The following is a 72,089-nucleotide window of genomic DNA, read 5'->3' as shown; positions in this document are numbered from 1 at the left end:
TCTGATGCTGAAGTCAAAGGAAGAACAGGAGCCCAATTCAGCGGGGAAACAAAAAAAATGTGACACGTAGGGCCTTTCAGGTGAAACATATAAATAGAAAATTCTACATTTCTTAAAAGATCTTGCAGGAAATACCATTGGAATTTATGTATTCTCAATCTCTTCTCTTGTTTTTGTTTGAGACAAATTCTAGACTAGAAGATCATCCTTATAATGGTTTTGGAGAAGCCCCAGTTTAATAATACCATTAGCCGAAAACTATTTATAAATCAGACATTAGCAACTGGCATAAAACCCTACTTTCCACTTCTCTCAATTTTGCACTGACAATTTGGCAGCCCCCTCTACCCTTAGGCCCAAAAGAGCCATCACATTCTTAAGTCTGTATTTAAGAGATTTTGACAGAGGCTTGCTTCCGGAGGAAAGGTCAAGAAATGCCCACAGCAGGATGGACAGTGCACAGGGGAAAATGTACCAATGGCCCCAAACCACCACCTCACTCATAACCCGAAGAATTTAAACAACTCCAAGTTACCATTTCTCACCAACCAGATTAGCAAAAATAGAGCTGACACGCTTTTTTGTTGTTGTTTTTTAACATTTATTACTGACAGACAGACAGCATGAGCATGGGAGAGGCAGACACAGAATCCGAAGTAGGCTCCAGGCTCTGAGCTGTCAGCACAGAGCCCGACGCGGGGCTTGAACCCATGAACCATGAGATCATAACCTGAGCCGAATTCAGACACCTGAACAACCGAGCCACCCAGGCGCCCCAGAGCCAACAGACTTCCTGCTGGTGGGGCTGTGGGGTAAAAGACCATCCAGAGAATTGCCGGTGAGAAGGCAAAGTGAGCCAACCGTTCCAGAGGGGGATGGAAGGGCCCTTTGATTCAGCAGACCGGCCTCTGGGAACCCGTCCTTTAGGTGCACCTGCACACAGGCAAGATGACCCAGTACACCTTTATTTGTTGCAGCACTGCCTGTAATAGCAAAAGGTTGGAAATAATCCAAAAGTCCAGCAACAGGGGATTGGATGAATAAACTATGGTATGTCCACACAGTGGCAAAATAATGTGCTAAGAGAGAGATCTCCAGGACATACTGGTAATTTATTTATTTATATATATTTTTAATGATTTTATTTTTAAGTAATCTCTACACACACTGTGGGGCTCGAACCTCCAACCCTAGATTGAGAGCTGCGTGGTCTACTGACTGAGACAGCCAGGCACCCCTAATTCAAATACACACACACACACACACACACACACACACACACACACATATATACACACATATTTTTATTTGCTATATTTACAAGTTACAACCTATAGAGTGTGGGAAAGACTTGGATGGGGAAGGGGTGCAGCAAGGTTTCTCAGTGTTTATATATGGTTGTGAGGGTTTGCGGGACCATATAAATACATGACCTATTTTTTTAAAAAATGAAGAGGCTATATAAGCCATTTTTCACAGGAGTGTGAGGAAGAGGACAAGACCAGCCTGGAAGGCACAAAGCTAAGTAGGAGTTCAGCACAGAAGGTGTCTGGGAAATCTTGACTGAGGCAGAGAGTTCTCATGGGGACAACAGTAAATGAAAGAAACCTTGGTCCAGAGTTCAGGTGAGCACGGCGAGCCTGGAGAGGGTGATCTCCGCCCTGTTTTGCATCACCTGCTGGGCGTGGGGTGTCCCTGAGGCCCCTGCTATTTATTACAGCCAGAAGAAAGTCAGAGAACTGCAGGCAAATGGGAGGTAAAGACAGAAACACTAAGATTACCTCCCAGGCAATGTGCCGGGGGCATTTATTTGCTTTCTCAATTTGTACGGTAATGGCTGAAGCATGCTGCTCATCAGAGATTTATGTTTAAAAAAGGGGGGTGGGCAAGCATGTATAGGGATATTCTACTTAATTCAACAGAGAGATATTCCTGAAAAGTTGAGCCTCCTGGAATTTTGTAAAATCAAATCCTAACTGTAAATGCAATAGGTGAGTCTACTACCTAAAGAAATTCAGTAGGGGGGGCATCTGGGTAGCTCAGCCCGTTAAGAATCTGCCTTCAGCTCAGGTCATGATCTCATGATTCATGGGTTCGAGCCACTCTTCCGGCTGTGCACTGACAGCTCAGAGCCTGGAGCCTGCTTCAGATTCTAGGTCTCCCTCTCTCTGCCCCTCCCCTGCTCACGCTCTCTTTCTCAAAAATAAATGAACATTAAAAAAAATTTTAAGAAATTTGGTAGGGAATCCTGCTATTTCTGTTTTGGGAATCTGAGTTTGCCTGAAGAAGGCTGCACTTAACCAAGATCAAATGTGAAAGGCATTTACGGTTTTGTGCCTGTGGACTTTTTTTTTTTTCCCCACAAGCTAGGTAGTCCCTTCATAAAGGTTCGGAAGGCTAAAGTCCCAAGTCCAAACCAACACCCTTATCCTCAGAACCACTGTCTTAGCAGTTTGATCCATTCAACATGGCCTGTCCTACCTGCAGTGGGACTGCCTCTGGGGAGAGCAGCCAGGAAGAGGAAGTTAATTCTGAGTAGGCTTTGCTTTCTAAAGGATCAACGTAAAAGAGAAAGTATGCAAGAAGTGCCAGCTGGCACAGAGGGGGCACAGACAAACTCCCTTAGGTTTTGGTAGCTTTAGCAATAAGGCTCTCCCTTGTCTTACCATAAACTAGAAAAACCATTTTACAGGAGAAGCAGTTGCTCCCAGGTAAGTTCCAAAGGCTCCTGCAGCCACTGTCCTCTGCATCCTGCCCCCCAGGAGAGGGCCCAAGCTGGTCAATAAATAACAAGGATCCCTTTGCACATTCCCAGGAGTCACGACTGTATTCCCTTCATCAGGTAGATCATGAAAGGGGTGCAGGGACCCCAGCAATACTGAGCATGTTGTCGGTGTTACTAACAGTAAAGAATGTCGACAACACCCCAAATACTGATCTTGATCTGCCCCTTAGAAATGATGAATGGAAGACTGAGAAGCCCATCACAGGGAACATGCACTTCCTAGCAGATACGATCAATTTTACTTGATTAAAAAAGAACACTGGCTCAGGCACTGCACTGACACATGCTACAGAGAACATGGTTCTATTCCTTCATTCCACTGGCATTTATTAAACACCTACTACATGTCAGACTCTACCAGCTCATGGCATTTACAGTTTATTGTGGCCAAAGAGGCCCTTGAGAGGCAGAGCCACTGCAGCCACATTATGCCTTTGCAGGAGTTAGAAAAAAGCAACCCCTCCAAGTGGACCTAGCCTTGCAGACTTGATGGCATCAGGAAGTGCCCCCTCCTCCTGGCAGACAGTTCTAGCCTAGGACACATGGTTTTTTGAGCAGATTTGAGCCCCACTTGGTTCCTTGGCCAGACACTCTTGTGCAGTGAACAACGTGTACAAGAGTTCAAGGCAGCCCTGTCAAGAAGTCACAATTCAATCCTTCTGCTAGTTGGCCAGGCATCCAACTCTCCCCTGACAGCCAGTCATGACCTTATACACCCAGGCGAAGCCCCATGGTGTAATGCACAGGCCATGCTCTAATAATTCAAAAGGTTTCAGTAGTCTGGGTACAGGACAGGCATCAAGTCTGCTGGTTTCAACATTTTTCCAATTTACCCGAGATTCAGGTTGAATAAACCCAGTGTGATGGTTTTATATCAACAAAGTCCTTATTAAGCCTCAATAAAGTCCAAGCAGCTTTTGGATTTCGAGTCCTCTTTCCATCCTTAGATTTGTTTAGCCCACGTTGAGAGCTAAATTGTGTTGCTCTTCTGCAAGAAATTCTTCTGTGAAAAGCAGACAAATTTGAGGTCCCCACAAGCTGGGGGTCTTAGTCAAAGGGTCCCAGGAGGGTTAGGGTTTAATGTCCAGTGCTCAGGGACATCCTGGCCCATAGCATCTGCCGCTAAATAAAAGCGTGATTATTCTATATTGGTAAAGTTAAGATTCCACCCCCAATGGGCTCATGTGGTTTGCACACAGCCATTCAGGATGAACTCTCTATACAGGAATGCAAGTGCAGAGCTGATGACTGATTCACAGCCCCCTCCAGTGAGCATTTATGATGCCGCCACCCCAGGTAAACCAGAATGTAGACTAGTCTCCTTGATCAACCGACGGGGAAGCCTACGTCAATCATGTGACATTGACTGCAAGGAGAACGGTGGTCTATTCTGTAAGTCTCTGCTTATAATCAATGAATGTGAAAAACTACAGAAGATGCTTAGTAACTGATTCACTAAGCAGCCCTACAAGAAATTTTTTTTTAGCTACTAATTCTCCAGCAGAATTGAAAGTATCAAAAGTCTTAACAGTCTGCAACACCCTGATTTTTATCATACAGTAATCTTCTGAAATGCAGACCCATTAAAAGAAGACAGAAACCCTCCTTGTCAGAGGAGGACAACCAGACACTCACAATAAACACTTTTACGGTACCCAATAAAGCCTGATGTGATAAACCAAACATTTAAGTGACACTAGAAATGATTTTGAAGAGACTTGGCAATAAATGGAAAAATCCAGCTAGAAGGAACCTTCAGTCAAATCACTCCCCTCTGCCCTGCGTCCAAGCCACCTGATCACTACTCTTCCTAAGAGAGAACAGTGGGGAGGCCGGGCCTTGTTGGTATGAGGTGGTTCTAGAATGGGACTCAGCAGGCCAGTTCCTTCATCTGTACACTCAAGGCCTCTTTGGGAGTCCATGCGCGGGAGAGGTCGACTTCACAGATCACTTCAGGCCTGCTGGGTCTCTGAGGCAATTTTTAGAAGCTTTGCCTTCTGACTGAAAGACAGCTAATCCCGATGTAAAGGCACTGATAATTCTCTTCAGGTGGGTCAACTCATCCCTAAAAGGAGCCCTCTTCCCATCTTTCTGTCGATTTATAGCTTCTAAATGGAACTCCCACTCCCCTCCCCCACCATCCCTCAGGCCCTCTCGCTGGATGCACCTGTAGAACAGCTCAATAAATGGAAGCACACAATTGTGCTCTAAATACTTTCTATCTGTCAAACTTTCCTGCCAAACTAAGTGCACTTATGTCTTCCTTGTGACTATCGTGGAGGCACCTGACAGCTGAAGGTGCTGTAGGCATGCAACTTGTCAATGCAGAGCCTAGATCTGAGAAGTGACCATTTCCATGAAGTCAAGGTTGGTAGACTTGGTCTGTATGCAGTCCTTAATTTCAAACACCTCTTAGGAAGATAAACCTATATGAACTTCTGAAACAGCCTTTTACTGCTAACCAATTTTCACTACAAAGGTTTGGACATTTAAGGATCTTCAACTGCTATGCAAGCTGGTGTTTTTTTTCTCAAACAACAAAAGCCTGCTATTTGTAGCTAATAAACCAGAGTTTTTACCAAGTAATTGTTACACAAGTAGACTTTATTACATATATACTCATTGGGGAAACGGGGAAGAAAAGTAGGAAAGTACCAGAATCCCACCATCCATTGGTCTGTATTTTCTTCTAGACTTTCCTTCATCTGCATAAATCTTTTTTTTTTTTGACCTAGCTGTAATTGTTAATAATGCACTGTAACTGTGCACACTTCCCTTCCCCTACTTAACCTAACATAACATAGACTGCATGGATTAGTGTTTTTTTTTTTTTATTTTTTTTTACTGTTTATTTTTGACACAGAGAGACAGAGCATGAGCAGGGGAGGGGCAGAGAGAGGGAGACACAGAATCCGAAACAGGCTCCAGGCTCCGAGCTGTCAGCACAGAGCCTGACGTGGGGCTCAAACTCACAGACCCCCAGATCATGACCTGAGCGGAATTCAGCCGCTCAACCGACTGAGCCACCCAGGCGCCCCTTTTTAAGTTTCTAATAAGAAAGGAAAATGGCATTGAGATCTAGGAGAATTAATTTGTTGAACAAATTAATGTAGCAATCCATTTCACATTTAAAAAATGCAATGACAATTACCTAATCATATTCTCTTACTTTGTAAGTACTGTTTGGCAGGACTTTATAATTACTGAGCTTTTTTAAAAAAATTTTTTAATTTTATTTTTAGAGAGAGAGAGAGGGTGAGTGAGAGCAGGGGAGGGGCAAAGAGAGAGGGAGACACAGAATCTGAAGCAGGCTCCAGGCTCTGAGCTGTCAGCACAGAGCCCCATGTGGGGGGTCGAACTCATGAACCGTGAGACCATGACCTGAGCCGAAGTCGGACTCTCAACCGAGTGAGCCACCCAGGCACCCCTATAATTACTGAGCTTTTTCAAGTTTGGGGGAAACATTACAATTTCATACAGTTGTTTTCCTTTTTACAAAAATAATACGTGCTAATTACATAGCATTTAGAAAAGAGAAAATCTCAGGAAGTAATAATTTACCATTAGTATTTGTTGAACACAGACTCTGTTCTAAATGCTTTAGACAGATGAACTCATTTCTCCCTCATAATACCTCATGGAAGCAGAGACAGATGAAGCAATTTGCCCACACTCTACACACCTAGAAGCAAGAGTCAGGAATCCATCTCTATGCTATGATGTTGTAGGAGTGAAAAGAATCAATAATTTATTCAATCAAGTCCTTCACTGGTTCAGAGTATAATGTCATAGGCAAGAAATGATTCATAATAACACTGTACGCTTTACAATTACTTTAAAATACTATAAAACACCATCTCGGCCTCCCTGTGGTACAATTAGTAAAATGATAAGTCATCTGTTACACGAGCTACGATTCCAATCAGTCCAACCTCAGGCACCTGATATACATTAAGGACAAAACAACAGGTGCTTAAAAGGATTTGATTTAAAGATAGAAGCATTTTTTAAATTTCACAAATGATTCAATAATGTGATGAGTAGAGTCCCTGAATCAGCTGAACACTCATTCTCACAAAAGTTTACAATTGGTCATGACACTTTTATAAAACGTTTACAAAATGCTCCTAATCAGTACTAAACACTTCTGATGGCTTATCTGTTGGCATTGAGCATCAGTACATGAAAAATAACTGGAAACCCTTGGGTCACATTTTTTCATACTTTAATTAAAAATCATACTTGGTTAAAGATAAATATTTCTGTTCCTGGTTTAATTTCCTATCCAGGACTAATAAACAAAACTTTTTAAAATATAAACTCTTTAAATTTAAAATATGATTAATGAAATGTTTCTGACTGCCTGGCTCTAAAAATATTATATGACTATAATTTTAGCACTAAAAGCATATTAAAACTTTAATTAATTAAAACTTTAATGAATCATAATTATTCATACCACTGTGGTAGAAACATACACACATATGTACACAGATATTTTATACCTTTAGATAGATAGCTCTATCTATAAAATCAGGTATCTTCTTTGTAATTTAAAATAGCTCCAGGGGCCCTGGGTGGCTCAGTAAATTAAGCCTCTTGATTTCAGTTCAGGTCACAGCTAGGTTCATGAGATCTAGCCCCATGTCGGGCTCCACGCTGCCAGCACCAAGCCTGCCTCTCTCTGTCCCTCCCGGACTCACATTCACGCCCCCACGCGTGCGCGCTCTCTCTCTCAAAATAAATAAATAAAGTTTAAAAATAAAATAAATAGGTTTATCTAGCATTTCCAGAAGGCTCAAACTACCATCTTGTAATCTGTCCAATAGCCTACTGCTAGAGAAAGCTAGAAAAGTAAAATCTCATCATGTTGAACATTAACTGTGTTGGGTACAAAAAGTTTGCAAAGGCTGTTTCATATATTTTCATGAAAATCATTGAGATAGAGACCACTATCATCCCCATTATACAAATCAGACTGAAAAGGTTAAAGAACTAATATTCCCACCCAGATCTGTCTGACACCAGAACTCAGACCTCAAATCACTATGAAACAGCTTCTCTTCCAAATCAGGCCCCAAAAATGTTGACTTCCACAACTTACCTCCCTAAATTAAGCTTGAGCTGACATACAAAACTTAAAAAAACAAAAACAACACCCAAAACAAATCCTACAATTTATCCAGCAATAAATTACTTAATTCTAAATTTGAAATTTTTAGTTCTTTTTGGTCTCAGAGAGATTTTCAACATAAAAAACAAACAATTAATCTGGTATTAGCTAACCATTTCCTCAAGTGTTTTGACTGAGCCTCTTTGCTGTCACAACTTGACAAACCACCCATGTCCTTCAACAAGTGACAATACAAGCCCAATACCTCGAATCTTGTTGTTAGAGAGCTAATCTTCCAAATGAGACTGGAGCTTGCTCTCTTTATATTAATCTTTTCAGTCTCTTGTGAAACAGATTCACATTTGTATGTATTTCTACAGAAACTTAAATGCTGTCGGGGTTCAATAACTAGTGAATTACCTGGGTTAAACACAGTAAATACAACATTTCTTACATGGTTTTACAAAAACACCATCGTTAGACTGTTCACCATTTTTTGGACTTAAACCAGCATTTTATGGTGCTAGTTAACTGTTAGGGAAGCAAAGGGACTAAACATTTGATCCCAAAGTCCTTTTGTCATTGAAGAGTCTGTAACATGTTTGATTACTTTTAAAAATTATGTGTGTGTAAATCATGTTTGTTTATTGAAAAAAAAAGGGGGGGGGCTTGTTAATACATAAAATTTGGCCTAAAAAAAAAAAAAAAAAAAAAAAACCAAACCAAACAGCTCTTTACTTGAATGTGATTGTTTTGGCAATAGTAATACCCGACCCCGTCATTCTTGCGTTGCCTGTCTTCCTGGTTCTCCTAGGTAAGGGCCGCCATCCTGGGATAATTTACACGCAGAGCCCAGAAACACCAGCAATGGTGCAGTGTGGTGACCAGCACTTTAAAAACAAAGCCGAACTCCGCTTTTAAAAGTAGAGAACACACAGACACAGACCCTGACTCTGACAACATCCAAAAGATTCATTATAGACAATCCATTCAGACCAAGCTACAACAGCCCCAGGAAATATAAACAGTGTCCGCAAAGACAGCAGGGGAGGAGAGGAAATAACTGATGGGAAGGAAGCTAATCATGTGAAGTTTGTCCAACTCCACAAGGTCTTAATAAATTCCCTGTTTGTTTCCACTTGGAGCAGCCATTAAACGTGCCCCTACACGTGGGCGCAGGGGATCTGCCTTCTCTCCAGTTTTTGCCCATTTCCTTCTCTATAACCTTGTTTGTATACAACCACGCCCGGTCAAGGGTGACTACAAGATAACAGGCCTCATCAGTTTCTTCTCTTAGATTTCCAGTTGTCCAAAGTTTCACTCCACGGCGGTGATTTAACAAGAACCATGAGTTCTGTGAAAGTTATGAATGGTTTAAGTTTACAAGGCACAAACATAAGGCGAGGGACAAGTCCGACGACTTTAGTGACAGCGTTTTAAAATTAGTTTTAACTGATATGCCCCAGATAAAATTAAGGGGAAAAATAAGTCACCCCGATCCACGCAATAAATGTCCCGACAATGCTTTAAAAAAAAAAAAAAATCACCCAAGACTCGTGAGCCTCGACCTCCCCATACCACCTGCAAATAGCGTCTCGGAGCCACTCACTGCTGGGGGTCCCTCGCGGAACATGTGAGGTGGGTTCTCCCCCCCCGACCCGCTATCTCCCCGCTAGACCCAGCGGCGAGCGGGTTCCGGGGCTGCTCGCCCGCCCGCTAGTCCCAAGAAAGAGCCGGAAGAAAGTAGGGAAGAGGGGCGTGGCGCCCCAGTCGCCCCCAGATGCCTGCCCGCCTCCAGAGCCTGGCACCGCCGCAAGGAAGGGCTGGGAACACCGGAGCCTCCAACCACAACCGGGCGCGGGGCGCACGGCCGCGGGGCGGCGAGGACGCGGGCGAGGGCGAGACCTTTCCTCCCGCTCCCGCCCCCATCCCGGGGCCTCGTCCCCAGCCGTAGCTCCCTGGGGCCCCCGCTTTCCGCGGCTCCCGGCCGCCGCCCGTCGAGGGCGGGCGCGCAGTCCGTCTCTGGGTCTCGGCGTCCCTCGCCCTCCCTCCCCCATCCCCTTCTCCGGGGCCCAGGGCCCCGACCAGTCCCCGCCCTCCAGGACACTCTTCCCTCCTTCCTTCCTTCCTCCGTTCCCTCCCTCCATCTCGCTTCCCAGCACTGGGAACTCGGAGGCGGCCCCCGAACTGGCCGGCCGACGCCCCGCGCTGCGCCCCTGTGCCCGCGGGGACCAGACTCGCCACCTGCGCCCGCCGTTCGGTGCCTACTCGCCTGCCGGTGCGCTCCCCCCGCCGCTGCCGCCGGGGACTCGGTCTCTAAGGGCTCCCGGAGACGGCTCCGACCTCTCCTCCTCCTCCTGCTCCTCCGGGCGCCGGCTCCGCCTCGCTCGGGGTGGGCGGGGCGGACAGCCCGACGGGCGGGGCGGCGGCGGCCCCTGACTCCTTCCTCCGGCCCTGGCCCTCCCTCTGGCCCAGGCACCCTGGCTGTTCTCAGCTTCGGCCGCAGAATCAGTGCCGTGTCCGGGCCGCCAAAGTAGAGAGGTCGGGAGCTGTGGACCTCCACAAACGTCTGGCCGCCTTGGCCATCCCCGTTTTCCCTTCCCAGATTCATGGAGGCCCTGGAGTTCAAGGACTCTCGGGCCCCCCACTTCACAAGACCCTCCGCTGTGCTGCTCCTCAAAAGACTCCTCAAAAGTTTCCTTCGCGTGCAAACGCCTCGCTAACCCCTATGCCAACCGTCCCCTGGGCCTCGAATGTAAGCGCTGCCAACCCCCTACACAAAAGTTAGGCTCTGCTCCAGGAATTTCTTAAGAAAACAGTCACAGTAAAATTTAAAGGGCCCTGGGGCCATGGGGAGATTTTGTTTTCCAGAAAATGGAGATATAACTGCGGATTGTTGAATTTGAAGTGCATGCACCCATCACGAGCTTCTCCATCTCCCCCATGAAATTTGGGTTTCCAAATACCCAATACCTGGCAGAGCTCTGCATAATGAATTAATTGGATTTGGTTGGTCTTTTCTGAATGGGTTCAGGTCAGGTAGTTTGAAGAGCCACTTCTGTTTATACAGAGTGCAAACTATTCATACAAACAGCCATTCAAGGAACATTCATTGAGCACCTGTTGTGTGCCAAGCATTGCACTAAAGGTGATGGAGGGACACAAATATGAGTCAGACAAGGCGCTCACCCTCGAAAAGTACAGAAAGAGTAAAAAAAGTGGGCATGCAGAAGTCTTACCAGTCAGCAGACCTCCCGTGTATCCCCAGGTATCTGCTTTCTTGTTTGACAGGATGGAGACAAAAGAGAAGGTGAGGCCAAAGTAGGTCACTCGGAACCAGTGTGGGCAGAGTGCATGCTTGAAATGGAGTCTGGTGGCACTGGTGAGGGATGTGTGTGTTGAGTTTCACCAACTGAAGAGAAGAAGTGAGGCCCGGGGAAGCTAGCAGCCAAGGACCGCGATGAGGACATCACCTTAACTCTTACTTTCCTCCTGACCCCTACTCAAGTATCATTCCCAGTGAAACAATTAGATGAGGTTGCGGCAGGGATACTGCAAATAGAGGTAGTTGCTGGTTGGATGCCTTGCCCCAGGAGAGCGGTCATAGCAACCTGCATCTCATTGTCAGAGTACCACCCTCAACAGCTGCAGGATTTGCTTTGCCTGTGCCAGGGACAGCTGGGAGTACCTGGGAATTAATGCTCCCCTGTCCCCACTACACCCTTTAACCAGTGACCTAGGAGAATAGAGGCATAAATACTGTGGTTCCTTTGCCTCCAGTTGAGACAACCCCGGGGTGGATCTCTGCTGTCTACAGAGCTCCCTATGAGATTAGACTAAATTCCCTCCCCTCTTCTATGGGATTTTGCTCGATATCACATTCTTTATTGCCCTTCTTACCCTTCTAGGTCCCATTCCCCTACAAGTATTTCCTGGGAACACATTCTAATCAGGACCAACTATGTGATTTGCAGGCCCCCATGCAAGATAAAGAAGAATGTTCATAAGTTATAAAGAATTTCAAGTTGGTAAGAGCAGAGTATTAGACCAAGTGTGGGGTCCTGTGTTTCTGCATAGATGTGCAGGACTCTATAGATGGCACATCAGTGAAGCTGGTCTGGATGCTAATAGCTCATTTTCACTTGAATTCTCATTGCAAGGTTTGCTTCTAGGGAATCCCAAGCTAAGATAACAACTGTTAAAGTAAAAAAATCAGCCCATCCAGTATAAGCATAATCATTGTATAGAACACACTCATAGTCAGCATCCCACAGCTTGGGAAGCTACCCCTGCTGGGAGGACAGCTTATGTCAAGTTGTACTTAACAGGAGCTTTTTAGCCCGCAAAAGAGGGAAAACAGCTGAGAATGGTTTAGGTTAATAAGAGGATGGGACAGGAAATCTGGGCTTTATTCCCTTTCTGAGCGATATGCAGAAAGTGTTCATTTGAGTAGTGTCTTAGATTGAGTTACCTAGAAACACCTTATTTGAAGTTTTATTGGCAAGTGGTTAAAAAGTTACATCTCACCTGTAAGGAGGTGAGGTTGGCAGGATTGGGCAGAGGGAGAAGCTCCCTCTCAATGTGGTTACAGCTGGGCCTGAATCCCAGCGAGTACAGGAGTTGTATATCTCCTCCATATCCTGCATTCCTGGGAAGAGGCAAAGCCATACGCAAAGCAGTTCCCTGAGGGCAATGCCCGCTGATGGACACAGCTATGAATGGTCAGGAACAGAGGTGTCAGGGCTGAACAGAGGACTGGGAGAAACTCCACAGTATCACTCTAGGCAAATGATCTCTGAGATCTCACTTGGACTTACAGTCAATCATAACAGGAATACTCAACGCAGCCCAGGAGGGCCTGACCCCTTGGTCTTCCACATAGCACCTGGAAAATTTTTAATTGCACTTAACCTTCCTTATACTGTAAGCCTATTTAATTTCCTCTAATTTTTTTCTTTTAGACTTTTAAAAACTCTTTTTCCTTCCCTTTTTATGTTCTCACCCAACTTATTTTCTACCCCTCCAATGGCACTTGAGACAAATAAATACAAATAAATAAATGAGTTGCCTAAGAATGGCGGTATAGTAAAACAAAATATTATACATTATGAGATGAAGCCTTTGGGAGTAAGTCCTGACTTTGCCATTAACAAACTGTGAATTTGGGGCACTTTACCAGGCATTTGCTTGTCTTAAAAAAATTTTTTTTTAATTTTATTTATTCTTGAGAGAGACAGAGCACAAGTGGAGGAGGGGCAGAGAGAGGGAGACACAGAATCTGAAACAGGCTCCAGGCTCTGAGCTGTCAGCACAGAGCTAGATGCTGGGCTCCTAGATGCTGGGCTCGAACCCACAGACCGTGAGATCATGACCTGAGCACAAATCGGACGCTTAACTGACTGAGTTACCCAGGTGCCCCTTTTTGTTTTTAAAATAAAGGGATTGTAAGAGAGCGGTCTCTAACATTCCAATTCTATGGAAGTTAATTTTTTTTAAAGAGGTGTTTTTTTCTGCTATATAATCCCTCATGACACAAGCAAGAGAAATGGTTTTATACCTCAGAAAAAACTGATTTTTAAAATTAGTTGCAATTCATATGTGAAGCACTATTCAATATTCAGTAACAGCACCCTAACTAAAACATCGGTCAGAAAGAGATGGGTGAAGAAAGATGAAGAAAAAAAAGTGGGGCAAATTGATCAGTCTGTGGGTGATGACATCTCCACAGACTTCAGAACAACTTTTCTAGAATATCAGATTTGCTCCCTAAGAATTTTATTTGTCCTGTTGCACATGGCCACATTCTGCCTGAACCTGCCCTGGAAGTTATGGAGAGGTACCTCCTTTTGAATACGTTACCTGGGTAAGTGTTTCACAAACTGGTTTTTCTGCTCAGTCAGAGGCTGCCATCTTCCCATGGTAAAAGTTAGGTTAGGGAGAAGCACCCACAATCTTGGAAATTCCCAAGGAACTTGTTGAAACGTGTATCGCCACAGGCTGGAGCTATGACCAAAACTGTGGGTACAGATCAGTAGGCAGTTGATCACAGTTCCATCCTCAAGTGGGTGGAAGCCTTTGGAGGCCTGGGTGGGTGTGGCCCAACGATGAGGCAGTAACTTACATTAGGTGATTACTAACTCAACTATCTGGCTGTTATGGAGCTAAGCCCTCTAGCTCTGGAGAGTGGAAGTCTTCGGATACTGTTGTCTAGAGGCCAAATATATGGGCTCAAAAGCTAACAAAATTCCCATCAGTAGAGGGTTTCAATCAGTGGTCAGCTAGAAGGTAGAGGTGCAGAGGCTATAGGGAGGAGCAACCCAAATGTCCAGAGAAAACATGGTACCGCCTTCTAAAACGCCCCATGAAAAGATGTAAATATATTCACATGAGAGGATACCCTGAATATATTTTTGAGCATAGAAAGCAGGTTATAGAAGAGCACGCGTAGCATTTCCCACTCGCATATAAAGAAGCATACATGTACATACACACACGTCCAAATCAGTATATCTGCAGCGACATTTGCCCAAATGTTAACAGTGATTTTCTCCGGGTGCTGGAGTTTCAGCTAACCTACATATTTTAATACCGCACGAATTTTCTTTCTTTCTTTCTCTATGAATAATGTGAGTTGTTTGCATATTGTAAATGTGTCTTTTTTCATATTATAAAAAGAAGAAAAAAAGCATTGTATAGGCCAGGGGTTGACAAAGTACAGCCAGAGGGCCAGACCAGTAGCCATCTGTTTTGGTAAATAAAGTGTTATTGGAACACAACCACACCCGTTCATTTATCTATTGTCTTTGGCTGCTTTTGCTTTACAATGATAGAGTGAAGGTTGTGGCAGAGACCTTATGGCTCACAAGGCTTAAAATATGTATCTGCCACTCTAGAGAGGTGTAGACAAGTAGACTTGAAAACGTTTCCAGTATGGCAAATTGTAGCCTAGATTTTACTAATTCTTCAGATTTTAATGCATCTGAATTTTCTATGTTAAAGGAATATAGTCTGTATAATTTCAAGTACCTCCCAGTCATGAGTAGTGATTGCAGCAGCACAACAAAGTGACAGTACCAATATTTGGGTAGTTAATGTCTGCATATTCTCCTTCCTCCTCCCCCTTCTTCCCTCACTATTTTCCTACTCCCCCTTTTCTCTGCCTGTTCCTCCCGTTCTCCTCCTCGCCCTCCTGCTCTTCCAATTCCTTCTCATTTTCCCAATGAAATAAGGTTATACCCAATCTCTATTTTGCCCTCAAATGCTATTTCACTAAAGAGAGGGCTAGACGGGGACTGAGGTTCTTCCCTCCTTCTGGCCTGGGTCTCTCCAAGACAGAATGATTGAAGACATCCTGGACAAAATAAATTATCGCAGGGGATGAGGAGTGAGGTCCCAAAGAGTCAATCCGGACCTGGAGGAAAAACAGCCAGCAGAGCTGTGGAGGGAAGGAGGGTGTCAGGATCCAGGGGAAAGGCTGGGAAATGAATGGGGCAAGTCCCCTCTCTTCCCTCATTCCTGTCATACTCTCCTCCGGTTTTCTTTAAAGTTTCCCATCCACACAATCCATCTGGCCTCCAGGTTCACAGAGGAGTTTTGGGATTTTTTTCTCCTTCACCGTCAGTGGTACCCAGCATCAATGCTCTCACTTACAGAAACCACAGGAGCAAGAGTAACTAATGCCAGTCTGAGTAATGCCAGGCCCTGGCTCTTTTCTAGAACTCGGCCAGAAGAGCTGGACGTTGGCCCTGACGTGGAATCTACTTAGATGCTAAGTAATTAAATTGTTCAACAGAAACATTCTCTTTGTCAACCACCCACCCCAGAGCTCCCCTGAAGAAAATAGAAGGCCCCTGGAGAGTCAGAAAAGGAAGCAGCCTGGTGGATGATGATTAGATTATTGGTCCATCTATAGCCTATGCCACTGGGTTTTGACTCACACACAGTCGATTCTGTGGACCGGTGAGCTAAGCTGTGATGGGAATGGAAAGTATTCGCTCTGGCACTCTGATAACAGACCCGCTAATTTCATTTAGCTTTATGTTCTGGTGAGAATGGAAAATACCAAGCCTGCAACCTTGGTGACTCCAATTTACACTGCATGGTTCTCAGAATATCTAAAATGCTTTTTGGGATGTAGGGGAATCTCAGAAAATGCAATTAAAATGAGTTTTTGTTTTTGTGTGTGTGTGTCTCGGTATTGCTCTAGAAAAATGAGAGATTCACTGAGAGAAAAATACCAACAATGCCAGGATCCTGGCATTATTATTAGTATTACTCTATTATCTCAGTATTTCTAAAAATAGAAATATGAACTATTTCTGTCCTCAGACTACCTTGAGAATTATGAACCACATTGAAATGTTGAATGTAATAAAGGTGTATTAATTTGAGGAGTGTTCTGACCACATTCCTCTGGTGTTTTAAACCCTCCCCATCTTGTTGTTATTTTCCTATTTCCTGAGTTATCAAAAAACTTGGACATCTCTTCTTGTATTTATTAGTCATGTATGGTTCCAGTAACAATTTGGGTATGGATCTACTTCCAGAGGCCTCTGATGGATTGTGCTAGATATTTTTGTATTCCTATAAATAGCCTTGAGCTTTGTTCTGGAACATAGTTAAGTTACTTGGAAACAGATTTATCCTTTTAGGTCTTGCGGTTAAGATTTATTCAACAAGATTGGAACAGTTATCACCCCAGAAGTGATTTTTCCCCTACTGAAGTAAGACCTGAATGTGTACCCAATGCTCCAGAAATCTTGAGGTTTTCCCTTCTGGTTGGTAGGAAGAGGCACCATTCCTGGCCCTGTGTGATCATCAGGCCCTGTTACCTCTGATCCTGACGGGTGGCTCTTTCCCTGGCCTTGGGTGGTTCGCTTCATCCTCACGAGTTTCCCATTACTCATTACTCCCATCATATGTATCATGATACTCAAGGGGACCTTCTGCCAGTCTCTGGGTTCTCTTTCTGTTCAACCCTCTTCTCTCTGGTGCTCTGTAGTGGCAAGTTGTCCTACTTGCTTTGACTTCCCCAAGCTCCCATCCCCACTATCTCAACTCAAGGGGCCCACCAGGCTCTTCCTGAATTCCCAGCTCTCTGCTGTGTCTGGAAACTCCCTCAAGGCAGTACACTGGGCGAGGTGGAGGGCTCCCCTCATTTGTTTTTTCTCTCAGGGATCCCTCTTCTCTCGTCACCTGAAGTGCAGTGTTTTACAAACTGTTGTTTCATATATTTTGTCTGTTTTTAGGTTGTTTCAGGTAGGAAGATAAACCAGTTCCTTTACCCCCATCTTGACTGTAAGCAGCGGTCTCCCCTGTCACTCTAAACTATGCATTATTCTTCTTTCCACTTACCATTATCTAACACTATTTTTGTATGGTCTGTCTCCCTCGTCAGGCTGTAAGCTCCATGAGGGCAGGTCTGTTTGGCTTACTGTTGTTCCTCAGCTCTTATAACGTTGCCTGATAGAGAACAGTGCTCATGAAATACTGAGAGAATGAATGAAAGTGTACCCGGGCCAGATCATGGGAGGCTTTGAATGCCAGGAAAGGAAATTAAACAAGTTTTGTTGAGAGCAGAGGCTCTTATTCTGGGACTAGAAGGACATATGCCAAATTCTATTCATTAGCAATTTGAGGACATTGTGGGGTACAATGCTGGCAACTTCACTCAAGCTACTCTGTCTGTAAATCTGCCAAAGCTCTTGGTAGATTAGGTCACATTTTTGGAATTGGTTTGGAATTCAGGAACCTGGCAGTAATAATGAATCTTGCCTTTGACCCTGCCTCTTAATCTGATTGGCCCTAAGCCCTTTACAAATATTAATTGTATTTCCCAGTGCAGTTGCCACCCTGACCTCTTTTCTTAGGCTGGTAACACTGGGACCAGTGTTCAGCACTTCCACCCATAATAGCATGCTCACTCCTCCTCCTTAAAAGAGAAAGCTTATCTTTATTAACACCCTTAAATTAATATGTATCCTAATGATGAACTTGACAAGTGAGTTATTTTCTTAAAAACTTCACTTGATAATTGCAATAGCCTCTCCACTGGTCTTTCTGACTCGAGTCTCCAAGAGAGCCAACTGAGGGCAAGATAAAAAAATATTGGAAATTATAGCTACATTTAATATGTGTCTTTTCCTTAGTACAGTAGTTCAGGTAAATAATATGTAAATAAAAACACATATTGGGACAACATACTCAAAGTCCTTACTGATGAAGTGCACAATGAAAATATTTAGAGATCATAGATTGAGTTCCTCTCCCAATTCTTCTTAAGTGAATCCAGATTATTCTTTCTAGAAGGCACCTCGAACTGTGCTCCATTCCTCTGCCAAAACAAACAAGAAACAAAACCCCCAAATCTTCTGTGGCTTCGATATAAAAAAAACAAGTTTTACTGTATGCTGGCTTTGAAAGAAAGGAGTTTTTCCATGCAGACATACTGGTCAGTCCACAATTGTTAATAAGCCCCCACATTTGTATAATGCATCATAATTTTATACTGCACTGAACTTTGCCTTATAGGCCCTCCGATTTCGGAAAAACATGGATCTGCTCTCAGCCAAGATTTATATCTCTAGTTCTACTCTATAAAGCCTGTTAGCTTCTTTTAGAGATTAAACTATGGCCCTGCAACAATAATTGTGAGGTCATGAAGATTTCCCTATACTCCATCAGTCCCTGCTAACAGACCAAATTACTGAAGAGATGATGGAAACAAGGAACTTTAGATGTGCTAGGTTACTTACGATAAAGGTAGCTTACAGAAATAGCCCTTGAATAAAAACTAAGCTATAATGCACAGTGTGTATGTGAGAGAGAGAGAGAGAGAGAGAGAGAGGGAGAGAGAATATGTGCGTGCGTGCAGGGGTGGGGACACAGACCACCAAGATACCGGACAGATGTGAATGAAGAAGCTATTGTAGAAGACGAACTTCTGGCTCTGGCCAGACATCACCTGACACCAAGTGAATGAGAAACAAAATGTCCAGTTGAGCCTTTCTTGAATTCCTAACACATGTGAACAAAGTAAAATGGTTATTCTAAGCCACTGAATTTTGGGAGAGCAGAACTGAGAGTTGTAGTCATCATTTGAGTCCGGATCCAATTCTTCCTGAAGAAGACTACTCCTGGATTTTTTCAGTGAGCCAGTCCATTGTTTCTGGCTCGTTTCAGCCCATATAATTGTGAATAATATAGTGACACTCCCTCTTTTAACTCAGGTGCAGAAGCTTCAGCTAATCATATTTCTCAGTTCTTGATTTACTTTCATTATTAATCTGTGCATGGGCCTTCTCTTTATCTGATAGAATTTTCATTCATACCTCCTTTTTTTTTTTTTACCCTGTTCCTACTCCTATTTCCTTCCTATTCATGGGCAAACATTCTAATTCTACCTAATTCTGATGTGTATCTTTTTATGTGTATGTGTCCTTATAAAATATACATTGTTATTTTGTGGACATGCATTTCAGTGTCATATTGATGGTATTGTATACTCTTTTTATATAAGAATAATACTCAGGAAACTTTCAAATTAAGTGTTATGGTGGACCACACTTTTCTCCCAAAGTGCAACACCTGTTGTAAGTGTTTCCTCTAAGAGATATACATTCCAATGATGTTGTCTTCTTGACATTAAAAAAAGAAAAACCTTATTCTTTGAATGCCTCCTCTCTCTCCCCATCCACCACACACATACTTTATTTTTTAGTAATAAGTGTTCTGGGAGTGCCTGGGTGGCTCAGATGGTTAAGCGTCTGATTTTGGCTTGGTTCATGATCTCGCGGTTTGTGGGTTCGAGCCTGGCATCGGGCTCTGTGCTGACGGCTCAGAACCTGGAGCCTGCTTTGGATTGTGTCTCTCTCTCTCTCTGCCTCTCCCCCGCTGGTGCTCTGTCTTTCTGTCAAAAATGAATAAACGTTAAAAAAACGTTTAGTAATAAATGTTCTGGTTAAATGGATGCAGTATCCATTTGGAAAGTATTTTTCTTTTTTGGAGATTTTTTTCATGGTCTCCTTTGTTTCTTTTGAGTTTTTGTGTTTCTTTTTAAAAAGGTCTAGTTCCTTGTTTTTAATATGTGTCTTTCATGCTAGCTTTCCACAAAAGTCTACTGATTCTTGGTTGGTTCTGATTAGAGCCTCTGGGTGTGTGTATGTACAGGGCTTACATAGGTGAGGTAGCAGAAATTTGGTCTCTGAGTGCTGACCTCTGTTGGTTTCTGTAGGTTTTTTCTCTTGGACTTTCCAAATACGCCAGAAAGGAGGAGGTCAGAGACTCTCTTTGGAGGTGGGAAGGATTAAGGCTGGCTGCCAGACTTCTATGAGCCTGAAAATCTCATCATCGTTTTTGTTTTGTTTTGCTTTTTAAATCTAGATTCTTATCTTATCTGTTCTTTTGTTTTTGTTTTTGTTTGTTTGTTTGTTTTTGAGTACCTTGTACTCAGCTGTGGTTCGTGTCCCTACTCTCTGGGTTCCCAATCATTTATTCGTTCAACAAATACTTACCTGGTATCCCCTTTGCACTTTGTGCCAGGCATAATTCTAGGTGCTTTCAATCAAACCCACCAGCAATCAAAATAGATGAAAATTCCTGCCCTCACGGAACTTACATTCTAATAGGAATACATCTCCAGTCAGCTTCCTGAGTGAGGGAAAGTGGCTGGCTGGCTGGCTGCAAAAGTAAGTGGCAGGGATTTGGAGGTCTTATAAAAACTTTCAACCAATTCTATTTTGAGCCCCACTTCACATCCTTACCCTCAAAAATGGTTGGTGCCTCCAATTCCTGAGTCTTTCTGGATTTGGGTGGAATGAACCACCTTGCTTTCCTTTTTTCTTTTTTTCTTTTTCTTTTTTTTTAAGTAGGCTCCACACCCAACATGGGGCCATGGGACTTGAACTCACGACCCTGAGATTAGGAGTCACGCACTCTAGCAACTTGCTTTCTATTAGCAAGGTGTCCCTGAACCAGCTTGCTTTATATTAGCACTCCCCCTACCCTTCTCAGATATTTGGCTTTCAGCTTTCTTTTTTCTGCTAAGTCAGCTGCCTTGTCTGTTCATGTACTATCTATTTTTTGTCTACTGTAGCCCTCTCTCTCATTTTCCTTGTTCCTGTGACTTATACCTCTTTGCTTTCATTTATTGTTATTTTAGTGTGATTTGAGGAAGGGGTAGAAATAATTCTGTGTTGAATCAACTGCGTTTAATCATGTATCACTAACTCCCCATACGGGCACAAAGTTGCTTGCCCGACAGGTAAAAATGTGCCAGTCTGGGTGGTGGTAGTATCAGGTTCTGATTTTCTGATAGTTACAGCTCTGTGAGGCTGTATTGCTTGAATTTAGAATGAGGTTACAGAGACGCTACACAAGCTTCAGTGTTTCTTGGCCTCTATTTTCATGACTCATTTTCTCTTTCTCTTTCTCTTGGCTCTTAGAACATGTCTTTATTCTTCCCTGAATCATAATTTTCTCTTCTTTTTTTGCTATTATTGACTTTCACATTTCCCTTGTTTCGACAACCATGATGAGAGAGTGTTTTGGACTAAATTCCTAGTCATTGCACATATGTATTGTGATACAGTAAAATAGTTTTTTTTTTTTTTAAGCTGGAAGGAAATAATATGAACACTAGTATGTAACATTTATTAAGCTCTTACTGTGTGTAAGGCACTGTTCTTTGTGTGCATTATCTTATGAAATCTCTACAACCACCCTACAAAGTAGGTATTCTCTGCACTCTGGGTGAGATTCAAGTCCTGTCACCTTATATTAAAAATGCTAGACTAAGAATGGTTAAAAACTTGCCTAAAGTCTTAGAGCAAATGAGTGAAGCTTTTAAATATTCATGAAATGAATCTGGTGTACATTTTATCAAAGTCACGTGTATTTCTTATATGCAGTTGGAAGTGGAGTTGTGGCGCCCCTAACGTCCAAGGCTCCCTGCTGAGGGAGCTACATATCTGAGGATCAGTAGCCAATCAGAAACACAGAGCCAGCCGTATCTGCTTGGAACAGAAGGAACATCTGGTTAGCTGGAGGGTTGGGTCTGGAAGCCAACGTGGGTTTTCTACTCCCTCAAGTGGAGATTGGTGAAGTCTAGAACAGCAAGACCTGCACAGCGGTTCTAATCCACTCACCTTACCTGCTGCAGGAGAGGAGGACTGGCCTGCCTCAACCTCACATTGAGGACCAAAAATCTGGACAGACAGCACAAGTATTGCCAGGCCTACCCTCAAGGAACATCCATGCCCGGGGTGTGACTGCCATTGCATGTGGGTGCATGAAGGAGAAGAGGATACGGGTAGCAGACCAGGCAGCCATTAAGAAGCACCAGATGTGAGGGGCACATGGGTGGCTCATTCGGTTAAGCATCCAGCTTTGGCTCAGGTCGTGATCTTGCCGTTCCCGAGTTCGAACCCTGTGTCGGGCTCTGGGCCGACAGCTCAGAGCCTGGAGCCTGTTTCAGATTCTGTATCTCCTTCCCTCTCTCTGTCCCTTTCCTGCTCGCACTTTCTCTCTCTCTCTCTCTCTCTCTCTCTCTCAAAAATAAATAAATACATAAATAATAAAAGAAGCACCAGATGTGAATGAGGCTCCAGTCTCTTGGATAAGCACCTGCTGGCTTCCTCCTTGGGCCAACTGTGAGGGGGGCTATAGAGAGGCTGCAAGGGTAGGAATTCTGTCTCTCCTGGAAGGTGAGTATAAGTGCTATCTTTTTTGTGGGTTGAGGTAGAAAGGTGGGGAGAAGAAAAAATAGGTTCCCTTCTGAATGTTTCTGTTTCATGGAGATAAAAATGCCAATATTGCAAACACCTCTTGTGTCTGTTTTTTCTAGTGTATCTTTTTTTTTTTTTTTAATATTTTATTTTTGAGACAGAGAGAGACAGAGCATGAGCGGGGGAGGGGCAGAGAGAGAGGGAGACACAGAATCTGAAGCAGGCTCCAGGCTCCGAGCTGTCAGCACAGCGCCCGACACAGGGCTCAAACTCATCAACCGAGAGATCATGACCTGAGCTGAAGTCGGATGCTCAACCGACTGAGCCACGCAGGCACCCCTCTAGTGTATCTTTTAAGTCAATGCTGGTTGCAGCCCCACCAGTGGGTTTCTCTATCCACTAATGGATTGGGACTCTCAACCTGAACACATTTTTCTAGGAGGTTGGTTGACAGGAAAAAACCAGCTCTTGCCGGTAAAACGCTTCAGTGGACCCTTTGGTTATGCATAAAAGTAAGAAGCGGGGACTTCATTGGGCAGGAGTACAAAGATACGCAGTTTGGTATCACTGCAAAGGACAACACAATTAAAAAGGTATTTCTTCGGGTAAAGAGATTCTTAACACCTAATAGTGTTGAACATCTTTTCATGTGCTTATTTGCCATTTGTCTTAGTTCTGCTTGCTACAGCGGAATACCATAGATTGGGTGGCTTAAACAACCAACATTCATTTCCTTACAGTTCTGGATGCTGGAAGTCAGCATGGTCAGGTTCTGGATGAGGACCAAGAACCTTTTCCTGGTTTACAGCTGGCCATCTTCTCTTTGTATCCTCACATGACAGAAAGAAAGAGTCACCTTTTCCCTTTTTCTTATAAGGACACTGATCCCGTCATGAGACTCAACCTTCATGATCTAATCACCTCCTAGAGTGCCCACCTCCTAATACCATCACATTAGGCATTAGGATTTAATATGTGAATTTGGGGGGGAAACAAACACTCATAGCAACATCTGTGTGTCCTCTTTGGTGAAATGACAACAGCACTTTTAATAAACCACATGCTAAAATAAGGCAGGGGAGTATTATTACTGACAATGGTAGTAATATTGGTCATAATAGTAAGCTTTCATTTTTTTAAAAAAATAATCTCCAATGCATGTTAGGCACCAAGGGTACAAAGATTAAATAGCTCTTTACTTCATGGAACTCACAGTCATAACATAGGTGAAGAATTGGAAAACTTTTTGAAAAATCAAATATACAAATGTATAATTATAAAAAGTAACATGCCCTAAGAGAAAAAAATTAAAAGGATGTCATAAAAAAGAATAATGGAAATAATTTACATTGAGAGTCAAGTATTTCCAATTCGTACCTGAAATATACATAGGCAATATTCAAGTGCAAAGAGCAACTCAGCCAATGACAATAGCATGTGTGAAGGTCCTGAGGTAGCAAAGAGCTTGGGGTGTTATATAAATCCAAAAGAAGACCAGTGTTGCCAGAATGCAGCACAATAGTGGGACAGTGATATGAGATTTACAACACAGGCAGGACTCAGATAAGGAGCAAGGAAATCAGTTAAGAGGCTACTGTATAAGTCTAAGCAAGAGATGGTGGTTTGAACCAGCATTGTGACCAAAGGAATGGAGAGATTGGTGGATAGCTTTGAAGTATATTTTTGAGACAGGATTGATGAGACATTGGTGAGGGACTGTATGTTGGGACGGAGGGAGGATAGGTGAGGAAGAAGAAGGTGTCAAAATAACTCCCAAGTTGCTGGATTTTTGTAAAATGTTTATTTATTTTGAAAGAGAGACAGACAGACAGAGAGAGCACAAGTGGGGGAGGGGCAGAGAGAGAGGGAGACACAGAGTCTAAGCACGCTCTAGGCTCTGAGCTGTCAGCACAGAGCCTGATGCGGGGCTCGAACCCACGAACCAGGAGATCATGACCTGAGCTGAAGTCAGATGCTGAACCGACCAAGCCACCCAGCTGCCCCCCAGATTGCTGGATTAAACAACTGGGTTGATGGAGATGACTTATCATGATGGTGAAAATGTGAGGACTTGATTTTTATGGGTGGTAGGCAGGTGGATAGTGGTCACATTATTTTTAGGTTAATGTAAATTCTGAAGACTGATGTGAGTGTACCAAAAGAATAAGCCTATTTCATGGCGCAGTACATACAAGGGTCCCACAACCAAAGCGAAAAGGGTTGAAGCTATAAGAGGACAACTCAAGTTCAGAAGACGTCACCCTTCCCCTTGCTTCTGAGAATTTTCACAATTTTTTAAATGAGAATTTTCACAATTTTTAAAAAAGTGTGACCAGGTGTCCACCAGATGGCAATATTTCTTTATAAAAACCCAGATTTAGAAACCATACCTTCTCTGCTTCATCAAGGTGGATTCTTTAGGGGCACATAGCCAGAGTCTAGTCAAATCGGTGAGAGTACAGCCCAGCCTGCTGAGTTCTAGGAAATGTGGACGGGCAGAGGCGGCTTTATGAGCAAGATCCTTCTGCGACCTCTTACAAGGAGACAAAGTCTTGTTGTGTGCGCCCGCTCTCTGGGACTAGGCGCTTCAGATCATGAAAAGTCCGTTAATTGGAAGTGCTCTTAGTGTTAGCACATGAGGAACACTGGAAGCCTCCCACGGCCACTCTGAGCCTCTTGCTACACTTGTAGAATCGTGAGTGTATCTGTACCAACCTCGGGGGGTTAGTGCAAGAATGAAATTAGGTAATGCATGCCTATGATGTACCTAATAGAGTCCTGGTACAAAGTAAGCACTTAATTCATGGTAGTTCTTATTATCATATTATCCCCCCATGACCCTTATTCCCACTCTCCCTCCCTCAAGGTACTACCCTATGCTAGCCTTGGTCATGGCAGCCTTCCAGGTATGACCTCATAAGAGTCACAGCAAGATGGCAGACTTCCTTTCAGGTCCTCTGTAGCTTTGCCTCATGGCAGGTGCTCCTCTTTGATAATCCTTGCTTTCAGCTGCATTTCGAGAATGATGGAGTCCTTCTGCAATCGACTTGTCTGATGTGACAGGCAAACCATGAAGATGGAAAGGGAGGAAGCCGCTGGAAGGAACACAAATGCTGGAAAATCGGCCCCGTCCTAACACACTGCATTGCATTCAATCACTCTCTGTTTAGTTGCCTTTCCTAATCCACTGAAACATGTACAATTGCTATCTGCAGACTTATAATTATATATTCCCAGCCTGCCAGGTGGGATACATCCAGGCGCTCAGTTTCCTTGGGGGCTGATGCAATATGAATGCGGCTCAGATCTGTCCTGGGAAGAAGTCAGTTTGAGGCTAGTCGGCCTGTGGTTCAGCCGCAGGGAATATTTCTACAGAAGGGGTCAGTGAGCTCCCCCACTGTATTCATCTTCCTCCTTCCCTACTAGCTTAGCCCACCATGTACTTCATTTTCTTTTTATAAAAGCCTAAAAGATTTGGGTGCTTTAAAAACATATTTTTGGAAAGGCGACCAATCATTACTATTATTATACAGTAATGTTGCTATATAGGTGTTTTCAGCCTGTTTTTATTTCATGTGGGTATTTTTTTTTTATGAGGATGTGGTGAGGAGAAGATAGGAAATATACCTTTGTTATAGAGGGAAGGGAAAGACCTTTCAGTCTTTAGCTTGTATTGTAGACAGCAAAACAAGTCTTCATTTTTCAGTCCATGGGAAGGATTGCTAAATGAGCAGGGTGTCAAAACGTGGCCGTGTGGGAGACACATTCTCTACTTCCTCATTGTGTACAGTGCAGCTCAGTATATAAGGCACAGTATTTCACTGGCTTCTTATGGAAATCTTCTCTTGTAGGCGGGGTTATTTCTTACATTTTCTTCAAGTGATATGCAGAAAGGTGAGACAACTTGGTTCATTCAACAATTATTTATTGAGGGTCTACATGTGCCAGGAAATATTGTAAGCAGGGAATGGAAGTCCTGGCCTTATGCATTTTATATTCTAGTGGGGAACACACCCATAGATAAAATATATAATATGCCAGATAGTGCTGAATGGCATGGGGAAAATAAAATGGGGAATTGGGGAAAGGATTATGTGTGTGTGCATGTTTGGGGGTGCTGCAATTTTAAATATGGTAGTGAGAGAGTGCCTAATAGAGAAGATAACATTTTGGTAAAGACCTCAAAGGGGAGGGAAGAAGACATGTGGAAACCCAGGGGAGAGAACATTCTGGGAGGAGGGAAGAGCACTTACAAAAAGAGCACTTGTAGGGAGAACCCCTGCTAGCACAGAGTGAATGAACAAGAGAGCCAGGAGATCAGGTCTGGAGAGGTCAGAAGGAAGACCGAGTGGGGACTTGGTGGCTATCACAAGAGTTTGGGGAGGGGTACATAATCCGATCTAGACTTTTAAAAGATTACTCAAGGCATTGTGTTGAAATTAGAATGTAGTGGGGGCAAGGACAGAAACAGGCCAGCCTTTTAGGGGGCTGTTACCCTAGTCCAGGCTTGGGCCAGGGTGGTAGCTGTGAAAGTATGAGAAGTGGATAGATCTGGAGCCAACAGGGTTTGCTGGTGAATTAGCTGTAGGATGTAAGAGAGAGACCAGAGTCAAAGGAGATACCCAGGTTTGTGGGAGGATGGTGTTGCCATTGCCTAAAATGGAGAAGACGAGGGGATAGGCTTGGCAGAGGAAAGATGAAGAATTAGATTTAGACATGATAACTTTGAACCTCCATTTGGGATTGGACATCCCAATGGAGATATCGAGGCATGAGTTGGACACAGGTCTGGGGCTCAGTGTAGAGGTCCTGCCTGGAGAAACACATTTGTCAGTCATCAGTGCACAGACATTATTTATGACTGTGAGATTGGATGGACTTACCAAGGGAGTGGATATAGACAGAGTAGGAGTCTGAAGGCTAAGCCCTGGAGCCCACTAGCATGGAAGGGTTGGGGAAATGAAGCATCCAGCAAAGGTGAAGGAACAGCTAGGGAAGGAGAAGGAAAACCATGAAGACATGATCTCCTTGAAGCCAAGTGAAGAAGGTTTTTCACAGAGAGGAAGTGATCAACTGCATCAAAGCTTGGACAGTTCATATAAAATGAGGACTGAGAATGGGTCACAGGACTTAACTAAGCAGGAAGTCCCCCCAGTTATCCTCTCTTCCTCTCTCACGGCAATCGCTTTTCTTCTTCATTGAAAGTATCCTTTTTGTTGTCGCTGTTATTGGTAATGTCCTTTTTACTGGATAGTTACCCTATGAAAGCAGGAGCCATGACTGTTTTGGGCATGGTGCCTGGCACATATTAGGAATTCACTGTGATATTCATCTTTCTCTTGGCTTTTGTTTTGCCATGTAGCATCCATCCCACCTTCCTTGCCTCCCTGATAGTGACCCAAATTACTTTGGGGAATTATCTCTTATCCTCTTGTATGAAGCTTTGATGGGCAAATTCAGGTGCTTGTCTCCTACTTTAGAAGCCAAAGGGGACAGATGCTGGCTGGGCCCCCTGCACCAGGGGGCAGGCTTCATCCATCAGAGGAGGAAAGAGTTTGCCCAAGGGCAAGAGGAAGTGTGGACTACTAGCATCTCTGTCCTGACCAGACCCCTTCCTGGCGGGAGACTGTTGCCATGACTGTTGCCATCTCCTACCCTCAGTGTTCCTCTGGAGCCTGCTTCTCCAGACCCTCTTGAATTCTCTGAGCTCCCAATACCCTTCCAGTAAATCTACTTGTGCTAAAGTTACCCAGAGCCAGTTCCTATTCCTTTCAACCAAAAAATTGTATCACGTAAACACTCAATAAATACTTGTTGAACAAATTAAAAAGTATGGTTTTCATTCTACACATGGAAAGTCTAAAGCTCAAAGAGGTTTAGCCACTCGTCTAAGACCACATACCCTCTGCATTTCACCGATGCTTTGATGTTTCCTTTTTACATTCTCAGATCTCTGCCATCAGGATGCATTTAAAAAAATTTTTTTTGAAGTTTATTTTTGACAGACAGAGAATGAGGAGGGGAGAGGCAGAGAGAGAGGGAGACACAGAAACCGAAGCAGGCTCCAGGCTCTGAGCCATCAGCACAGAGCCCGATGTGGGTCTCCAACCCAAGAACCGCAAGAGCACAACCTAAGCTGAAGTTGGACACTTAACCGACTGAGCCACCCAGGTGCCCCTGCCATCAGGATGCATTTTATAATTGATCATGTCTTACAGTTAACTAGCTGTATTTTTCTGTTTTTAGTGGTTTATAAAATAATGCTGGTTTAGATTCAATGAAATATAGTACTAATTGTTGGAGTCAAGATTCAAACATATCTCAAAAGTCTATATATTTTTGTTTCCCAAAGGAGTTTACTATTTAGTTGTAGAAAGAAAAAAAAGTGAAAAAACTAAAACCCTCTCTAATGCTGGACAGAGTACCTGACCAAGGTTGCCGGGGTGCATGAACTCTGAGGGGCTGGGTGGGGGATCCCCTGGGTGGGCATTAAGGAGAAAAGGAAGACTTTGGTGGATGGAAAGTAGGGGGAGAGAGGACAGGTGGGAGGCCTGCATCTCAGTTGCTGGTGACAAAGCATCGTGTGTGTGTCTGAGCATGAGGCTGGGGTTGGGGAGAATGGCTCTTCTCTGTCTCCCTCACTCCTTTCCTTCTTCTCTAGAGCAGATTATCTCTCCAGTTCTCCCTGTGTTTCCTGTCACAGTTCTCTCCTGCTGCAACTTTTTTTCTGGCAAGCTCCTCCTCCCCTTTTTCCTCAGTCAGTTCCACCCTGTGTGGTGGACAGAGTCCCTTCTGGAACCATGAAGAAGGGAAAAGGCATTCTAGGTGGAGGGGCCCCAGTGTGCGAGGGCACAGAGATGAGACGGTAATGTGCACATGGCGGGGGGGGGGGGGGGGGCGCGGATGAACAGGATGGGAGAGCAGGCTGGGTAGGGGGTGGTCATTCATTCATTCATTTTATTGAGTGCACACCACCCCCGGGTATGGCTCCAAGCAGTGGAGCTAGAGCAGTGAAATCAAAGCAGAGTGCCTGTCATAGGGGCTTCCAATCTGATAAGGGAAGATAAACCAAAAGCAAATAAACAACGTATATATTTGTTGATATGTGTATACATACACACACATTTGAAAAACAATATCAGATAGCTTAAGAGCGATGGAGAAAAACGTTGAGAAAGTTAGAGAACCAATAATGGTGGGGTAGGGACTGCTAATTCAAATAGAATGGCAGCGAAGTCCTCTTTGATAAGGGGACTGAAAGAAGGGAGGGAGAGATTCTTGTGACTCTAGGTGAAAAGTGTTCCTGGGGGAGGACACAGCACAGGCAAAAGTCTGGAGGGGCGGGGTGGCTGTTTAAGGAACAGCCTGCCTCCGCAGAGTGGGTGAGGGGCAGTGCAGTAGCACAGGCACCTAGGGAAGTGAGGCAGCTCCAGATCATTCAGGCCCTGTCAGTGTTATGAGAGTTTGCAATTTTATTCCGAGTACATGGAAAGCTCTTGCAGAGGTCTGAGCGGAGCGGAGAGAATGAGAGATAGATGGGGCCTATCTTCGAGGAGCTGGAACACTGCCCTAAAAACTCTGAAAGCGATCTTCTAAAGTCCCTGGGATTTTCATTTCGGAATCTTTGAAACAGAGTAGGAAATCTCCTCTAATGAATAAATATGATTTTCTGTGGAACACAGAGAGGCCCCCCACCTAGAACAGATGTAATGAAGTGATAGTTTGTTTTGACAGAAACAGGCTACAGAAGGTTATGCTCCCTCCACATGTCTTTGGTTGTCAAGGAGATACCTCTGGAAACCTCTTGTATCTAAATGCCACCGTGTAGCACTTAGAATTTTCATGTTCTCCTTTTATTATGTTATTGTAAAGTTCACGGTGTAATTCTGCCCAGGAGTTAACGATTTCATCACCACTGAGTCTATTTGCTACAAACTACCTTTTCTGACATGCTGCTCGGTAGTCTTTCTCCCTTCTTCCAAGGCTGGTTTCCAGAAGGAAGCCGCCCCTGAAAAACCACCATGTACATGTCTAGGAGGCCCTGAGTGTCAGTTGAGCAGGCTGAAAAGCTCACAAGAAAGTGGCGGTTGATGGATTCAGCTACATAGAAATGTAGGGTACTGGTTGTTTTCAGCAAAGCACATTATTTCACCTGCTGATCAATCAGGGTGGGTATTGCTAGATTCATTTTATAACAGAGGGAAATTGAGACTCAGTGGTAAAGAGACTTACCCAGGTAGTTGATGGCCCTAGAACAAACATTCTCTAGTTTAGTGTGATTTCTACAACCCTGTGCTTTTTCAAAGATAGAAGCCAGAAGTGATAGATTAATTAGCCCATCCTCTGATTTATTTTCCATACTCTGACTGAATGCCTTCTGTCAGCTGGGCACTGTTTGAGGGAGGCCCTGGGAAGACCCAGGTGAGTGAGGCAAAGCTGTGCACCCCATGCGTGCCCTTCCATGCCTAAGCAGACATTACTCTTGGCTGTCAGCGGGGTGCAAATGCTGAATCGGTTATTGATCAGAGTTGGCTCTTCAGACGAAAGTCTGTTTGCTCTCCCTGACTTAGGCATAAAGATTCAGGGTTTGAGAGAGACAACCCCTAATCAGTTCTCCTTCTGAGAGGCAGTTGAGGTTTTTCAATAAGCTCTAGGCTAAAAGACCAGTGGAGACCAGTCTGGGGATTAAGACAGCCACGAATAGTGTTGGCTACGGATCAGCCTCTCCCAAAGTGTTTCATAAACTGTTTAACAATTCTGGTGAGTGGAATATGTTTCTCCCTGCTTATTCAAATCATGTGTCACAAAGCATTATGTCTATGCTATAATACACAATTAAGAGTAAATGATGCATCCTGCTATCGTTTCCTTTCAGCACAAGGGAGGAAACTCTGAGCATGGCTTATCCACAGTAGCAACACTTTGCTCTTGCTGTGGGAGGTCTTAAGGGATTCCATCTGCTAGCAATTTGCTTTTAACAAATATTTGTATCCAAGGAGAGAATGGATTTTCTGTATCAAAATATCTTTTTGAAAGCCCTGTCAATAAACAACATATTTAAAGAAAAGTTATACTATCTGTACTACTATCTGTACATCTCAATTATTCAAATCTTCCGGAGATCACCCAAATCAGACAAAAGAGGAGATTGGTGAAATGTATTTTGATGTTTAGACAGATCAAATAAAAATGTGCCTGATACAAAAAGTTCACACTGCATTATCTGATTTTGTCTTCAGACTTTGCTTTTTCATTTGAAATGTGTGGGTGTACGTATTATCAAGAGAGGCTCGTCTCTTCCCTCCGCCTTTAAGCGGCTCTGTTAGTAGTTTAATATAGGGCTAACCGGCACTCACTGTTCTGGGTTTGGGGCATATCTGAATTTTGTCAACACAGCAAGGCTGCTGCTTGGGGAAACTGATTTTGGAGGAAGATGACAACTGATTTGCATAGGAGCCCAAGACATTTTGGAAGACAAGGGGCCAATATTCTAAACTGCTCTCTGAGGTCTGGTTAGGTAGAACTGCTGAGGAAGGGGATGGAAGGCTCCCACTAAACCCAGGGTAGGGAAGGGCTATGAGGTTCCTAAAATAAAATCAACCTTATGCATAGAGGACATCTAGGCTGATGACCTGGAACTGAGACCTCAAAGTGTGTGACACAGGGCTAGTTCCTACACAATGCACCATTCATACCGGTGGCTCTTCTGGACCAGCCATCCTGGCAGTGAAAAGACTGAAATGGAACATTCCTGAGAATGAGGGTGTCATCTGAAAGACTTATCACTTCAGAGTCCAAATGAGGGGGCAAGCATTGGAAGGACTGAGCAGAACTGGTCCCCATAGTGACACTAGGTAGAAGACATCTCAGTTGTGCAGCCATCGATCCACTGCTCTTTCAGCCTGGTGTGAAGGAACAGGTCTGAATATTGTTGCACTCTGCAAGCTCCTGGGAGATTAGTCAATGGCTTAGATTTGGTGATTTCCCAAAATACCACTTCTTGCTAATAGGGCATGAGGGTATTTGAGTATTCAAGCAAAATGGAAAGTTGATATGGCCATAGTTTAGTCTGAACTGTGGGACAAGACCTACTGTTTTCAGAGGGGAAGAGAAAGGGAGGGGGGGGGCGGAATTCAAGTGGGATTTTACCACCTTGTGGTCACCCCATATCTACATCCCAGACTGCTCACTTTTTTCTAGAACTGGAGCCCTTAGTGATTGAGATAAGGGCCACTATCCTTATCCTGGAAAAGTTACTGCTGATTGGGAGGTTACCAGGGAGCTCTGCTGAGCATAGGCTAGAAAAAGCCATAGAGGAACTTTAAAACTTCTAGGCAAATACAGAGGGGGAAGCCTGGATATTTAGGGAAGAAGAGAAGACAAGAGTGGCAATATCAGAGTGTTAGAAGATGTTAACTTTATCTTGAATCTTCAAAGCAATATGTGGAGAGTGATTATTAAGGATTTCCACTCAAACTCTGAGTTTCTAAATATCATAGAATCTCTCCTTGAAAGAAAAGCAGGCCAGAGCTGACGCTGTAGAGTCCTGGGGTGTGAAAGGTCCCCTGTTACCCCAAGTCTGGATACCTCGAGAGACATGGGCTAACTTGCTGGCTCATACAGGAATGAGGACATGCAGGTCACAATGAAACCCATGAGGTTTTGGCACCTCCCAAGAGGGTACTTTGAGGAGTGAAATTATACCCCTAGGAGGAAAATATTTAACCTTTGTTCATTGAGGCAGACTTCTGAAATGGTAAAAAATAATTTTTAAAAATTTTTATTCAAAACTTATACATCAGCTCTTGCTCTAAGGGTTAGGATCATTCAGTAAATAAATTAATTAAATGTACTTCATTTAACCCTCACAACTATCTTAGGAGGCAGGTCCTGGTATTATGTTTTATCAACTCCCTCAACTTCAGGCTCATTTGTGCTCAACTGTTGCAAGAGGGTCCACACGAAAAGAGGGAAAGAGAGGAGGCCATGTTTCTGCACCTGACACATCATCCTTTTCATATTCTTAGGGGCCCTTAAAGGTCCTAGGACAAAGTGGGGGTATACATAAGTGAAATAAAATACCTTTCTAAAACACAGGCAATAAAATTGATCAAGTCAAGTTTTTGAGTTGCCTTTTCCTCCCGTGACATGAGTAGCCACTGGAGAATCCAGCCACAAGAGGAAATTGGCAACATTTAAAGATTTACTTCTAATGGATGAAAATTATAGCTACAGGATTCCACATGTGGCTAGCAGAATAATGGCCCTTCAAAGATGTCTACCCCCCAACCACCAGAACCTGTGAACGTGCCCCCTTACATAGCAAAATGGACTTTGCAGCTGTGGTCCAGACCTTGAGATGGGAAGACTGTCCTGGATGCTCTGGGTGGACCCAGTCTAATTGCAGGGGTCCTGAGGATTAGAGAGCCTCTTCCAGCTGTGGTCAGAGAGAAACATTCAGTGATGGAGAAAGGGTTAGAGAGATGCATTGCTGGCTTCGAAGATGGAGGAAGGGAACGCCAGTCACAACACGTGGGCAGCCTCTCGAAGCTGGAAAGGTAAAGGAAATATATTCTCCCCCCAGAGCATCCAGAAACAGAAGCAGCCCTGCCTACACCATCAGGTCAGTCCAGTGAGAACTGTGCCAGACTTCTGACTTGCAGAACTGTGTTTAAGCTCCTAAGTTTGTGATTATCTGTAACAGCAGCAATAGAACACTGACAATCCATACCAAGTATAGGTAAAGTAAAAATGTCAGGGGTGCCTGGGTGGTTCAGTCAGTTAAGCCTCTTAGCCTGAGACTTCGGCTCAGGTCATGATCTCATGGTTTGTGAGTTCGAGCCCCACATCAGGCTCTCTGCTGTCAACACACATCCCCTGCCCCCCCTGCCCCTCCCCCACTCGCTTGCTCTGGCTCTTTCTCTCTCTTAAAAATAAACATTAAAAAAGTCAGCTAAATCCTCAAAGTGTTAAAAAAAAAAACTGGAAAGACCCAATTGCTGCTTTTCATTGAATTTATTCAAAATAATTGTATTCATTTGGCACATAGCTATAATTACTTTAACATTTTTGATTGATGTGTTATCGACACCAAATAGGTTTTTCCAGTCTTTAAAAGAATGCATGATTTTCATGATTATCATGTAAGAAAAATCAAATTATAAAGGAACATCCTGCTATATGAATGTGTGAATCTATACATTTATTAGATCAGGCTCTGTGCTAACAGTGTGCAGCCTGCTTGGGATTCTCTCTGTCTCCCTCTCTCTGTCCCTCCCCTGCTCATGCACACACCCTCTCTCAAAATAAATAAGTAAACTTTTAAAAATATATATTAAAAATAAATCACTGCCACAATTCTGAGCTCCCAGTAGCTCCCCGTGTGGCCCCCTCCACAAACCTAATCTGCCTCTGACCCTGTTACTTCTGCCACTGTGGTCCTTGCATCTGTGTCTTTTACAGCCACTGGTTCAGGCCCCAACCCTCCACACGTGGACAGATAAAATAGACATTCGTCTGGTCGTTTTGGCTCTTGCCTTTCCCCTCTAATGTGTCCTGCACATGCTGTGCAGATTCACATCTCTAAAAGAACTTCTCCATTATGCTGCCCTCCTGCGAGAAGACATTTCTTGTCCTTGGGCATGGTGGCAGTTTTCAGCCATTAGCAGGACCTGATTACTGCGAGGGGGTTGCAAGTGACTTACATGTATCCAGTACTGATGTTCTAAGAATTGTAGATGATTTCCTTTAAAGAAAAAAATTGGGTGGGGGAGGGGCAAAGTTATTCATTTATATTCTTTTCACAAACATTTATAATGGATTCATTAGGTACCTGGTACTGCTCTATGTACTGAGGACCCAAGGGTGAATGAGAGAGAAAAAGACCACTTTCTGTGTGGGGAGACAGATGACACTCTGTGAAATAAACAGGAAATATCCAGTGGGGTTAAGTGCTATGCAAAATATTCAGACAGTGGGAAGTAATTGAATAGCTGTGTGACGACTTTGGATAGAGTGATCAGAGTAGACATGTGGAGAAAGATGACATTTGAGCTGGTGGCTGCAAACATCTGGGAGGTGAGCATTCCAGGAAGAGAGAAGAGCAAGTGCTAAGGGTGTCCATTGGGTGTGGGGTATTCAAGGGACAGAGAGAAGGGGAGCGTGGTCAGAGACTGGTGAGTAGAGCCGGTGAGGAAAGCCACAGTCAGACCTTACGCCTCAGGAACAGAATCCTGGGTTTTGATTTTCCCGTTAAGGTGATAGAAAGCTACCAGAGATTTAAATCAGGGATCTGATGGGGGCGCCTGGGTGGCTCAGTCGGTTGAGCGTCCGACTTCGGCTCAGGTCATGATCTCACGGTCCGTGAGTTCGAGCCCCGTGTCGGGCTCTGTGCTGCCAGCTCAGAGCCTGGAGCCTGCTCCTGATTCTGTGTCTCCCTCTCTCTCTGACCTCCCCCACTCATGCTCTGTCTCTCTCTGCCTCAGAAATAAATAAACATTAAAAAAATTTAAAATAAATAAATAAATAAATAAATAAATAAATAAATAAATCAGGGATCTGATGTATGCTAATAGTTGTTTTAAAAGCTCACTTGGGTGAATGGGTTATTGTACAGGCCAGTTAGGGGACATTAGTATGATCCAGGAAAGAGAATGCCATGGCCTGGACGAGGGTGATGCAGATGCATGTAAAGAGAGGTGTATGAACAAATCCAGAACATATTTTGGATTGATGATGGAGAAGACTTGCTGATGGACTTGATATGTAGGATGAGGCAAAGAAAGTAACTTCTGGTTTCTTGGCTCAATCTACTGGGTGGTTGATGATATTATTTATTATGAGGGGAACTCAAAACTACCATTATAAATGTTTAGTACTATACTGGGCTTTCTTGGTTTATGAGGCATCCGGGACAATTTGCCCTTGCATGAAATGAGGCAAGGCCACTATGCTTTATAAGACTTGTTTCTATTTTGTATAACTTTATTGTGCCTCTTGTTCTTTTTTTAAAAATGTTTTATTTATTTATGAGAGAGAGAGAGAGAGTGTGCGTGTAAGTCAGGGAGGAGCAGAGAGAGAGAGAGAGAGAGAGAGAGAGAGAGAATGAATCCAAAGCAGGCTCCAGGCTCTGAGCTGTCAGCACAGAGCCCAATGTGGTGCTTGAACCCATGAATCACGAGATCATGACCTGAGCCGAAGATGGATACTCAGCTGACTGAGCCACCCAGATGACCCTATAGTCCCTCTCTTTCTGATAGAATTCCCACCACTGGAAGTTTCCCCCTTCTCCCCAAATCTGTTGTGGGTTAGGAAACCAAATACAAATGTTCATTAAAATTGCTTGTAAGGTAAGAGTAAATGGGATCTGAATGAGGGGATGAAAAGTTTCCTATGAGTAATAATAGGTACTCATTTTGTTTCATGAGTTTTATGACATTGATTCAGATCGCTCAGAAGGCTCCTCTGCTTGCTTATTGAGTGAAAACACTGCTGCACAAATGATCTCTGGATAGGTAGGGAGTTATAGCACTTTAATTTTGATATTTTTAGGAATCACCTGTCTGCCTTTCCCAGAGTCCTTCTCTACCAACAGTTGAGCCAGCTTGAGCTCTACCAGAAGGTTGACCCCATCCATCATGTCATACTTGCTGCTAGTTAAAATCTGTTTTGTCCCAGTTTCAGTTACTGCTTTTCTACCATTGTTATGAGCCAGTCTCCCATAGTATCTAACTTCTGTATCTGTACCTTTGCCTTATTTCCCTGAGTACCTGCCTTGATAACTTCAGTTTATATAGAACTATGACTATAATTTTTTTTTTCAGTCCTCACTCATGTTGGAGCAGGCATTCTCTTTCCAAACAAAAGCCTGGAAACAGAGGCTCTGATGCTAATATTGCACAAGCTAGCTTTTTCTGAGCATTTATTATGTGCCAAACACCGTGGTCAACATACTACACAAATGATCACACTTAATTCTGACAATTATCCAGTGAGGTGGGCATTATTATGCTATTTTTTTTTAAATGATGAAACTGAAGCCCAGAGAGAATAGGTAATCTTCCCTAGGTCACACAGCTAGTTAATGGGTCATGAAGTGAGTTTTTCTTTATCATTATCCTGTAGTTACATACTCTAGATCCATAAACTTGAGCCCCCTGGCTTGCTTGATTTGGGAATAATTTCCTTTCCTACGTCCTCTTGACCCCTGGTTGATGTCCTTCCATGATGGACCTTGGATCCATGCTCCTTCACAGCCACATGCCCCTGCTGACCCTCTTTCCGTGCCAGATCATTTCATTAGGTATGCTAGATTGCCAGAAGCCTATTCCACACGGTCAATTCATCTTTCTATTTAGCTCCAAACTTTATAAATAGTAAGACAGTAGTTAATAATTAAAAAGTATACTGGTTAACCAGCCCTTTAAGTAGGTGTCTTTGGTCTTATTTTCAAAATGATAAGGTAAAGGTACAGAGATTGAACTTTGCTCAAGATCATGTAGGTATTTTATGCTGGGTGTTGATTTCAAACCATGTTTGACTGATTTCGGTGTGTCCTCTTAATCAATTTCTGGGAACTGTCTTCCAAATAGGTCTAGCCTTGGGGCGAATAGGCTTCCTATTTTACATGTGGCATTATGTTTCTACTTTATTTCCCTGTAAATAAATGTGCTTATGTGGTTTTTTATGGTAATGGAAATTTTTTAATATAGTTTTCATCCTCTTGTCCACTCCCTTGAAACAGTAAAATTGATAAATTGTTTTTGCTCTTCTCATTTTAGAACACTGTTAATCTTTTTCTTAGTTTGGATTTGCAATTTTGAAAGCTTGTTTTCTCTGATTTTTGCCTTAGAATATTTCTTAATCTGAATATATTACTCTCTAAGGAAAAGGGGACTTTTCTTAATAAAATTGAGTAATGCAGTTTCTATGATAATAATTGCTTAATTATTCTGAAATAAGCGCAATATATCATGTATAATGCATCATTTAACAACTTTGTTGCATGTATGCTCAAAACTGGAGAAAAAAATTTTAAAGGCCAATTTTATGGAAAACCCAAAAGGGTGTTGGAAATTAAAAAAAAAATTTTTTTTGGCCACATTTTGAGTTGGCCTGTGTCTGAAAAAGCCATCTTCAGAAACATACTGGTTAAGGGGTCGCTTTAGACTCTGAACTTAAGTCCGCATTTATTGGACTCCTGCTATGTAACTGGCCATGTCTGAGCAGTGCATGCAAAATGTAATAAGACCTAATCCTTGTCCTCAAGAAACTCAATCCAGGGGTCTGGGTGGATAGACACCATATAAATAATAATCATAATAAATAACAAAATAATAATAGCAATATAGTATGACAAAAGCATATTGGTATTGCCTCAGTCTTTTATATTTTCCAACATCCTTTGATTTTGAGTACTTTTTCTCTGTAAAATTGTTAAGCAGTTAAACTTAACTGGAAGGACCACTTGTACTAACTGATTTTTTTGGACTGGCAAGAAATACAATTTTCATCTTGTTATATATTTCATTTAATTTTTTTTAATCTCCAAAACTTCCACATTGAGTCAGTTCCCCAGTAGTTCCAAATTTTATTATGTGTAAGAATCTCCTTGGGAACTTGTTAAAATACAGATTCCTGCGACCCTAACCTTATCTGTAAAGTTCAGATTCATCAGGCCAAACATAGGGCTTAGGGATCTATATTTTAGAAAAACGACTCAGGTAATCCTGATGCTGCTGGCTTTGGGGAGAACAGAGTCCCTCCGTGGCACCATAGTCTGCCAGGGATGGGCTGGTTTGCTGTTTCTCTGATCTACTCCGCTCTACATCACTGGAGGGCAAGCTGGTTTCCTAGACTCTTGTCAAGTGTCTCCCTGCTGGTTTTGGTGAATGGGAGGCCCTGGTGAGAGACTGGAGGACAGGAGGAAGGGTGAAGGAGGAAGGAGGAAGCCTCTTTCTCTGCCTTGTGAAGAGTCTTTGGGAGTGGTAAATGCCCTCTTTGTCTCTTAGTGTCTCCTGAACAAGCCCACAGTGAGGATTCCAGATTCTGCCATGTATTGCTGGCTTCTGGGACTCAGTAACCCCAGCCCCACCCTCTGTACATCAAGGCCAGGGGTAGTAGCAGTTATTGTGAACTTCTGAGTTGCCTCACTCTAGCCAATGCTATCAATTCTCTGCCCACATCTGAGAACCCTTTTACCTTGTCTTTCCAAGCCAGTCTGACTTCCAAAGGTCAGCTCTGGCAGGTGTCTTTGTTGGAGGGCTGCACCCAAGTTGCAGGCTGTCAGTGCCTAAGAATTAACACTCCTTTGGGGGGATAGTCCAAGTCATTGACTGACTAGTATAAATACCCCAGCTCCCAAACACCTTGGCCAGGATAATTCTAAGGTGTGTACTTTGCACTATTTTCCAGGGTGTCCATGTGGGATTAAGCTCCAGCTGCCTACTTTGGTATGTGGCTTAGTAAGAATGCCCTGTAGTGGTTGCCTTGCTTTGTCTTCCCTTCCCATTGGACTCCCTCCCTCATCTACCCATATTCCTTTCATTGCCCAATAAATTGCTTGCAGTTGAATACTGGTCTCAGAGCCTGCTTCCTGGAAACAAAAACTAAGGCGCTCACTACCTCTGGTTGACTTCTCACCCTCTTCTTCTTCTTTTTTTTTTTTTTTTAATTTTTAAATTTTTTTTAGTTCATTTATGTTTTTGAGAGAGAAAGAGAGCAGGGGAGGGGCAGAGAGAGAGAGGGTCTCTACACCATCAGTGCAGACACCGAGGCAGGGTTTAAATTCACGAACTATGAGATCATGACCTGAGTGGAAACCAAGAGTTGGACGCTTAACTGACTGAGCCACCCACAGGCCCCTCTAAGCCTCTTCTCTCACCCATGGATGTACTTCCTGGCATGACAGTCCCTCTCTCTGAATCTCTTGGTGGGATTTTTCTCATCCTGGTTAGTTGAAGTTAGGTACTAGGTATGAGGTACTACAACTACTCAGGTGAACATGTGTGATCCTTATTCCCACGGGGCTCATAAGGGAAGACAAAGAGCATAGAGAGCAGAGGCATGTGGTGAATATGCAGCGGTTCACAAATGTCCACCATTCAGAGGAGAGGACTAGGACTGGGCTAGCAGCCGGGTGAGAGATCAGGGGAACCTCACAGTGGAGTTAACAGTGAATCCGGATTGTGAAAGACAAATTTTCTAAATGGCTAAAAGGAGGGGGCAGAGGAACAGCATTTGCATAGTTACAGAGGAGTAAAAAAACCTTTCAAACTTAAAGACTTATAAACATATCAGTCATTTTCCTGAAGCATAAAGTGGGGGATGGAGAGAGGCAGGAGACGGGCAGGGGCCAGAATTTCAAAGCCACCACACATCATACTCAGGAGTTTATACAGGCCTGAAATAGGCATCCGTTTTAGGAGTAGGAGTGACGCATTGGATTTTCCTTTCAACTATAGGACTCTGAGGCTCTGTGGAGGATGGATAGTTTACTCAGACCTAGTGAGCACAATAGAATTAACCTAACTGAATTTTCCTTTGATGAGCATGGCTCCTGCAATGCCTCATGCAATTCAGACTTTCAGAGATAAATACACAGATAATATAAACAGATTCATTCAGTGCTCCGTTTATTGAGTACTTTCTCTGTGCTAGGTCTGTTCCAGGCATTGGACATTCAATGGTAAATTTCAATTTCTTGCCCTCACGGGCTACAATACCTGTGGGCACAGAGACAATATGGTCTAATTTCTCTAAACGTGGTATTTTTGGGGGGAGAGGGGAAGGAAGGGCCCTTGTCTCTCGAAGTATTCTGCCAAAAAAGTGTTCCTTGGTAAATTGAGAAATGTTACATATTTGATTTCCTATTAAAGATTCATAAAACAAAATTTGCCACATAAAGGCGTCGAGAAGTCCTATAATAAAGAAATCTGATCCCTAATTAATTCTTCTGTGTTAGCCATCTGTTGTTTTTGCCTGCTCAGTGTGTGTTCCCCTTTCTAGGAACAGAACCCTAATTCTGTTCTGGGGAACTATTCTTGATAGGGTACAGTGCTAAAAGGTTATTAAGCACTTAAGGGACAAGACAACTTGTCCCATCCTGGCCAAAGCATGGACACATGGCCCAGGGTGAGCCAATCAGATGCTTTCTCCCAGGAATCTTTTTATCTTGAGTAGAGTGAGGCTATGATTAAACATGGTTGAAGTTTATTAATCACAGGAATGGGGCCCTGCTTCCTGGATCTTTCAAACTGCTCTTTTAAAATTTTGGTTATCCAGCTTTCCTTTGCACGATTGTTCCCATTGTGTGCTGTATAAGGGCACCAAGTGTAAGGCAAGGAAAGCATTCACATTGTGGACTGATTTTAACTTCTAGGAGAATGGGGGTGGATCCTCTCAAAGCAGCAGAGAGCTTTTGGTGAAAAAAACTTGCACTAGCATCCAGGAATATACATTCACCTGCACGCTCACTTGTTGGCACCCACACATATACAAACTGGTCCCGTCCCTATGCAACTCTGGGTGTTCCCTGAGGTTGCTCCCCTCATCCTTCCATTGTTTTAGATGCTCTGACAGCATCTGAGAGCAAACCTACCTAGACACAGTCCCTTTCCTGGGGAGCAGGGGCTGGGAGAGTGGAGTGTGCCTACTGCCAGTGATGTGAATGTTGCACATCAGGATGTGGCTGAGCAGCCAGGAACGGGGGCACTTGTGTGCATTAGATCTTCTGCTTGCTCGGGCCCTTACAGTCCTCCTTTGGAAGAGCCTGGAAAACTAAGGGCATTTTTCTGTGTTAGTCTGTTTGTGCTGCTGTAACAAAATCCCAGAGACCAGGTACCTTATAAATAACACAAACTTATTTCTCACAGTTCTGGAGGCTGGCAGTCCAAGATCACGGTGCCAGGGTGGTTGGGTTCTGGTGAAAGCCCTCATCTGAGTTGGAGACTGCTGACTAGTAGAAGGGACCGAGGGAGATCTATGGGGTGTCTCTTATGAGAACAATAATCCCATTCATGAGGACTCCAAGCACATGATCTAATCACCTCCTGAGGGGCAGGAGCTCACCTCCTAACACCATCAGATTGGGCATTAGGATTTCAACATATGAATGTCATGGGGATGGGGTGGGAGTGGAGAGAAGCATTCAGACCATGGACCCAAGTAAAAAGCTTTAGTTTTACTTTATTCTGAGTGGGACGCATATATTCGGGCCAGTTTAAAAAATGTTTGCTTTATGGCATCAAAGCCATCACTGTCCTGTCCCTCCTTTTAGTCACTTACTCCTATCCCTTCCCCCTTCTCTTTCCTTTACAGATGAGGTAGCCACCTGCCTGGTTTCTACTTTCCTGGGGTTGCCTGAGTGTGATGTTTAGTTGTGCAATAATACACTAATTTAAACATTTTTTTTTTATTCAAAGAAGAATCCTTTTAGATTTGTACCAGTGGCAGCCTTGTCTCTGAGCTGCCCCATAGTCTTCTGAACCGCGTCAGCCAGACAGAGTCAGCCAAGGTTGCTGGTGCCTGAACCCTAAGTGATGTGTCCTGTGTCATCTTTAATAGGCTTCTAGCTCCTGAAAACTTTTGGTTTCCTGGTCCAGTGAAAATAGCATAGGACTAGGGTGGTAGAGACCTCATTTTACTGATGAAAAACCCAAAGCCGGTGGAAGTGAATAGGAGGCATGGCTTCTAGCAATGCAGAGTGGAGAAGATGACAAATTCTCTCCCACAAAAACAACTAGAGAAAATTATCCACAACAACCGTTTCAGGGCTCTGGAAACTGACAAAAGCAAACAACAAAATGAGAAACATTTATTCACGAAACCCTGCTGAACTCTGGGTAAGAACAATGGGAGTCTGTGGCTTTCTTGCCTGGGGCTACTCCATACCCTTACCCCAGATCTGTTGGCACCACAGTGCTACCCGGTGGGGCTGCTTGTGAAAATCAGCAGCTTTAGCTGCCAGAGGGGACTGGCGTGATTTGCAGAGGAGGGCAGTGGCAGTAAAATTAGAAAACTCATTAGCAAACAAATAGGAAAAGCCTATAGCCTTGCCAGCCTGAGGTTGTGGCCAGAAATTTAACAGGAAGACCTTGAAAATTAGATAAGCTTTCCACATATCACTGGCTAAGAGGATGTGCATGTCTGAGAAGGCCTGGCTGAGGGGAAAGTAAAAGCTGGGGCAGACTTGAAATATACAGATAGAGATGTAACTAGATAACGTATATATGGCCATATAGTCTTTTAGATTTGCTATCTCCAATGTTCTTTATTTCTTCCTGTGGATTATATATATATAATATATATATATATATATATATATTATATATGAGCTTGTTTAAAAGATATAAGATTATGCAAAGCAATGATTATGACACCGGACTGCTGGATATATATATACAAAATGGCAAGAGTAGCGCAAAGAAGAAGGAAATGGAGCTATACTGGAGCCAAGTTACTATATTTTACCAGAATTAAGTCACTATTAACCTGAAGTAAAATATAATAAGATATATATTGGAATCCCTTGAGTAACTATTAAGAAAATAACAAAAAATATACTGAAGAAGTGAATTAATTTGCACAGCGTCACCTACCCAGCTGGTGGGATTGAGAATTTTCATCAGTTGTCTGCCTCAATTTCCCCAAATGTCACTTCTGGCCTTTTCCTACATTCTCACTTCTCAAGACTTGGTTCTTTGGAATCAAACACCCAGTGTATTGCCTCTAGCCAAAGCTGGAAAATCTTTTGTGGCTGAGATGTTCATGCTCATATTGTCCCCCTTCCCGAGTAAGACACAGACATGGCTGCCCCTCCCTGAGGCTCTAGGGCTCAGCAGTGATGTCCAGACCTAAGGGGAGGCCCTGCATCATATTTCAATCAGCTGACTCTTGCAGTCTCTTACATTTCCGATGGTTCCTGTTATTCAGAAGATGAAATTGACTGCTCTTCCCTCTAGCCTACACACACACACACACACACACACACACACACAATCCCCTCTAGCCCTACAGTCTCCATTCTCCACAGCTCACTTTTTATGTTCCAATATATCAAACTCCCTTCTTTAGCACCTGAGACTTCTTCACCATCAGGATAGGACTTGGGATGTACTATACTTTGCTTAGACTAAGTCTCTGATGCAAGAGTCCATGGCTTCTGGGCTAATCCCACTTCCTACTCATTATTGGCTCAGATCTAGACCAGTGTCTCTAAGACTTTAATGTGTATAGGACTCATCCGGGGAACGTGTGAAGATGCAAATTCTGGTTTAGTATGTCTAGGAAGAAGCCTCAGATGCTGCATTTCTAATATGGTCCCAGGTGATGGAGATGGTGCTGTTTGGTGGACCATACTTGGGACTGGCCAGGTTCCAGGTTAGCTGTGTTCTAACACTCTCCTGGAGCTAACATTAACACAGCATTATTTTAAGTCTACCAAAATTTAAGAAATGAAAAATAGGATATAAAATGTTACAAGAAGGGTGACTGGTTGGCTCAGTTGGTTAAGCGACCGACTTCGGCTCAGGTCATGATCTCACGATTTGTGGGTTCGAGCCCTACGTAGGGCTGCTATTGTCAGCACAGGGCCCGCTTCATATCCACTGTCTCCCTCTTTCTCTGCCCCTCCCCTTCTTGTACTCTCTATCAAAAATAAATAAATAAAAGCATTAAAGAAAACAAAAAAATGTTACAAGAAAAGCACATGATCAGAGTTATTGACTTCAGAATGTAAACATTTTTAAAAACCTTCAGTACTAATATGTTTTGTTGTATTTTGTCTGGGTTTTACTATAATTCCTGACTCCTCCTCTCTCTTTCAAGTGTTCAGGATTATACAGATTCATCTTGAAGCCCTTCCAAAGGAGTATACTGATTAAGATAACAAAAATAACTCATTGTATTTATCCATCCAGCCATCTGTGTGCCCATCTGCTTAACCACCCATCCTACTATGTCTCCATTCATCCAATGACTCCTAGAGTCTGTGTCAACACCTACGCTGTGAAGGATGTAGGTGTTAATGAGACAGTTTTTGTCCCCAAGAAATTTCATCTCTGGTATAGATGACAGAATTCTTAGGATATATTCTCAAGACCATATTAATATAAGAGCTAAATATCATCAGAGTGCCAGTTGACTATAAACTTGAGTCATTCATGATGAGATCAACAATGTAAACCATGGTTTCAGCAACATAAACAAAACAGAATTTTATTTTCTGGATTATTTTTAACTTTTCTGGATTATTTTAATTTTTCTGACTTTCTCCTGCCCATTTTCACAAAGGATCAATTTGAATTAAAAAGAAAAATTTTCACAAAGGATCAATTTGAATTAAAAAGAAAAATTCCGAAGTCTACCTTCTTTGCTTTTCAGAAAGGTGTATTCTTTCCATTAGCACACAAATAAGGGGGCTTGGCTTTCAGGGGTGTCTTTAAGGAGGTAGTGATTCGCAGCTAGAGTGGTAGCGTTTGTTGATTTGTTTGAGTCAGGAAGCTTTTTAGAGATGGCAAAAACTCTAAAGTGCTGCCGGTTTGGGGTACAGACTAGAATCGCAAAATATTAGAGGGAACGTCCAAGTTCACATCACCCATTTCCTCTTCAATGGGTTAAATCGAACAGCCTATTAGAGGTGCATCCAGGATTTCTGTTTTCAGTCTTTCCCGTCCAGAAAAATCAGTATATTCTAACAATGTCTCTACCAGCATTTCCATTAGGGCCAACTAATTGTAAAAATTCATACACACTTGTTGATTATGATCAACACCTCCTGCTTTGTTAATATCACCACCCACAGTCTAGCTTCCTCATCACTGTTACCTTTCTTTCCTTCACTCACACACTCCCATTTATGACAAGTTCATGAAACCAAAAGAGGAGACCCTAACTGTCACAGGGATACTCACTAGTCCTTGCCCCTCTGCTCTGCCTGGCCAGTTCCTTCTTGACATCCATCGTGTCCCACGGCTGACATATGTGCTCAGTTCCTTGCCTACATCCATCCCCTCCTTTACCCCTCTGGAGAGTTGTCAGTTTGTGAGCTCAGGGTCCAGGATGATTGACTGGGCCTTGCTGACCAGTGGGCAAGGTTACTGTCCCTTAAAATGCAAGAAACTTCTCTCTTTCTCTCCTGCTTCTCACAGCTGGATGAATAAGTGGATTCTAGATGATTCTGTTGATTCTCTCTCTCTCTCTCTCTCTCTCTCTCTCTCTCTCTCTCTCTTCAACTTCCTGCCTGCCTGTGTCCAAACTGGTAAGATGTCAAGATGGCAACTTGGAGCAGGCAGCCCCAGGCCCCACTGTTACCTTTATCAAGGCACTGCATTTGGGTTTTAAGATTGTGCACAACTAGTAATAAAGTGGTACTTTGATTTTTATTTATTATTCCTTTTTCAGATGGCTCCCTTGGAAACTCCTAATACAAAGGGATATAAGTAGAGCAGGATGTGGGCATTCCTGGGTCCTTAGCCATAAAAGAATTGATATCTCTAACTCCTTTCTGGTATTGGGGATAGAAAGTCATGGAGCACCTGGGTGGCTCAGTCGGTTAGGTGTCTGACTCTGGATTTCAAGTCATGACCTCACGGTTCTTGGGAGCTAGTCCCCTGTTGGGCTCTGTGCTATAGGGATTCTCTCTCCCTTTCTCTCTGTGCCTCCCCTGCTCATGTTCCCTGTCTCTCAAAAATAAATACATAATCTTCAAAAAAAAAAGTAGTGTAATGCATCCATTAGGGTTCAATGCGGGAAAGAGAAGTGCTTTAGCTATTTTAGGCAAGAAAGATTTAATAAAGGAAATTAAGTGATAGTAAAAATCACTGGAAGCCTGGGAAGAGCAAAATCCTTGCTCCCAGAACAACACAGCAGGATTGACCCCAGGGGAGTTACCACCTCTGAGGCTACCCCTGGAAATGTTGAGAAGTACTCCACCCTGTAGCCAAGGACCCTGCATTGCACTGTCTGAACGGCACCTCCAAGGATCAGGAAGCCAAAATCAGGAGGCCACTACCCCTGCTGTCTCTGTCACAACCACCTCTTCTTAGTCACTGGAACCCTGCTATGGAAAAATCTCCTGTGTCCAAGATATTGTTTGCCAGAAGATGAAACAAAACACAACAACAACAACAACAACAACAACAACAAAACAGACCAAAAGAGGAAAGGAGAAGGCTTATGCCCCATTTCTGCCTTCTATATCTTGCACAATGCACCTAACTGGTGGCACGTAATTTGTATCCACATCCTAGCTGCGAGGGAAATGTAGCTTTGACGCCTTCCAGCTTCCGCAATTGGAACAGGCGCATCAGGTGGAGGGCGAACAGGAAGCTGAGCAGGAGGTCCACCCATCTGCTCACCACAAGGAGCAAATGAAGGGTAGTGGACTGTCAAAGACTGCCTGTGCGTCCCCTCAAAATTCTTAGGTTGGAATCTAAACTCCCTATGTGATATTAGGAGGTGGGCCTTTGGGAGGTGATTAGGCCATGAGGGTGGAGGCCTCAGGAATGGGACTAGTGCCCTTCTTGGAGGAGATGTGAGAGGGCTTCCTTCCTCTCTGCTTGCCTCTGTGTGAAGAATAAGACAGCGTTCTGCACTCTGGGAGAGGACCCTCCCCAGACCCTGTCATGCCGGCACTGTGATCTTGGCTTTCCAGCCTTAAGAACTGTGAGAAATAAACTTGTTGCCTATACAGCACCTGGTCTATGGTACTTTATTACAGCAGCCCAAACCCCATAAGTGGGTATGTTACTTTATACCTAAAACGTTGTGCTTCAATTGTAACATTCTCAAGGAAAATGTGGACAATAATGAAAAGTCTTAAGAACATAATAAACATCAGACATTGGCTGCAGGTAAGAGCAAGTCTCTAACACAATCTAAAGTAACAGAGGAGCCCCTGTGAGAAGAGCAATTCCAGTCGCTTCTGGAATCATGAGAAGGTTTAAAAAGGGACAAAGTCAGCTGCCTTGGCTCTTGATGGTTTCCCAGTTCCTGCTTTAGGCAACTTATAGGAGTGATGTTGGATCATATAACTCCTTCGATCCTCCCATTCCCCAGGTTCCTCCGTTTTGTCATCTTTATCAACTACATAATGCTCTGAGGTGTAATAATTTTGAGTCTCCAGAGACTGTATACTTGTAACTTCAAAAATCATGTTAACTCATCATCAGGGAAATACAAATCAAAACCACAATGAGATACCACCTGACACCTGTCAGAATGGCTAAAATTAACAACTCCAGCAACAACAGATATTGGCCAGGATGCAGAGAAAGGGGAACACTTCTGCACTGTTGGTGGGAATGCAAACTGGTGCAGCCACTTTGGAAAACAGTATGAAGGTTCCTCAAAAAACTAAAAATAGAGCTACCCTATGACGCAGCAATCACACTATTAGGTATTTATCCAAAGGATACAAAAATGTTGATTCAAAGGAGTACATGTACCCTAAGGTTTATAGCAGCACTATCAACAATAGCCACAGTATGGAAAGAGCCCAAATAGCCATTGACTGATGAATGGATAAAGAAGAGATACACACACACACACACACACACACACACACACACACACTGGAATATTACTCAGTGATCAACAAGAATGAAATCTTACCATTTACAATAACATGGATGGAACTAACGTGTATTATGCTAAGCAAAATAAGTCAGAGAAAGACAAATATCATGATTTCACTTACATGCGGAATTTATGAAACAAAACAGATGAACATAAGGGAAAGGAAGCAAAAATAAGATAAAAACAGAGAGGGAGACAAACCATAAGAGACTCTTAAATACAGAGAAAAAAATGAGGGCTGTTGGTGGGTTGTTGGGTGGGGGGATGGGCTAAATGGGTGATGGGCATTAAGGAGGGCACTTGTAGGGATAAGCATTGGGTGTTATATGTAGGTGATGAATCACTAAATTCTATTGCAGAAGTTATTATTACACTATATGTTAACTAATTTGGATTTAAATTTAAAAAATCATGTTAAAAAAGTTAAAGTTTTAAAAATCAACCAAATAATCATACAGGAGATGTTTGGGATGGGGGAAGAACACAGGTGGTCACTTGAAAATAAGGATCAGGACCACCAATAGGTGCATGAAAAGGTGCTCAACACCACTAATTACCAGGGAAATGTGAATCTCACACCTGTCAGAATGGCTGGACTCGAAAAGACAGGAAATAACAAGTGTTGGTGAGGATGTGGAGAAAAGGGAGCCATCATGCACTGTTCATGGGAGTGTAAATTGCTGCAGTCACTAGGAAAAACCGTGTGGCAGTTCTTCAAAAAATTGAAAATAGAAATACTATGATCTAGCAATTCCACTTCTCGGTATTTATTTGAAAATGAAAACACAAATTTGAAAAGATGTATGCATTCCTATGTTCATTGCTGTGTTACAACAGCCAAGATATGGAAGCCACCTAAATGCTCATTCATAGATGTATGGATAAAGAAATGTGGTGGTGGTGGTGGTGTGTGCGTGTGTGTGTGTGTGTGTCACACACACACACACACACACACAATGGAACATTAGCTCTAAAAGAAAAAGAATGAAATCTTGTCATTTGCAACAACATGGATGCATCTAGAGGGTATTATGCTACGTGATATAAGTCTGAGAAGGACAAATACCATATGATTTCATATATATGTGGAATCTAAAAAAAAACAAAACAAATGAATAAACAAAAGAGACTTATAGAGACCTGGCAGTTGCCCAAGTGTGGGGGGACAGGAGAAATAGGTGAAGGAGATTAAGAGGTACAAACCTTCAGTTATCAAATAAATAATTCATGGGGACTTAATGTACATCATAGGGAATATAGTCAATAATATTGTAATAATTTTGTATGCTGGCAGTAACTAGACCCATCATGGTGATCATTTTGCAAGGTATAAAAATATTGAATCAGGGGGCGCCTGAGTGACTCAGTCAGTTAAGCGTCCGACTTTGGCTCAGGTCATGATCTTGTGGTACACAAGTTCAAGCCCCATGTCAGGCTCTTTGCTGACAGCTCAGAGCCTGGAGCCTGCTTCAGATTCTGTGTCTCCCCAACTCATGCTCGCACACACTCTCTCTCTAAAAAATAAAATAAACTTAAAAAAATTAAAAATATTAAATCAGTATGTGGTGCACTTGAAACTAATATATTACTGTATATCGATTATAATTCAGTTAAAAAAAAAAAAGAAGAAGAAACAGAAAGGGGCCAGAGTGATAAATTTGGTAGCAACTGGTACTGAAGTCGTGGTTGGAAACTGTTGAGTCTTAAAAGGGTGTTAGACCATGTCCTTCTCCCTCTGAATTAAAAGGTAAGAGATAAATTAAATAACAATTTCAATAGGTGGAGATTGATATTCTGTTTTATTACTAAGAAGACTGGCATGGCGAATACAGCTCGGATCTATTGCCACAACAAGGTGTCCTAAAACTCTCCCTTCTAATTTGAAATTACTAACTTCCTTCCAAAAGTCTGCAGTTAAGCTTAGCTTATAGAGGAGAGCAGAATTTATGTTTCTGCAAAGGCTGGTACAAAAAGAAAGAGGATAGGCCACATGGGAACCATGAAGTTCAACATTTTAACCTCTCCCTATAAAGGACTGTGTAAAAATGAGTGTCAGATTTTTGCAACTCTCCAATTAGATAAATCACTCCTTCTTCCATGGGGCCGGTAACATGGTCTGTTCAGATGGGTTTTCCCAATACTGTTTCTTCCTGGGAATAGAAGTTCTTTATCCAGAGATGAGAACAGGAGCATAAACTTCCTCTAATAGAACTGAGATAATAGAGGGGAGAATCCTGGAGGAACAAAAATAGAAGAGAACCCAAATAGTCTGGAGAATTCTCCAAAATCACATGATTACAAAAAAAGTTGAATCAGCAAAAGAGAAAGGGTAAGAATGGTCAGAGAAGCACGCAGAAAAACCATAAAAACTGATGCTCAGGAAATCAAAGGAAGGAAGAATTTGGGAAGTAGGTGGTGGTCAATGGTGGAAAGTATGAGTAAGAGAACGGAAAAGTGATGTTATAAAAGAGTAATTTATTGAGATGAAATTCACATAGCTATTTAAATTAACTATTTTTACAGCAAACCATGCAGTGGCATTTAGTACATTCATAATACAATGTAACCACCACCTCTACCTAGCTCCGAAACATTTCCATTACTTCAAAGTAAAACCCTATATGTGTTAAGTGGCTTCCTCCCAGCTCCTGGTGACCACCCATCTGGGTTACATATCTATGGATTTATCCATCTGAATATTTCATATAAATGAAATCTCTTAACATGTGACTTTTTGTGTCTGGCTTCTTTCTCTTAGCATAATGATTTCAAGGTTCATCTACATTGTACCATTTGCCAGTATTTCATTGCTTTTTATGGCTGAATAATATTCTATTGAATAAATATGCCACAATGTTTTAAATCTATTCATCCAGTAATGGATGTTTGAGCTGTGTTTATCTACTAGCTACTGTGAATAGTATTGTTATGAACATGCATGTACATGCATTTTTTTTTTTTTTAGTATTTGTTTTCAGTTTTTTGGAGTATATATGGAGGAATAGAGTAGGAGTAGAATAGATAGTTCTATGGTTAATTTGGGGGGGAACCGTAAAACTGTTTTTTGAAAACTTGCTTTGGATTTGGCAGTTTGATATTAATTGGTGACCCTGGCTAGAAGAGTTTCAGGAGAATAATGACTGTGGAAGACAGATGGTAAGGGATTAAGAAGTGAATGAATTTAAAATTTGAAAAAATTTAACATCTTTATTGCTGCACACTTGACATGTGATAAATGACATATGATAAAAGCACAGGTTTTAGCCTTGCGGGGTAGAGACACTCTTCCTCCAAGACAGGAATAAAGTAAGTTAAGTGTGGTTTCTGTAATCAGATGAATTAGAAATGGAGGGGAGAGATCTTAAGGGATTTCACACCAGTTGGTCTCTTCCCAGTAAAAGAGCTGTCTGAAATGAGGAGTGTGGGAGTAGAGGCATTATGAAGATGTGGTAGGGGCAGTTAGATGCTTACTCCAAATCCATTCCCCCCCTTCTTCCTTAGTAACAGAGTCTTGATTTTGTTTGGGCGAGTGACATATATAGCTTAAAAACTGCATTTCCCAGCTTACCTTACAACTAAACATGCTCATATGATCAAGTTATGGCCAATAAGATATCAATAGGAGTGTTATATGGGACTTCTATGAAGGTTCCTAAAGAAAGACAACTTGGCTTTGAGGGGTATTCTTTTGCCTTTCTGGACTTCTATTTTCTTGCTGTCTAGAATATGATGACAGGTACTCCAGCAGCCATTTTGGGTCATGAGGTGATCTTAAGTTTACAAGCCGTCTGCTGAAGATCACAGAACCGAAAGATAGATGCCTAGGTTTTGAGGACTTTGTTGTATCTCTACAAGCACACCTGGAGTGCCAATCTCTGATTTTCTTTTACATAATGGAGAAACAAACCTATATCAACTTTAGGTCACTGCTATATTGTGTTTCAATTATATGCACCCAAAAACGGTCCTAACTGAAATAGGAGATTATTAAAGCTTAATACAGTCTCTAAGGTAAGTGGGAAAAGGAACTTACTAGAGTCAAGTAAAGGGATTCATGAACTGAGGCCTCAGTGGAGTCATCAATCTGCAAGTTTACATGCTTTACTCTTTCAGCCTGGGAGAGGTAGAGGCACAGACTTGCTAGATTCTCCAAGGGTTGGGAGACATTCCAGCAGATGTAGAACGACAGTCAAGTGAAGACTTAAGGATGCTGTTATTAGGTTTGAAGCATTTGACCTTGGGATCCAGGTTGAATAGAAAAGAAAGTAGAGCTAGGTGAGAATTGGCTACCTGATATTGGATCCTTGGATAGGATTTCTGGAATGGTTTTAGGGGTTGATGGGTAGAAGCTTATGAGGCTGTGGTCAGGCAGTGGAACTTCTAAGTCTAGCATTTTTCAGGTGGAAATCAAAGGAATGATGATGATAAGTCCAGGGTGTGACCATGGGAGTGAGGAGATGGCTGCAGTGGTGTGGAAATGAAGTCACAGCATGAAGGAGACCCAGGCAACGTGGGTCTTGCTGGAATGGGCATGACCCTGCTCACTGAAGTGACCCAGAAGGATATCAGTTTGAAGTCTGCTAAGACAACTAAAACCAAGAAGAACAATAGCTTCAGCTCCAGTCTTGAAACAGGTAGGTTATGTTGAAAGTTTCTGGAAAGAAGCCCAAAATGGTTTGGTGGATGATTAAAGCAGGGCAGCAACAGAGGCACTGTGGGAAGAATGCATGAACCACCACCACAACCAAAGAGCAGTGCATGTATCTCCAATTAAGTGAAAGGAGCCAAGCAATGTCTGGCCAAAGATCCCTGGGCTAGCTAGACAGTGACTTTCAGAAAGGCTCCAACCAATTAAATAAGACATTTTCTGTTAAGACATCTTCTGAATGCAAACAACGTTTCAATTAGTGTCATACAGGAAGGATCATTCCTATTAAAGTAAGTGATTCTTTTCTAGCTGTCAGGGATACAAAATTAAAAGAAAAAAAAAACAGACCTGGGACAGGAATTTTGTATATGTTTTTAGAGAAATCTTTGTGTCTTTTTTAAATTTTTTAAAAAACATTTATTGATTTTTGAGAGAGAGAGACAGAGCATGAACGGGGGAGGGTCAGAGAGAGGGAGACACAGAATCTGAAACAGGCTCCAGGCTCTGAGCTGTCAGCACAGAGCCCGACGCAGGGCTCGAACTCACAGACTGCGAGATCATGACCTGAGCTGAAGTCAGCCGCTTAACCGACTGAGCCACCCAGGCGCCCCAAATCTTTGTGGTTTTGTATTGATTTGTACCAGAGAAAGAGAGTGCAGTTTAATGAAATAATGTTCTCAACCAGTGTGGCACGTCAGTCTAGAAAAGGGGAGGAAATGGTTGGTAGACTGAATTCTACAGATAATGGCTAGATATCTGAGGTGGGCTTTTAGAGCAGAGGTTAACTTTCCAGCATGGACACCCTCTCTTCAGAAGGTCAGGGGGCAGTAGGGCATGGTGGTCACAGAGTGAATTCTACGATTAGACCACCTCATTTTGAATCCCTGCTATTTTAGATATTTACCAGATGTCCTTGGGAAGTTATTTAACCTCTATATGTTTCAATTTCCTTATCTTAAAAATTCTTCTTGTCATTTCCACCGTCCACACTGTAACTTTCCCCAGAGGTCAGCAATACTACCAACATTTTTTGTGTATACCTCCAAAGACATTCTATGCATTTAGCAGTCTGTAGATATAATATTTCTCTTTAAAACAAACAAAGAAAGAAAACGAAAGCGCTTTTCTGTACCCTTGCCAAAAAAAGAAAGAATTTAACAGTACTTTCTTGGAGATCATTCCACAGCATTACACAAAGAGTCTCCTCAATTGTATTAAAACAGCTTTCACATTCATTATCTTATTTGAAAATAACTGGTTTCCTCTCTCTCCTTGTTGTATGCCAGCAAGCAAGGTTATTAAACTTGCCTCCTGATGCACAGTGAGTAAGTGTCAGAACTTGGACCAGAATATAAAACTTCCAGTTCTATGTCTATTGTTCATTTCTTAGACCAGTCTATATGTGAGGTTGATCTGAGATTCAATGCTTTTTCTATAACAAGTCCATCTGGATGTTTGCATTTAGTGGCACTGTTGCCCTAGCCCAGTGTGTAACTAAATATAGTTGCTATATAAATGTTTGTCGAGTAGAATAGGATTGGTTAACTCATAACCCTGGATGATGATTCACATTTTTATCATTAATCCCTCGCATTTCCTAGGGGATATATCATTAGCATACATGCTGATTGAAATGTTAGGCATGGGTGCAAATACAAAATGTCCTGGTCCCAGTCAAGTGCAAATTGTTTAGCAAGCTGGAAAAATTCACGCAGTCCTTCAGATCACACCAGTGAGTCAGCTAGCACCCCTCCTGGCCCACAAGGCCTCTAGCCTGTGAGTTCTACTCAGAAATAGTGTCTTTAATCTCCAGTTTTGCCCTCTTGTGATTTCTGTATTTACTGAACAGAAAAAGATGAACTGGTAAACTATGCTTTGCTTATAAATCCTCTTTTTCAGAATCTGCAAAATGGTTAGAGGAAGTTCACCTAATTATGTACACAAATGTGTATATTGAGAGAGGGTGACATTCTCCTGTGTAGTGTCAACATGTGCTCCCATGAGAAAAAGGAAGACCAAGCCCAAGATTCCTGTGTTACTGAGTTTTCTGCACGTAATGGCCAATGGAAGCATCAGTTAGGTTGCATTAAGTTAGCTTCTTTGCTTTGGGCAGCTTTTTTTCTTCCAGCAATTTTTACCGGTATTGAGGTATGCAAATGCATGTAGGAAAACTGGGTAGACAAAACCTGAGTACCCTATTTGAGTCACGGGTTACCTAATTTCCAAGTAGTTGGGAATTTTCTAGTACTTTATCATTAATATCTAACTTAATTCCAGAGGACATGCTTTAAATAATTTCAGTGGCGACTTGTTTTATGATCTAGTTTATGGGCAATTTTAATAACACTAACAGTACTAGGAGATAGATATTACCATCCCCAATTCTACAGATAATGAAACTGACACTTGTAGAGGCTAAAGAAACTTGCCCAAGGTTGAGTTGAAATGTAAGTGCAAGTATCCTGTCTTTTAAGTCCATCCTCTTAACCTCTATGCTATAATATTTCTACCCATGAGGTAAAAAAGGGCAGACTCTAAAAAAATGTCCTATATCTGAGATCTCATCATCTTTTTACTGAATGAGGGGGCTAAACATATCACAGGTGAAACTCATGAGCTTGTTTTAAGGATCTTATATCAGGAGATGGCTATTCAAACATATTGATGGGAGAGAGGAGTCCATGTGAGGTCTTGTCTATCGGTTCAGGATCCTCATGGAAGGAGCTCACTTTAAGAGGAGAGGCTGTTGGGGCACTGGATAGCTCATTCAGTTCAGCATCTGACTCTGATACTGGCTCAGGTTGTGATCTCGCAGTGGTAAGATTGAGCCCCGTATTGGGCTCCATGCTGACTGCTGAGTGTAGAGCCTGCTTGGGATTCTCTCTCTCCCTCTCTCTGCCCTTCCCCTGCTCTCATTCTCTCTTTCTCTCAACAAACAAACAAACAAACAAACAAAAAAACAAACATTAACAAAAAGAGGAGAGGCTGTTGAAAAAGGCATGTTTGGGTTGTGGACGAAAGATCATTATTGGAAAAGAAGTACACCAGGAGACATCCTACTCACACTTCTGTGCTCTGCCCACTGCACCAGATATTTTTGCCTAAGACCAGGGGAGGGGACTGGAAACAGAACAGAGTTACTTCGTAGGTGAAGACTATTTCCCCATTTGGCTTGAAGTGGCCATATCTCAAAGTAAGAGAATTACGGAAGACTTGTCATTGAGCCAAACCTCCCAAGTGCTGCAACATAGGCCCTAGGGATCCTGGAAGTCATGCGTAAGTGAGAAAGATGTATCAATCTTGATTCCAGCTACTCTGGGAAACAGAGTAATACAAGATGTTTACAACAAGAGATTTACATGGAAGGAGGCCATCTATAGGAATGCTATATGTACAGAGAAACTTTTGAAATTGATTGAGTGGGGGAAATGATCCAAGGGGAATGTGAAATGACTCATAGGGGAGCAAGTGAAGAAAAAAAGAGAATAAACATAACTAAAAGGGAATAGAAAGGAGAGGTTCCAACCAGTGAAACATATTTTTTTAAAAAATGTACACAGGTTTGAAAGTTATGAACCAAAGGAAAAGAGCCTAAAAAGTGGCCAGTCACATCTAGGTGATACAGACTGTGCTTCTAAACTCAGGGAGCATTTTCTGCTTAGCCTGAATATGTGGAGCATTTTGTGGGCACAGGCCATATAATATCCAAGGTAGCTCCCTCCAGAGCAGGTTTGGATAGAATCAAAATCAACAAATAAAGTAGTGTTAGGACAGCTAAGATAATTGGAAATCTGAGGTTTTGAAAATGGGTCTGTGAGGAGTGTTGGGGTAGCAATGTGACAGCAAAGTGAGTGGGTTTTAGAAACTGGGCTCACCCAAAGATTCTCAGTGTTTACATATATAATGAGAGATATGTATGCTACATAGCATTTTCTCTTAAATATATATTTTAATATCATTTTGTGAGGGTTATCTGTATAACTGTAACTGTCCTGTGTATCTGGTATTTTCTATAGTGATAAGAAACAAAGTAGGGAAATAAACCAGTGAGAAACTATGCCATGAAACTGTTTCAAGGAATTAATCTAAAAATTGTCCTGATTAAAGTATTATGTACATATGATCTCATCAAAGGTCCTGAGGCATGCTGAACAGTTTAGTAATCGACCCCAAGAGGACAAATGATAATACTTCCAACCATCCAATTCAACCAAAGGTTTGTACACGTAGACATTATGTGGCTAAATTTGTGTTTTCCTTCTCAGACCGTAAGAGCCTATGAAGAGAGGACATTATTTTTTTTAAATCACTGCCTTCTCCGCAGCAATTTCTTACTTGACACATCTCCAAAGGCAAGGGAATTAAAAGCAAAAATGAACTATTGAGACCTCATGAAGACAAAAAGCCTCTGCACTGCAAAGGAAACAATCAACGAAACTAAAAGGCAACTGATGGAATGGGAAAAGATATTTGCAAATGACATCTCAGGCAAAGGGCTAGTATCCAAAATCTACAAAGAACTCATCAAACTCCACACCCGAAAAACAAATAATCTAGTGAAGAAATGGGCAGAAAATATGAGTAGACACTTCTCTAAAGAAGACATCCAGATGGCCAACAGCCACATGAAAAGATGCTCAACGTCTCTCCTCATCAGGGAAATACAAATCAAAACCACACTCAGATATCACCTCACGCCAGTCAGAGTGGCTGAAATGAACAAACCAGGAGACTATAGATGCTGGAGAGGATGTGGAGAAACGGGAACCCTCTTGCACTGTTGGTGGGAATGCAAACTGGTGTAGCCGCTCTGGAAAACAGTGTGGAGGTTCCTCAAAAAATTAAAAATAGACCTACCCTATGACCCAGCAATAGCAGTGCTAGGAACTGACTCAAGGGCTACAGGAGTGCTGATGCATAGGGGCACTTGTACCCCAATGTTTATAGCAGCACTCTCAACAATAGCCAAATTATGGAAAGAGCCTAAATGTCCATCAACTGATGAATGGATAAAGAAATTGTGGTTTATATACACAATGGAACACTACGTGGCCATGAGAAAGAATGAAATATGGCCTTTTGTAGCAACGTGGATGGAACTGGAGAGTGTTATGCTAAGTGAAATAGGTCATACAGAGAAAGACAGATACCATATGTTTTCACTCTTATGTGGATCCTGCGAAACTTAACAGAAGATCATGGGGGAGGGGAAGGAAAAAAAAGTTAGAGAGGGAGGCAGCTAAACCATAAGAGACTCTTAAAAACTGAGAATAAACTGAGGATTGATGGGGGGGTGGGAGGGCTGGGTGGGTGGGTGATGGGTATTGAGGAGGGCACTGTTGGGATGATCACTGGGTGTTGTATGGAAACCAATTTGACAATAAATTTCATATTTAAAAAAAATAAATAAAACACTGCCTTCTCTTTCCCTAGCAACGTACCTAGGAGGTAGAGATGTTTGTCTGAACACATGCACACAGCATCCTCTGTTGGCACCTCATATGTCCCCTGTAGTTCTTCACAGACTATAGATGACGGGGTGCTTCAGTGATATAGATGTTAAGTGCCATAGGAATTCAGACGAGGGAGAATCCCTTCTGGCTGGGGACATCCTAAAAGGCTTTTTAGAAAGGTGGGACTGGAATTAGACCCGGGGAGATTTATATGGGCAAAGAGAAACGAGGAGGAGATTCCCTGCCTCCTCAGAGTCCGGAGGATAGCTGGGACTTGGGCAGGAACCCAGCAAGATGGAAGTAACTTTGAGAGAAGTTAGGGAAGCTGGAAAGTAACCCAGCAAAAGCTTTGGAAGTAACTGCCTTGCATGAGAATTGCAGAATCTGCAAGGAATGTCTAAGGCCATTTGCCTCTGAATAGAAATGAAAATTTGAGCATGGAGAGATTCCCTCATGGAGAGGAAGAGAAGAAAAGCAGGGAGCAGGACCAAATCTCTGGATAAAACCTCCCAAAGGGGATGAATGGAAGAGAAGTCAATCATGTCAAATTGAGAAAGGTGAATGGAGACAAAAGCCTCATGCAGGCCTGAGCGGAACTCTGGGTAAAGGAGGTTAAAAAGAAGGTTTTCAAGTGAGCAGGGGGGAAAAGCTGATAGGGTTGACTCTGGTCTTCTTGCAAAACTAAAGTTAAAAAAGAAAAAAATATGTCAGAGGAAGCAACCGGAGAGAAAAAGGAACAAATGGATCTCTACTAAGTTCCTAGAGTCTGTGTCTCTTTGCTTCTTCCAGGTGTCCTGAGCAAGGAATCACCACTCAGGCCTCCCTATAATTTCCTTCTTGGCGTGCCAATTTATCAAGCTCTAAAATGAGTCCCTCCCCAATACTCTGTCACCACTTCATTAGTGCTGTTAAAAAAAAAAAATTAATTTATTGAAATGCATTTTCTTTTGGTTAGGATAAATGCTTCCAGGGCTAAATGTCCATAGGTTTTATTTTATTTTTATGTTTATTTATTTGTGTGTGTGAGAGAGAGACAGACAGACAGACAGACAGAGCGTGAACTAGGGAGACACAGAGAGAGATGGAGACAGAATCTGAAGCAGACTCCAGGCTCTGAGCTGTCAGCACAGAGCCCAACATAGGGCTCGAACTCATAAACTAAGAGATCATGACCTGAGCCCAAGTTGGACACTTAACTGAGTCACCCAGGTGCCCCTGTTCCATGCGTTTTAGAGGAGGTGGGAAATGTTGTCACTGAAGCCTAAGAATTTGTCTGAAATAAAAATGTGATGCCCCTTCACTCTTTTCCTTTCTCCTTCTAATGCCCCTATCCCACATCCAGCAGGGCCTGGAATCTTCCCCAAAGAAGGGGAAAATGCGTTTTCTTAGAGAAGTGAGTGTTAGTCAGCAAGCATTTAAGAAAGCGCGATGACCGATGTTTGCATATTTCCCATAATGTCTGTGGCAAGCTCGACCTCAGAGACATGAACAAACACCTGCACTCTGTCATCTTGACACAGGAAGGCTAGATTCAGTGATCACTGCCTGATCACTGCCCGAATGGAGGAGGAAGGGAGTTTTAAAGGTAGGGATTCCCAGAAGCCACGATAGGTGGCAGAAGGTCTTCTACAGCAATGGCAGAGCAGAGGCCAGAAGACATTCCTGAGGTACAGGCGGTTATTGAATACCATTCTCTGTTGCTAAAGATGACAAAGATACTCCCCAGTGCCTATGAGAAAGCACTGTATGCTTTATATATATTAACTCATCTAATGCTTACAACCTTGTGAGTTGTGCACTGTCATTAAGACAATCTTATCCCCTCTCTCTCTCAAAAAAAAAAAAAAAATGAAATAATGTAGATGAAGCAGTCCACTTTGACCTCCACATACCAGTCCCCTGGGGATTCCAGATGTTTCTCTTTGCATTTCCATAGAGGCATTTGTTGGCTACTTACTCTTTGCCCGTTTTTTTGTTTTTGTTTTTGGTTTTTTTTGGCATTATTTTGCATTTTTTGCATTGACATGGGCTGGTGTACTTGCAAGTCAGGGTAAAGACGAAGAAATGGAGTTCTGGGTGAGAGGAAATGTGAATTAAACATTTTATTAGGGGCGCCTGGGTGGCTCAGTCAGTTAAGTGTCCAACTTTGTCTCGGGTCATGATCTCACTGTTCATGGGTTTAAGCCCCACCCCGCGTTAGGCTCTGTGCTGACAGCTCAGAGTCTGGAGCCTGCTTTGGATTCTGTATCTCCCTCTCTCTCTCTGTCCCTCCCCTGCTCATGCCCTGTCTCTCTCTCTCTCTCTCTCTCTCTCTCTCTCTCAAAAATAAACATGAAAAAAATAAAAAAAAATTTGTTAGCTACTCTAAATTGTCCTCCAAAAAGGCCTTTTTGGTTTATTTCCTCACCAACAGTGTGGAAGAGTACAGCTTTTGCTATTCCCCAGGAAAACCTGTTATTAATATTTTACATTTTGTGCCAATCTCATGTGTGAAAAATGATGTCTTGTTATTATTTTAGTCTGTTTTCCCTTGATTATTCATGAGGCTGTACATTTCTTCACGTTGGCTATTTGTCTTTCTTCTGTGAATTACCTCCTCATGTCTTCATTTATTTTTATTTGGGGCTATTTGTTGGCTTATGAGACTTCTTTACATATTCCACACGTTTGTGACTTGTTGTGTATGCTTCACATGTTCCCTCCCAGTCTACACTTTTCTTCTTAGTCCGTGGGGTCTTCTGCCATTTAAAAGTCTGATGTATTCAAATTTATTTATCTCGCCTTTCTTGCTTTTGCATTTTGTGCCTTTATGTATTCTGCTGCATTTTATTTTATATTTTAATGGTTTTGCCTTAATGGTGGGCTCTTTAAAACCTCTGAAACACATGAAACATATGTGGAAGAGTCTCTCTTAGTCTACCCTCAGAACATGCTGATGGGAATGCTAATTATAGAACTGAACCCAAACACAAGAGGAGTGAGTAGAAGTTACCATCATCCCATCTGGGCACGTGCTGGCAGTTTTCAAGAGAATGTTTTCTAAGGAACTCATGTAAGGCACTTACTCATGTAAGGCACCTCAAACAGCTCAGAGAATCAAACTCTTCTGAATTGACTTAAAAAAAAAAAGATGGACCCTGAATGGAGTGTTTCCCAGAGTACATTAGGGATGTAGGATATTAATAGGGTATTAAAAATTATCACACAAGGAAAGGCTTTTGTGGTCACATATGATTGGGAGAGGGTGGGTTAACAATGTTAAATGGGCTTCTTTGAGACAGTTCAATCAGTGAACATTTATATTGGTCAGAGGCTACAAGCTGTCTTCAGATGGAAGTTTACAGTGTGTTGAAAAATGCAAGGAATCATTTACTTCAGAGCCAATATTCTCAACCTTAGCTCCATTTGCAAATAGCCAGGGGAATGTGAAAGAACCGTAGGTGAAGCCACGTCTCCCAGCCCCAGAGATTGGATTTAATTGATTTGGGATATAGTTTGGGCACGGGAATTTTTTAAAGCTCACCTGATGATCCTAATGTGTAGCCCAGGCAAAGAACTGCTATTAGTACAATGGCTTCATTTAGTCAGGACAACAAACATCTAAAGAGCAGTGAAGTATCACAGGGTAGTTTGGGGAATAACTGGAATCAGAAACAGATGGTTGGAACCTTAGGCTTGGCCTTTCCCTCTGTTCTGTACTGCCTTTCTCCAACACAGCACTGGGCATGTGAAGTCCAACCTGGAACACACTGTAGGCATAGGCTTTGGGTATGTCATACACTTCCTTGTGGTTCTAAATGTCCTGTTTTCTTATCTATAAAAGAGGCATAACAATGCCCCTTCTCCCTCACTGCAGAGTTAGTCTGAGAAGTGAATGAGCTAATGCATATGAAAGTGTATGAATGGCACAAGAACAGACACCGAGATCAACAGAACAGAATAGAAACCCAGAATTGGACCCACAAACATATGGCCAACTAATCTTTGACAAAGCAGGAAAGAATATCCAATGGAATAAAGACAGTCTTTTTAGCAAGTGGTGCTGGGAAAAATGGACAGCGACATGCAGAAAAATGAACCTGGACCACTTTCTTACACCACACACAAAAATAAACTCAAAATGGATGAAAGACCTAAACATAAGACAGGAAGCCATCAAAACCCTAGAGGAAGAATAAACTGAGGGTTGATGGGGGGTGGGAGGTGGGGAGGATGGGTGATGGGCATTGAGGAGGGCACCTTTGGGACGAGCACTGGGTGTTGTATGGAAACCAATTTGACAATAAATTTCGTATTAGTAATAATAAAAAAAGAACTAGGTTAGAGCATATCAGACAGTGCAAACAAGGGTGCATCAGTGACTTATTGCCACAGTAATGGTGCATAACAAACACCCCCCTGAAACTTAATGGCTTAAAGTAATAAACATGCATATTGTTGACAAAAAAAAAAAAAACCCAAAAAACAAAAAAAACAAAACAGCCTAGAGGAGAAAGCAGGCAATAACCTCTTTGACCTTGGCCACAGCAACTTCTTACTCATGTCTCCTGAGGCAAGGGAAACAAGAGCAAAAATGAACTATTGGGACCTCATCAAAATAAAAAGCTTCTACACAGCAAAGGAAACAATCAGCAAAACTAAAAGGCAACCGACCTAATGGGAGAAGATATTTGCAAACAACATATCAGATAGAGGGTTAGTATCCAAAATCTATAAAGATCTTATCAAACTCAACACCCAAAAACCAAATAATCCAGTGAAGAAATGCACAAAAGACATGAATAGACACTTTTTCAAAGAAGACATCTGGATGGCCAATTGACACATGAAAAAATGCTCAAATCACTCATCATGAGGGAAATACAAATCAAAACCACAATGAGATACCACCTCACACCTGTCAGAATGGCTAACATCAACAATTCAGGCAACAACAGATGTTGGCGAGGATGCGGAGAAAGAGGATCTCTTTTGCGTTGCTGATGGGAATGCAAACTGGTGCAGCCACTCTGGAAAGCAGTATGGAGGTTCCTCAAAAAATTAAAAATAGAACTACCCTATGACGCAGCAATTGCACTACTAGGTATTTATCCAAGGGATACAGATAAGCTGTTTTGAAGGGGCACATGCTGCTATAATGTTTATAGCAGCACTATCAACAGTAGCCAGAGTATGGAAAGAGCCCAAATATCCATTGATGAATGAGTAGATAAAGAAGAAGTGGTATATATATGGAGTATATATGGAGTATATATGGTATATATATGGAGTATAAATGGAGTATTACTTGGCAATCAAAAAGAATGAAATGTTGCCATTTGCAACTACGTGGATGGAACTAGAGGGTATTATGCTAAGCAAAATTAGGCAGAGAAAGACAAATATCATATGACTTCACTCATATGAAGACTTTAAGAGACAAAACAGATGAAACAATATAAAAACAGGGCGGGGGACAAAACAGAAGAGACTCATAAATATGGAGAACAAACTGAGGGTTGCTGGAGGGGTTGTGGAAGGGGGGGATGGGCTAAATGGGTATGGGGCATTAAGGAATCTACTCCTGAAATCATTGTTTCACTATATGCTAACTAACTGGGATGTAAATTAAAAAATAAATTATTAATAAAATGTAAAAAAAAAAAGAATCTACAGCCTCAAGGAGCCCATGGTCCAGTGTAGTGATAGATATGGTCTTTAGAGAGCAATAAAATAAAGCACATAACTGTTTGGTAGAATTTCATTATATAGCCTATAGAATAAATATTCAGTAAGAGTTTAAAGAATTGGGTGAAAGAGTGTTGGGATAATGAAACCATATTAACATGAGGAAATGACATAAAAAATTTAGCATTCATATTGCTAATCAATAATGTCATATGGATTGTCTACTCTTAAAAGCAAATCAATACTAACTTTCAAAAATGAAAAAAATTTTTAATTAAAAAATTAAAAAAAGAAAGTGTATGAAAAATGTACACTGTACAAATGGAAGTGATAAAAGTAGGCAGGTAAAGGCAGGTAATACTGACCAGCACAGTGTCCTGTTTATAAAAGGCACTTGGGGAGATGTTAAACCATGATTGATGGTGGGAAGGAAAAGCAGCTGCTCTTACATAACAGTTTCTTCGCAAACACACCCGGAATCTCTCAAGTCCCAGGCAAGTTGTCAATATTACCACCCTCAGGGAACCCTTGATTAAAGTTACCATATTTCCAGCCCCAGGTGATCAGAACATAAATTTTATATAATTAACATTTACATGTATATGCATGAACATTTATATAATTTTGCATGTTGTGTTCAACAATCTCCAACTTAATAAACGTACTATACCCTGCAGTAGTCATGCTGGAGGTATCTTTCCCTGGTCTGTCCCCTAATATAAGGACAATTGTCATGGTTGGACAAATGGAGAGAACAAGAGAAGTTGCGGGCAGAGGAGAAGGCATGCAGGTCCTGAAAAGGAGGCCTCACTTTTGCTATAGCAAGGGAGTCAGAGGAGTACTACGACTTGCCTAGAGCATCATGAAACTGTCATGCTCTCCTGCAGAGGTTGGAAACATGAAGGGTTCTGCAGGAGTCTGGAGAAACAGCCTGCATAGGCCATGTGCCTGGGAGACCAGCTCACATTTTAGTCATTTTTGTTGTTGTTTTTGAGAGAGAGGGCGCAAGTGAGTGAAGGGCAGAGAGAGAGAGAGAGAGGGCTTGTGTTTTACTAGAAGTGGGGCTCGTGTTCACCCAATGAGGGACTCGAACTCACAAAGTGTGAGATCATGACCTAAGCTGAAGTCAAATGCTTAACTGACTGAGCCACCCAGGTACCCAGAAGCTAGAGAAGTCTGATGGAAGCATAAACAGTCATTACAGACTTTCCTTTCAGCCATAGACCCTCACTAACAACCCCACACAGTCTGTGTCGTTCACAATTAATTCAAACCATTTGTGTGTAGATCCTGGGGACACAATAGTGAATATATAAATCCCATCCCTATACTTGTGGAGAATATAGTTGCATGAAGGATATGGACAAAAAGTTAATGCAAAAATAAAAGAATTTAATTTTGCAGGGCTATGAAGGTTTGGAAAGAGATTGAAAGATGAGAGGCATCTGCTTTAGTGAGGATGGTCAGGAGCAGAGACCTGATAAGTAAGAGAAGAGTATTTCAAGCAGAGGGGACAGACTGTGTGAAGGACACAGAGGGGACAAACTTGGCATGCTAAAGAAGTGGAGGAAGACCAGTGTGCCTGGAGGGTAGAATGCAGAGGACCTCAGCAGATGAGCAGACACAAGCAGGGTCCAGATCATCCTGGCCTTGGGTAGATGTGATGAGTCTATTATAAAGCAATGTACATCTGCTTAAGGGATGGTCAGGGGTAATATTCAAAATAATCAACACCTGGCAGGGGTGGACTTAGTTTTATAGGACCTAAAGCTTATATAATTTAGGGGGACATTTTTAAGAAAAACGTTCATGTTAAAGTTTAAAAACAAAACTGATGTGGCCTTGTAAATCCATCACTAGGGTCTTTGAAAGGTGTTATGCAAAGGAGGATCCTGAAGCTGAAACTTCATTCCTTTCACAGTGAACCCAACTTTGAAATTCATCCAGGCCCGATGCCAGCCATAAGCATGGATATAGCTGTCTTGGAATCTCCCAGCTAAGTATCAGCAGGACAGGAGAGGCAGTTAGCAAGAGCCCTGTGGTTCCAAGAAGGTGAGGAAATACCTTAGAAGGAGTGGGGCAAGGGTGTTGAGATGTTTTCAAAGGAGTGGTGACAAGGATGGTCTCTGATCTAAGCCACCAAAGAAGGAAATAATAGAAGAGTCAGTGGATTAGAGGTCTCATGGAAGACTTAGAATGGTAGAAGTAGGGGTGTCAAAGCAAATGAGCTGAAAAGGTGGTGGTGTGTCAGGAGAAGGGCTTCTTGGGATCTGGGTGTCAAAAGTGGTTCACTTTCTGGTAATGACAAGGAGCAGGAAGTACCATGGATTGGGTACCTGGGATGGCCTTTCAGATAGGTGCCTACTTTCAAGAGCAAGAAAAGTATGACCAGATACCTCTAGCCGACCTCTGCTTGTATCTCACCGGGCAGAACCAAGTGATATGGCTGCCCCTAAACAAACCCACTGGGGGTTGAACATACAAATTATACAATCTGTTCCGGCAGTGAGATGGTGGGTTGTCTGCCCCCATGCCTCTAAAAGTAATATCTGTGAAAACTGCCCCTAGTATTTTCTCCTTTAAGGTGACTTGCAGTAATAAACTTCCTTCAGCTTATGCTGTCCTGTCTCTACAGATACCTGTGTAACACTGCAGAGTTGGTTTTGTTCGAGTAACTGAGCAGATGCACATGAACACAGGACTCGGGTGACTTGTAAGGCAATGGGAAACCAGCCACTGGCTGATGTCTCACTGTGGTTCTACATGACATTCCTGCGGTCTATTGTAATGGTAGCCTGTGGAATCAAGGATTTCGCTGTAGCATGCGATGCTGTTTGATAGCCTTTTACCCACAGTAGAACTTCTTTCATAGGGAGTCAACCCTTTCAAACCCTGCTGCTGCTTTATCAACTAACTTTATGTAATATTCTAAATCCTTTGCTTTCATTTCAACAATCTTCACAGCATCTTCACCAGGAATAGTTTCCAGCTCAAGAATCCACTGTCTTTGCTCATCCATGAAAAGCAACTCCTCATCTGGTCAGAATTTATCATGAGATTGCAACAATTCAGTCCCATCTTCAGGTGCCACTTCTGAGTCGAGTTCTCATGCTGCTTCCACCACATCTGCAGTTACTTCCTTCACTGAAGTCTTGAATCCCTCAAAGTGAGGGACGGAGGATGAGGGCTGGAATCAACTTGCAAGCTCCTATTAATGTTGACATTTTGACCTCTCCCTACGAATCATGAAGGTTCTTAAGGGCATCTAGAGTGGGGAAGCCTTTCCAGAAGGTTTTCAATTTACTTTGCCCAGATCCATCAGTGGGATCACTACCCATGGCAGCTGTATCCTTATGTGTTAGAAGGTGGAAGAGGGTCAGTAAAGTATCCTCCAGACTGAGAAGCCACTTCAAGACCAAAAAGTGAAGCAAGCCACTCCATGCCATTTATACAGTTTTATTCAGGATAATTTACTGATTGGGGGCGGGGGGTGGGGGGTGGAATCAGGTGGACAATCCAGGCACTGTGCAGCTATTATTCACTCCCTCTTCTCCGCCAAGTCTGGATCTTAATCTCCAGCTTTTATAGAGCAAAGGGCATGGTGGTGAGGTCACAGGGTAGTTATCTAAAGGGGTATCATCTGTGTGCCAAAGGATCTCAGCTCTACTAGCTACCTAAAGTGGAGCCTTCTGTGCACCAATTTAGGGATGATCAGCACAAGCCTTCCTGCACTCTGGTCAAGGCATATATTAACCCCCATGGGGCCTGGCATGTATAGCTTTGAGGGAGGTCATTGCACAAGCATGAACAAGACAGAGGGCCAAAGATGAAGTTAGTGTCATCAGCACTCCTACACTCTACCTCCCAACTTCTTATACGGCCCATACAACATTTACGTGCCATCGTTCTGCAATGACTCTATAGCCAGCTATTGGGAGGTGACTTGCATTCCTATGCCACAGCAACAATATTAATATACCTAGAAGACCAAAAGCTTAGAACCATGGTGCTAAGCAACCCAGTGAAGAGGTCCTTTCCACAGACCCAACTGTGGGGGCGATTGTGAACTTCAACGTAAGTGGTGGCCTGTTGACAGGAAGACATTTCCTGATGCAACAGAATGGAACAACAGCAGTGAGAGGCCAGGTGCAATAAGACAGATGTTTTACAGACAATAGATACGGCAAATCTTCATTCAGCAACAACATGGTAGCGGTTTGATCCCCGTGAGCCAATACCATCCCTGGTTTAGGTATTTTCCCTGGGGACGATACCATCTATTTTGCCCCTTAGTATCATGTGAGGGTGTGTCTGTAGTGTATAGACATTTGGGTGGGCCCCCCCATACTAACAGCCCTATTTTAGCACCAGAGGTTCAGAAGAAGTTACTTGTGTGTATGGGTTCCTGACCAAGGTAGAAGGAGGGGTTAAGAATATTGGATGTGAGCCCTTGGCCACAAGGTGTTAGGACATCAGCCCACCTCAGGGGTAGCAAGGCACCCGAGCTAATGTCCGATGAACTAAATTCTTAGCAGGTGGGAGGTCTTGTGGCAATAGCAAGATGAGTCTCTCTGCCCCCACCTTAGGCCTCAAACCTCCAGACAATACCTGCACCTTTGGGGCTGAGCTGTGGGGGGTTGTTGATTAGGCTTTCATACACTGATAGGTCTTGCTGTGAATGTGGCAATTAAAGAGTTAAACTGCCTGTTAGCTATGGAGATATCCCTGGAGGGAGCCAGCTGGTGACCGAGTCTTTAGCGTATTTTACATCAGTCCATTTTTCCTTTCAAGTAGGCTGGCAGCAGTGGAACGGTATGGCCCGGGCAATGTCTATAGTACGTCCCAGGCGTCTGCCCATTCTTGGGCATCACGGCCAGTAAAACATGTCCCTTGATCACTGTCTGAGTTGGTATTCCATACATGACCTCTAGTTGTTGTTTTTTTAATCCCTTTATAGTTGCACCCTGATTGGCTCTTTTTTTTTAAATTTCTTTTAATGTTTATTTATTTTTGAGACAGAGAGAGACAGAGCATGAATGGGGGAGGGGCAGAGAGAGAGGGAGACACAGAATCGGAAGCAGGCTCCAGGCTCTGAGCCATCAGCCCAGAGCCCGACGCAGGGCTCGAACTCACGGACCGCGAGATCGTGTCCTGAGCTGAAGTCAGACGCTTAACCGACTGAGCCACCCAGGTGCCCCTGATTGGCTCTTTTATAGGCAAAAGCTTGCACAAGTCCTGTAGATGTGTCCACACAGGTCAGTGCATATTTGTGCTCTGCCAATTCCAGTGCAGGCCATCCCTCTGCTAGTGAGAAACAGGGTGTGTATTCAGCCCAATATGCCCTGGGGTATGGTGCAACAGCCTTCACCTGAGGTGGAATGGAGGGCAGTCCTTGTCAGCAACTTGTAGACCAGAGTATATTAAGGGCAAATGTAATATTTTCACTATTTTCCAGGGACCTCAGTATCCTGATTTATAGTGGACCCATTCTGAGTCAGCTTTTCCTCCAGCAGAAGGGCTCACACCAGGGCTGGAGAGTTTGCCTCATGATTGCCTAGTAGCATGGATGGGCAGTGAACAGATATATGGATGGCTGCATCAGGTGTAATGCATGCTTCCCAAATAGTTTTCCATAGTTCCACTCCACACAGGGGGCCATTTAATATAGCCCAGTCTTATTTGTACCATTGTGGTAACCATGGTGTTAATCTGTTTCACACTGTCCAGCTATCAGTGGCTAAATTGAGGGGCATGGGTTCATGCATCAACACGATCCATACCGCTCTCAATTCTGTCCACTATTTTGTTTCTTCTTTGAACCAAAGTGCATCAAAATCTAGTCAGACAGCAAAGGAATTCCCAATAGGTGAGTTTCCTTGGCAACTGCTGTCAGTGTGTGCTCGTGTCCACTGGAGGCGAGACTACCCTTTACTTGGGGTGGAGAGGCATAATGTCTGCAAATTGTGGAAGTTGAGCTGGGTAGCCATAGGTGACCAGCCCCAGTAACAAGTGCAGTTCATAAGAGAGCGGCTGGTAGTATGAGTGCTTATCTGCTGTAGGTAAGCATGACATTTCTGTAGGATGCTCACCTGACCACAGGCACTCTTAGGTTTACTGAACCTGTCCTTAATCCATCCTGTAATGGTATGACTACTTGAGAAAGGGAGGATAAGTCACCACAAGTTAACATACATCATCTATGTAATGATAAAGCACCATTTCCTCTGACAATACCCATTTTTCCAAATCTCTGGTTACCATCCTGTGACAAATTGTGGACTATGGAGATAGTCCCTTGGGGCAATGCCTATCACCTGTTCCATGTGAAAGTGAATTGGTCTTGGGATTCAAGTCCTAATGGAATGCTGAAAAAGGCATTAGATAGGTCAAGTACATAATGATGGGTCTTAATGGATGCTGTGATTTTCTCACGTAAGGATACATTAGGCATGTGGGTATGGATGGGCAGAGTAACTTGAGTTCCCTATGATCTATCGTCATTTGCTAGTCCTATTAGATTTCTTCACTGTCTAAACTGGACTACTGAATGGGCTCTGAGAAGGGCTGATTATCAAAGCTTTTCTAGTTCTTTAATAAGGCAGTAATCTCATAATGCCCCCTGGGAGCTTCTATTGTTTTAAACTTATTGTTCTCCTGGATCTGGCAGCTATATAAATTCCCATTTTCGGGACCCACAATGATGGGCTTCACTACTTGAATACGCAACCTGAATTCACCGGTCACTGTAATTAGATCTAGGTCCTATAGAACATCTACTCCCCAAATATACTCCAGAATGGGGGACATATGCACTAGAAAACAGCAGGGAGAGAGTTTTCCAATCTGTAGGGAGAGACCAGTTTGACCTTGACAATTTGTCCCCCATAACCATCAATAGCCTTTATTTCTCCTCCAAATCTTGAGAGGTTTCCATGGATAAGTAAGTATGCATTCAGTTCCAGTGTCTATTAGAGCTAATATAGTCTGCTACTGGGAGACCAATAAATGGTTAATTCAAGATGGGGTCTCCAGTCATGTCCTCTTGCATGTACTACAGGGCAACTCTCGCCATTGGCCTAATCCTTGGTCTCTAGAGGTAGGGGGTATCCCTCCCTAAAATTCCTGT

This window comes from Panthera uncia, assembly GCF_023721935.1.
Source record: "Panthera uncia isolate 11264 chromosome C1 unlocalized genomic scaffold, Puncia_PCG_1.0 HiC_scaffold_4, whole genome shotgun sequence".
Classification (NCBI taxonomy): domain Eukaryota; kingdom Metazoa; phylum Chordata; class Mammalia; order Carnivora; family Felidae; genus Panthera; species Panthera uncia.
The sequence above is the reverse complement of the archived record's forward strand: the minus strand, read 5'-3'. Positions refer to the sequence as shown.